The 66,226-nt window shown below is 39.2% G+C and overlaps 1 protein-coding gene across 2 annotated transcripts; it reads left to right on the forward strand.

Annotated features, from left to right (window-relative positions):
* Nucleotides 1–4,621: 4,621 nt before the first annotated feature.
* Nucleotides 4,622–51,930, forward strand: prickle3 (prickle homolog 3). Of its 2 annotated transcripts, XM_062998609.1 has the most exons (11): nt 4,622–4,757; nt 16,343–16,419; nt 37,517–37,700; nt 40,313–40,426; nt 42,429–42,566; nt 44,244–44,447; nt 45,148–45,334; nt 47,368–47,676; nt 48,982–49,254; nt 49,392–49,769; nt 50,914–51,930. In XM_062998609.1, exons 1-11 carry the CDS (start codon nt 4,716–4,718, stop codon nt 51,369–51,371), a joined length of 2,364 nt encoding a protein of 787 aa, XP_062854679.1. In that variant the 5' UTR covers nt 4,622–4,715; the 3' UTR covers nt 51,372–51,930. The 2 variants fall into 2 exon arrangements, with proteins under 2 accessions (XP_062854679.1, XP_062854680.1); XM_062998610.1 differs by lacking the exons at nt 4,622–4,757; nt 16,343–16,419 and adding an exon at nt 32,674–32,684.
* Nucleotides 51,931–66,226: the final 14,296 nt, after the last annotated feature.

A 66,226-nucleotide genomic window follows, 5' to 3' on the forward strand; every position in this document is an offset into this window, starting at 1 on the left:
TCTAGGTACTCCACCTCTTTGGATACACGTAATACCCACTGTTAATTGTGGTGAACGATTTTTGATGTTTGTGCCTTGCTCAGGGGCCCCAACAGTGGCATCTAGGCAGTGATCAGGCTTGAATCATCAATTTTCAGATCAATAGCCAAGTACCTTAACTTCTAAAGTACCACTGCCCCCAAACACCTATTTTAGCTGCTTGCTTTAAGTTGAGATATGCTGTATGTTAGAAAGGCTGTTTTCTTAAAACCCTCTACCAATATTTTTGAGTTTAACACATATAAACTAAGAAGTAGATACAGCACAAACAGGATTATTTACCCAGGCATTTAGACTCTAAGCTCAAATAAATAGCAGCAGACCAATAAGGGGTTAAAACAGATTTTATGCCATCTAGTGGTGATTACAAAGAACTGCACCCAAAAATCATGGCTTGTTAAACTGGGCAAGAAAAGCAGGATTAGACAATATTAACAACAAGACAAAAATTGATGGTCCAGATTATTCTATTGTTTACAGAGCCTGGACAAAATGGACAAAATATAGAGACTGTGAACATATTTACTGACAGCTGTTGAAATATCAAAGGAATTTACCTGGTGTATTCCAAACCACATCCTACTATACTAATTAGTATGTATGATGAGCACACTACAAGTATATTTGCACTATTTACAAAGGACTTCTTCAGGAAATCGTTGGCAAGTGCTTTCATCCTGTCATAACATGGTTACAAAATCAGTCATCTGATAAGATATCAGTAAAGCCAGATCTTGTAAGTGGGAGGAACACATTGGATGCTGTAAAAAATGTTCATTATCTTCTGCATTGCATAAACTTCAGTTGCTTTATAGCAGATTTTATTGCTTTTTTCAGAGGGTGAACAAGAGTAAAGTGTTCTTTGCTGTTTATTAATTAGACAATACATTCATTCATTCATTCATTCATTCATTCATTCATTGTCTGTTTTAGAACAGCTTTATCCTATTTAGGGTCGCTGTGCTCTCCTAACTTTTCCTGAATCCTAACTTTTCCGAGATCAGGTAGACGGCCGGGCATTTTTTACCCAATTTTAGAGATAATACCTTCACATTTCAATCTACCTTGAGCAGCTGAAGGACCTGCTAGTAATGTACTGGTACCAGATACCACAGAATTTTTTCAGATGTCTTGTAAAGTCCTTTTCTCAGCCTGTCAAATCTGTTTTAACAGCATATTAGACAAGATGTTTTGGCTGATCAGTGCATCACAGTGTTGCATCCTGTGTTGATCTATGCTATATCAGGCATCTGTTTCACATCCTTAAATATGTGGGTTACAACATAAACCCTAAAACTTAAGCAAGTGGAGAGTACAAAATTAGAATGGTTTCAGTGGCGGCTCCTGCCAAATCTCTCAGGGGGGGCAGTTGTTGCGATGATGGCCAAGGTGACCCGTTCAATGGGTAAATTAAAGCTTAAATTATTAATCTGAAGTCATCTGTCAGTTTGCCCTCACAAGTAACTTAGGAGAGAGACCAGCTTTAGGAGAGAGAGCAGCTTTACCATTAATCATAAAATGAAGTAAAGCCTTCACACTAACAATTTAATTCAGTCTTCATCAGATAGCATTTATTTTAGGTGCAGCAGATCCAGAATAAAGATCGGCATCGGGGCTGATGTGCAATGAATAAAGAAGTACCGTTAAACAATTGGGGAGATACAATAAGTGCAATCACAATTCACTATTTAAAAATTACATTACTTACTTGTAATTTACTTGTAACTTATTTGATTTCCCCCCTTTGTAGATACTTGCCCTAATTCTTTAGTTGCTAATTTATCCTGATTACTACGATGACTGAATGGCATTTCCCTTAATGACACGATGGAGTTGCTCCGACCTGAGGTCATGGTGACAAGATCGCGACACCAGGTTACGTGTGACGCAAGCACGTAAGTGCGAGCCCTCCCGGAGCCCATACAGATTGTATTGCAGCGCCTACAGTTCGAAAAAAAGAGCCTTAACTTGAAAGTCTATGAGAGCAATCCGGGCGGTTTTCAGTCAGACTGAAATCGCCCCAAAAGGGGCGGTACTGTACGGAACACAACTAGACGCTGATTGGACTACGATATTCAGAGGCAAGACAGACTGTCCAGAACAGTCACAGCTGTGATATAAAAATTTCTTCCCTTTCATCCTTTGGTGGTGCATCGCCCGATCGCCCTAAGGAACGAGACACCCCTGAATGCTATACTATTCTCATTTAAATGTATGTAGTATAATAGATTTAGACTCATGATAAAGCTACTGTTACGTGTGCACTGTGTAGTAGTTGGGTGGCACGGTGGCGCAGTGGGTAGTGCTGTCACCTCACAGCAAGAAGGTCTCGGGTTTGATTCCTCAGCTGGGCAGCCAGGGTCTGTTCTGTATGGAGTTTGCATGTTCTCCCTGTGTCCTGTGGGTTTCCTCAGGGTGCTCCGGATTCCTTCCATAAGTACAAACACATGCAAACAGGTCAACTAGAGCTAATAAATATTGCCCTAGGTGTGCATATATGTGTGTTTGCCTTGTGATGGACTGGTGATTCCTGCTTCTGGCCCAGTGAATCAGACATACCGCAACCCTGACCAGGATAAACTGGTAAAACAGACAATGAATGAATGTGTAGTAATATGAGCCCTCTAGCGGACACTAAAGCAGTAACATCTCTTCTCAGTGTACAGACTAATAGAGTTTTGGATTTTATACCCAGCTATTTCATGTTGAGGTATTTATGACTGTAAAACAGTCCTTATAGTTTAATAAATTGATTTTGATTATTTTGCTGACAATTTGTTTACTTGCAAATAAACAATTCAGCCCTCTATTCCCTCTCCTAATTATCTAATGATCTCTTAATAATACAATTTGTATTAGTAAGTCTGGCTTTTTAAATCATTGGCAGATATTTCATTATTAGTATGTATTGATTAAATACTTGTTGAGAAAGCGTCTTGTTTAAACAGTAGCTTGGCCAATCAAAGACGTTCATGCTTATAATGACCTGGAGGTTGCCACATTTTTAACAGTAGTGCCAAGGCCATAATATACTTTAAGGAGCACCTCCCCACTACAGTATTCAGGTGTATACAAAATGCCCCCTCTCTCAATACACTGATTATAAAATTATAAATAAACACATCCAACTCACTAGCTTTGTGTAATGTTATTCTTCCCTGTCATTGTTCCCACCAGTTGTTGACATGCAGGGCAGGCTTAAACTCCACCAATCCAAGCCCCCAGAAGAAGATTTGGTCCCCCCTCCCCCCAATGTTTAATTCATAGATGCGGCCTTGAGTGTTGCTTCCACAACCTAGACTTTGTGAAACAAGTCCATACAATGATGCCACAAAATGCAGGCAGGAGATTACTGACAACCCTGCTGATGTTCAATGGGGATTAGATTCATCAGCACCTTTAACAGCTGGTAGATGGAGATAACCGTGGCGCAGTAAATCATTGTGCCATTTGTTGCAGTGCCTGTGTGTTAAATTTGGCATTTGGCACTGCCTCACACATCTAAAACTGATACTGGTACCATATTTAACTGCTTTGAAACTAATGGTCATTATCTAATCGGTGCATGCCTAAAAATGATCTGTTTTCAGGTATGCTAAATAAATGCGGTGCAGTAGGCTCAGTTTAGCTGTTAAGGTACTGAACTAGTAATCGGAAGGTTGCCAGTTTAAGCTCCACCACAACCAAGCTGCCACTGTTGGGCCCCTGAGCACGGCCCTTAACCCTTAATTGCTTGAATTGTATTTAGTCATAGTTGTAAGTGTCTTTGTTTAAATGTTTCTGCTAAATGCCACAAATGTACATATAGATAGATAGATAGATAGATAGATAGATAGATAGATAGATAGATAGATAGATAGATAGATAGATAGATAGATAGATAGATAGTCTTAAGCTGAGCAACAGGTATGGGGTCGTTGTTGTCGCATTTTTCGTTTCAAAATTCTCCACACATTCTCTGTTGGGAGCAGGTCAGGACTGCAGACAGGCCAGTCTAGTACCCACACCCTCTTCTTCCACAGCCATGCCTTTGTAATGTGTGCAGCATGTGGTTTTCCTTTCCTGGATGCTGCTTTTCAACCAAACCATGATTACAATCACCTGTTTGGAATCACATAATTATTTAGTTTTTTTCACCTCATTGCCCCTGTCCCAACTTTTTTGGGAATGTGTTGCAGGCCTGAAATGCAGGAATGGAGGTATACTAACAAATGAAATGAAGTTGGGCAGACAAAACATGAAATATCTTGGGTTCAAACTGTCTGCAATTAAATAAAAGTCAAAGCAAATGTAAGGAACACTGTGTTTGCATTTTCCATACTGTCCCAACTTTTGTTTTTCGTTAGTGTGTGTGTGTGTGTGTGTGTGTGTGTTCTCTTTCAGGCCGATACCCAGTAGTGCTGCACTGAGGTAACAGAACAGTCCAGTAGGTGTAGCCCGTTTACTTATTTAAGCAGCGTGTACCTCATTTACCTCACAAGTACTTTCTGTGGACCATCCTGCCTGCAGCTCCACATGATGTGAGGTGCTGGAATCCATGCAGTAGTTCGAGTTTTGCATTCACTGTCCTAAAAAGTCGGAGTTTCTGTTAAAGTGGATCTACACGAGTTGTACCGACTCACATGAATCGGTTCGGGTAACTCACTTGTGCGCTCGTGCTTCATTCGACCCCCGACATGTTCACGCGCGGATCCAAAAAGCGACGCTCGAATCGCTCGGTAAGTTACTGAACGTTATTTTAGTACCTCACAGTACTTAATAAAGCTTTAGTCGTGTATAAAATACACTTTAAATGTTTTTATTTTTTAAGTTTAGAGGTTTGAACAGTGTGGTCGCTCGCTTTTGTTCGGTTGATAAACGGTTACCTGAGGAACTTTTCCTCCAGACTGCTGCTCGTCGAAAGTTTAATTTCTATTCGATTTTAACAAGTTTTACTTTAATCGTTTGAACCATGTTGATATTGTTAATAAAATATTACATAAAAAGTGTGTTAACATTACACATTTCAACATCTTTAGTAGCATGTTAGCATTTTTTACTTTACGTGACTATTGTATGGTCATTAGGGGGCGGGGCTAAGATCCCAGTGTTTACCTGTGTAGGACCATGGTGATGCACCGAACTGTTGTGTGTTATTATGTGTTATGTTTACATTTCTATCCAAAGCGACTTACAGCACTCTGTATTGTCTAAGCAATTGAGGGTTAAGGGCCTTGCTCAAGAGCCCAACAGTGGTAACCTTGTAGTGGTGGGGCTTGAACCAGTGACCTTCCGATTACTAGTCCAGTACCTTAACCACTATGCTGCAACTGCCCACTGTTATGTTTAATGGTTCACTAGTAACCTGGAACTACTTTACCTGCACCATCAGAACAGGAAAATCACTGATCTGTACCAGACTGTTACTATTATGGGTAGAAATTTACGTTTAAAAGTTCCTATGGCTGATAAACATACTAGCAGGAGTTGTCCATGTTTTCATTTGTGAGCTAGAGATTTTAGTTGATTTATATGATAAGCTACATTTTCTTGCAACAATTTGGTTTGTGTTTCAGATATTTAGCTTAATTTGTACCTTCTTGTTACTATTATTGGTAGAAATTCACTTTTTAAAGTTCCTATGGCTGCTAAACATGCTAGCAGTTAAGCACAGGAGTTGTCCATGTTTTCATTTGTGAGCCTAAGATTTTAGTTGATTTATATGATAAGCTAAATTTTCTTTCAACAGTTTGGTTTGTGTTTCAGATATTTAGCTTAATTTGTACCTTTCTTTTACTATTATTGGTAGACATCCCCTTTTTAAAAGTGCTTATGGCTGGTAAACATGCTAGCAGTTAAGCACAGGAGTTGTCCATGTTTTCATTTGTGAGCTTAAGATTTTAGTAAATTTATATGATAAGCTACATTTTCTTGCAACAATTTGGTTTGTGTTTCAGATATTTAACTTCATTTGTACCTTCTTGTTACTATTATGTGCAGAAATTCACTTTTAAAAGTGTTTTTATTTGTGAGCTAAAGATTTTGGTTGCCCACCCATATCATGACTAGCAGAAGAAATTTAAGCAGCCAGTCTGTCTCTCTGTATTTCAGATGTTGTTATTTGTCTTACGATAAGCTACATTTCTTGCAACAATTTGGTTATCAGAAAAGGATAGTTTGTCATGGTATTTATTGCTTTAAGTGACCTAAATGTCATTATACTTACCTTTAGTAGCATGCTAGCATTTTTTCTTTTTGTGAACGTTGTATCAAGGGCTTTGGTTCAATAAACCCCCCAATGTCTTGGTACCCAAACTAGATCATGGTGACATTCTGGACTACTACTGTAATAAGTAGTATAATTACATAGTAATAGCTTGTAAGTACTGTTTTATGCAAAAGTCTGTGTTTCATATGTTGTTGTTGTTGTTTTTTTCAAAAGTTAATTTTAACACTTTATCTAAGGTAAAAACATGAATGTTACTATTTTTGTACTTATGTTTTATTTATTTGCTGAATTAAACATAGTGTCAGGAAGAAAACAGCAATAAATCACACTTCATGCTTCATGCCTTTCAGTCAAACAGCTTTTAGTCTGTGGATTTGTGATTGTACTGTTGCAAAACCGTAAAGCAAATTTGTAAGCGTGACTGTTTTGCCTGTTATTTGCTTATTTTTCTTTCCTGGAGGAAGTGCTTTCTATTCAGTAAGTGTTCCTTAACTGCCTGGAAATCAAACACAGGAAAAGGACTAAATGTAAACTAAGAATCTTGGTCCCATCAAAACACATCTTACACTACACAAAGCCTACTTGTGATTATATTATATTTTCTTGATAATGTTTGAAGTCACCTATATGTAGTAGACACACATATATAAGATATCATATAAATCCATATTTTGAAACAATTCAAATCCTATTTTGAAACAATTTTTGGAAATTTGAGATCTACCTCACACAGAAGTGCCACAGAAGTTCTAGATTCAATGATAATTGAAACCTGTGGTTTAGTGGTTGAGGCCATGGCAGGCCCTTAACCTTACCCATGGCCAATTTTTAATAATTTTTGTAGTGCTTGAATGGCCTCATTGTCTCATGTCGGTTGTATGCTATGTGGAACATTATGTAGACACCAATCTCAGTGAGTGAATTCTGGGCTTTCAGCCACACCTATTGCCAATAGCTAGGCTCCCATTGCCAACAGGTGTGTGAAATTAATTATGTAAAATGAATGTTTCCGTGCCAGTTTGGGGAAGGCCTATTCTTGTTCGAGCATGACTGTGCTGCTGTGCATAAAGCAAAAACAAGCAAGCTTGTCCTGACTGAAAACCTTTGAGAGAAATAGGGACGTTGATTGCTAGTTAGGCTTTCTGATCCAAAATCAGTGCCTGACCTCTGCTCGAATGAACACAAATCACCACAGACACACTCCGGAATTTTGTACAAACTCCTATCAGAAGAGCTCAGACTGTTATAGCAGCAAAGGGTGTTTTGGAATGGGATGTCCAACAAGCACATTGGCTGTATCATATACGTATGTCAATGCAAAGCAACAGACCTAAAGGCTGCCCTTACCAATGTAGATCCTTTACTGTAGTTAACACTGGCATCAGTCATTGTGGGTTTAAGACAATATTTGGCTTTATCCACCCAGGTGTAAAAGTTATTCATGTTTGTACATTAGGGTTGTAAGGATGCATCAAGAATCGGCTAATAACCTAAAAAATGTGTGGAGATTAAAACCTGCTTTTTTAAATGGCATAGGGTATAATCTAATTTTGATTTTACTTGTTTGATGCCGTGCATCACATTCAGTTGTTTGTTCAGATGGTTCAGGCGGAACGATAGACTCGTGGCTTCCCTGTGTTTACAAATGAAAACGGTGAGAAACTCACAGACAAGACAAAAACAGTGTGCAAACAGAGGCTGATGACCTACACAAACAGCACAACCTACATGTTACAGCATGTCACCCAGCACCACAGTGCCTGAGTACTGCCTGAGTGAAAATTGCCAAGAGGACAAACCACACTGACTGCAAGTCCACTCGCTTCTACCAGTGCAAGGGCCAAGGAGATTATGAGGCGTGTTGGTGTTTTCATGGCAAAATATATGAGACAAAAAATAAACTTTATCCCATCATGCCCAAATCAAAGCAAAGGTGGTTCAGGTTCTTAGAAAGGCAAAAAGCATTCATATATATGCAGTGGCAATAGATATAATTTAATTTCATATTAAATATAATTACATGCCAAGTTCCAAATAGTTTATTTATTTATCTATTTATCTATTTAAATCTATCAAATCTATTTAATCTTTTGATGAGAGGACACATAGTTTTGTACAGTTTATATATTTATTAAGAAATTTGGGCGGCACGGTTGCTCAGTGGGTAGCTCTGTTGCCTCACAGCAAGATTGTCCTGGGTTCAGTTCCCAGGTGGAGTGGTCCAGGACCTTTCTGTATGGAGTTTGCATGTTTTCCCCGTGTCTGCGTGTCTCCGGAGCTCCGGTTTCCTGCCACAGTTCAAAGACATGCAGGTGAGGTGAACTGGAGATACAAAATTGTCCATGACTGTGTTTGACATTAAAGACTTGAACTGAAGCCTTAGACCGAAGCGAATTCTACAGTATTAAAAAATCATGAGAATTAATAGATTCTAAATGGCAGCCCGTCATGATTTTCTGATTTATGTACTATATGTACAGTTTCTCTTAAGACTTAGTCACAAGAAGTGCTCGTAAAAATTCTGTGGTTGTAGCTGTACCTTTAGGGTCATTCAGCAGCCATCATACAGAGACCCTTTTATTAGTGCCAGAGAGCTCGAACTTACTGCTGTTTTAATTTGTTGCTGAAGTATGTCTGTGTCTGACATAAAAGGCTGTAATTTTGAATTCGGGTGATTACTGTTTAGGAATTTGGAACAAGATTCCTCAGGCTGCTTTGAAATCTTGCATATGTAACCACTTTTTGTCAGAACACTTTAATAGCTGATACATGCTGCTACTTAAGAGTCAACTTAAATGAACTCACAAGCAGACGTGATCATAATTCTGTTTCTGTTATTCTGTCTACTTTCTGTGGTCATGTTAAATTTGTAGTTAAATTAAAATGTAACATATGTAGATGTTTAGTATGAGCATGTCATTTTGATGTTAAACAGGCAGGTTGGCTTCAGTTCTCACAGCGTATTGTGCTGCCACAGGCCCATGACCTTTTGATCTCTAGTCAGTAATTGTGTAAAATGCTTTTCCAGTGTTGTGGGAACACTTACTAAGGTTAAGTCATGTAGCAGATCTTGTATCCCTCTGGCATTGGACAGATATAGTCATATACTGTCAGTCACTAATTAATTGGCACTCTTGGTGAAGATGAAAATATGCCTTAGTGATTAATGAGCTCAATCATACACTGAATACACTTTCTTTGGACATTCTTTTTTAAGAGAATATAAAAACTTTCAAGAAACAAAACCCTTGTCAGATATTGGTACCCATGTATTTAGAATTTTACTTTGATTTAATTTCTTTGCTAATATAACAGCAATAAAAGTCTTTTCCAATAATTCATATTGAGGCTGAAGAACACCAGTGCATGGAATTTGAGTGATCTCCACCATATATAATTTATCCAGTCTCTTTTTTTACATACTCTACTCTTTACTGTTTACCTCCTCCTACAGCTATTCAGGTCAGGGCACTGGGCTGAGTTTTATTCTATAGTCTTTGACTCATTTTTGTGTGGATTAGGATGTAATATTTGGATCATAAATGCCTTTCAGCCTTACAGTCAAAGTTGTTCATTATTATGTTAGTGTGAAATTAGGATTTAACACAAAGGTATCTCAATTATGACCAGTTTAGCCATTTTTACTAAGTGTACCAGTAATACTGAAGCTGACAGTAGCACTAAATTTGTTTTGATCAGAGCTTAGTGCCAAACTATTGTTACAAGGCCTGTATCATGTTTAGAAATTCAGTCAGGTGACCGCAAGGAAGGACATTTTTCACATGGGTGCGGATAGTGAAGGAACCCCAGAGCATCCTGTCTCACAGTAAAATCTGAGAGACAGCATTCTAATAACCTACAAAACTTAATCATGGCTCAGTTATTTTATTTTTTACTTTTCTGCAGTTCTCAGCTATCTACCTTCCTTACCTTTTGCTCAGGCTTATCTCATGCAAACATGAACCTCTGTAAAGTAGCCTCTGATATCTGCGGACTGATAGCCACAGTGGGAAACAGGAAATTTTACACCAAGGTCGGCTAAACTCCAATAGAGGAAAAAGTGCACAAAAGCTGAAGTATAATTCCAGTTTCTATTTAAAGAAAATTACAAGCACATGCTTGTAAACACAGAAATAAAACCAAAGATTTACTTACCCCTTTAAGAAACATGAATGTTTTGGCACAAACTTCTTAAGGGGATTTTAGTCAGGTTGTTGACTAGAGCCTTTATAAGGTGGACTTGCTCTGTTGTTGCTTAACCCAATTTTGTATAAGTATATTAAGCCTAAGTTTTAGGTCACAGGCTGATGACAGTGACATTATCATTCAAGATTTTCTGGTAGAGAGCAGTATTCTTTTTTTTTTGGCAATTATGGCAATTTGCCCAGGCCCTGAAGCAGTAAATCAGTCCCACACCATGACACAACCACAACAACCACGTTTTACTGTTAATGTGCTGCTCATTTTTTAAAATGCAGTGTTTTCTTCCAGTTTAGAGTAGTCAATTCATCATCCGCTGCTTGATACTCCAGTTGTGTCTGAGGAGGCTACACAGCATTAAAGACTGCTCCCACTTTTGGATAATTTTGTCTGCTGCAGGCTTTGCCAATTATGCCTGCTAGGGGACACCCACCCGACCGGTAGCAGTGCTGAGTTACGAACTCAGGCAGTTCAAATCCCAGCACAGGTCTTAAAGTACACAAGTGTTATGTACAATAATACTTGTGTACTTTAATACTTTTGTACTTTAATACATTTTGCTTTAATGTATCTGGTGTTGCTCTAATAATTGACTTTCCCTATGGGATTTATACATCTCTATCTGTCTGTCCGTCCGTCCGTCCGGCAATCCATTCATCTATCTAGTGGATTATCCCGCTGCACCACCTGGATGCAGTGTTATCTTCAAGTCAGATTTGTTTAATGTAAGATAAGCTTTTTATTGCTCTTGGTTGGCATTGGTTTTCAATTTCTAACTGTGTCATTAATACCATTTTTCCCCAAGTCTCTTTCTAATGTTGCTTTCATAAATTCACAAACTTGATTTGAAAACAATTTTGGAGAGTTGTTGATGTGCTTTCAGGGGAATTTTGAAAGTCCGGCCTTTTCTGAAAAGATTTATTACTATTTAAAGTTTTCTTCATCTGGAGATAAAGACTTCCACTGTGGTTCACTGGAATCCCAAAGCCTTTAAAATGACTTGTTAACTCTTTGCAGACTTCTTTTTAGGCTGCCTTTTAACACTGCTGAACGGATTCGTCTTTTGTTTACATTTAACAATCTTAGATAAAAAGGCAAAAAGAGAATATGGGCAAATACTTTACGTAACAGTATTATCCTAAAATAGGACGTACAAAATTAGTAAATCGCCTGTACGCTGCTGCTCATTAAACTTGGGGCTGAACATCTCCCCTCTGCTAAAAATACTTTTCCCCATTAATTTATTAAACAAATTAAAAAAGATACAGTGGTGACTGGTTTAAAGTACTAGACTATTGATCAGAAAGGTGAGGGATTCCCAATCCCACGGTTTATTCTGTCACGGTTATCCATAATCCTTACTTGCTTGGATTGTATCCCGTTCAGTTGTAAGTCCATTTGGATGAAAGCATCTTCCACAAGCCTAAACGTAAATGTAAAATGATCATTTCCCAGCAGGTATGAGTTATGTTGGTGTTTAGCTTTATTGCTAGTTTATGGTTTCGTTCATGCATATTTATCATATTAGTTGTAGCATATCAGTTAACAATTTGGCCAGGTCTGTGAATTATTCTTTCAGAGCTTCATTCTTCCTGGCTTTGAACTTATTCCAGCACTCATTTAAATAAAGAAAATGAAAATATCTGCCTTCTTTTGGCATCTAAACCACCACGAGCAAGAACTTGCACTTGAAAAATGAAACCATATGTAACCTTAGTAAACTCTTGTGGTGGTAAAGAATTTTTAAATTAAATTAATCACTCTAGGAATAAATAAATCACACAAATCTGTCTGTTTATCAAACGTGAAATAGGCCTGACAATTATTGTATTGTATTGTATTGTATTTTCTTCACAATTATTTGTTCTAAATTTAAATTATTTGAGGATGGCATAGTGGCAAAGCTGGCATTTTGGGTCCTGCTGATCTGGGTACCTCACCCTGACCTGATTAAAGCAGCGAAAATGAATACATTTAATGATTAAATAGATGATATTACAGATGAAGTATGCTTTTTGGACTGACACAAATTAGGCAATTGTGTATTGCTAATCAATAATGGTTATGTTATGGATATGACCACCAATGCTGCTAGTTGTTCTAGTCTAGTCTTCTAGTCTTTAGTACACCATGTACTGTAGTTGTAAAAATAAGCTAAGCTAACAGTTAACACGTACGGTTCAGATCAAAGTTGGCAAGTTTCCTATGCGTGACTATAAATTAAGTGTCATCATTGAAACTGTCACATTATGGCAGTTAGGTTCGTCAGTGTAATTAATAGCTGCTGACTGTGTGTGCAGGTATAAAAAAAAGAAATGTGGCTCTCCCTGTCTCTCTCACATTGCTTTCTTTCACTGAGCTAAACTAATTAAATCTTTAGCAATAACAAAGAAGCTGAAAGCAGTCCTCCTCTTTCGCTCCTCCTCCTCTTTTTTAAATGGCTGTGCCCTTGTCTTGGTGAAGTGGCAGAGTTCACCGATTCTACCGGCAGTGTTTGTTTTAGCACACGTTTCCATAGATCTCTCTCTGCTGGCTTCGAGTGGCTGTCGTCCAGAAGCTTTTGTTTGGCCTGTCTTTCCCTCTCTCACTATCCCAGCAGTCTAATACACTAGCCTACTTTTGAACCTGTGTCTTAGAGGCGCAACCAGCCAAATCAAGTGTTTTAAAGATACAGTTCAGTAAAGTAGGAGTGACTACTATCTGGTAGAAATGCTGGCTCAAGTAGTGGAGCAATACGTATACGCATGTGTGGTACAGCCCTATGCAGCAGACTGCCTGATGGCTTCGCACGTGTCAGAGGAGGCATGTGCTAGGCTGTGGTCCAACTCAGCCAACACGGATGTCCTGCATGTGTTTTTTAAATATACGAGGGTTCTTCAAAAAGTTTTTTAAACTCTATTTATTAAGAATTTTAAAAACAAATAACATCTTTTTTTTACATAGTCACCTTCTGATACATTTTTCCCAGCATTGTACCAACTTTTTAATGCCATCAGCAAAAATGTTTTTGGTTGAGCGCGTAGCCACAGATGCAGTGCTGCTTTCACATCATCACATGAGAATCTTCTTCCCTTTGAAGCTTCTTTAAGCGGTCCAAAAAGGTGGAAATCAGCTGGCGCTAAATCCAGACTATAAGCTCTCTCTCAGTCTCTCAGACATGATCAATTAATACTTCTCCCTCCCTCACCGTTTCAGACGAAAATATAAAACTTATGTATATACAGACGTGATTGGCTGTACTGGTGGTCTGGGCTATGTGCCTATTATAACAAATTGCACATAAGCATTTAGGACCTTGCAATATTTATGTAACTAAACTCAAGTGTTTGAAGTAACACATCCTGAGAGCTGTATTATGACTTATACTTGTTTAGAGACTGTCCTGGCTTGAAGGAGGTGACATTCCACTGAGCTACTGTAATGGCATGTTGAAAGGATTCACCGTATGAGACAACCGGGTGAACAATAGGCAGCTCCACACAGAGCAGAAATGTCTTTGCCTTTAGTTACCCCTCGTATAGCTGTGATTTAAATGCAGGGCAGCATGAAGACACAGTTTGGAAGTCTGCAATGCTGTCCTTGAGATTAAACCTCACACTTTCACACAGTCTCGCCCCTTCAGCGCGGTGTGTGGTGGAGTTGGAGCTTCACAAGGCGAAGCTTGTGTTTTAGGTTTACGAGCTTTAGCTGCATGCTTTGACACAAACACCTGTGTCTTGGCATGTAAAGGATCTGGAACTGCTTGCGTGTGGGAGAACTAGTTCTTCGTTTTTATGGCTCTATTTTGGTCTGTATTTCAGATTTGTAGATAGTTTAAGATAATGCACAACTGCTAAATATTAAAAACACATTTTCTTTGTTAGGAGGTGCAGCAGTCCAGTATGCTGGATAAAATATATGGTGTCAGCAGACTACAACAAGCACTACTGGCCTTGTCTAAGGAGGAAAAGGCTGGATAGGTAATATGTGCTTGAGAAGCTGACAAGATCACTAAGGGACTAGAGAGAGTATCATGGTCCTCTTTTAACTCTCTCTTTAAGTCCTCTACTGACCAGTGTAAAGACACAGCTGGTGGCTTCACACATACTGGAAAAGGTAGGGCAGTTGTAGCTTACCAGTTAAGGTACTGGACTAGTTATTGAAAGGTCGCTGGTTCAAACCCCAATCCTGGCAGGTTGCCACTGTTGGGCCCTTGAGCAAGGCCCTTAACCCTCAATTGCTTAGGCAGAGTACTGTAAGTCGCTTTGGATAAAAGCGTCTGCTAAATGCCGAAAATGTAAATGTAAGAGGTGTGTGCTAGCCTGCAGCTCTTTTTGGTCAGTAAGAGTGTTGTGCAGACCAGAAAGGTTACCAAAGTATCCAGAAGAATTGACCAGTCAAAGCTGGGACAATGCAAAAAAATAAAAATAATAATAATTAATAAAGTCCCCCTATGTATAAGTGTGTGAATGTGTGTTTCTGGCAACCTGTCCAGGGTGTTTCCAAGCTTTCGGCCAGTAAATCAGACCCACTGCAACCCTTAATATGATAAAGCCGTGGTAAAACAGACATTGAATGAGTAAATGAAGTTAACAATGAAATGTTTTAAGCCTCCATAGTATGTCAGAGCTCTAGAAGATTTTAGCTGTCAATCAAACTAGAGGGTAATGAACGTCTTGAACAGTATGCATATTCAAAAACACGCTAATTTAAGTGATGCCCTGTGCTAGATTTGCATTCTTAGCAGGATATATTCCTGCCATGTGCTATGCTTCCTGGTGGAGCCAGGCCCTTAATAACCCTGACCATCAGGAAGCGAATATAAAGCGTGAGTATATAAAGAAAATAAGAGAATATGGAATGAATCCCTGACGTCTTTCACATTTCTGCGTCTTGTTTTCCAGTTCTGCTAATACTCCAATACTTCTTACAGATGTTTTTTAATTTCTTTTTAATTTTGATTTATTATTTTGTATTTTCTATCACCCGTGTTTTAGGTTTAAACACAAATAATCTGAAGTGAAAATTGAATAAATATCTGAATTGTTTCTCCAGTGTTATGCCCCAATAGTAAGCAGCTACTGATATAAGTATAGGTTATAATGTAAAAAAAAAAAGTTATATATTTTTTCTGGTTATTGTACTGATACTGTATTTTTAAACACCTTACACCCCAGGTTAAAATTTCCTCCCCAAATTGTATGGCTGCAGTCACTGATAAAGCCAGTGGCTTTACTGAAACCGAAACAGAGGGGTGTAAAACTGTGCCAGAGGTAATAGGATGACAGAGTGGAAAATAAGAGAGAGTTGGAGGAAGGGTGTGCAGCATCTACTGCAGCCATGTCCTTCCTTTTGGATCTATAAAAGGTTTACCGTTTGCTGGCCTGGTCGGGTGCTTAGCAGACACAATTGGCCGTGTGTAGGGGAGGGAAGACAAGATGAGGAAGCATATGATGGAATATTGGTGGAACATGGTGTCATTATTCACAGTCAAGCGAGCTTTTAAGCGAGAGAAAAATGGAATAATACAGAAATATAATAAAAACATTATATTAGATTGTTGCTATTAAATGCACAGATCACTTTACATAATTTACATTCTGTTAATAAAATCAATACAATTTGTACTTAATATTTTTTCTCTACTGTGATACCAGTTACGCTGTTCTGTTTTGCACTATTCCAACTACGCGTATGTATCCATATCACCATGTAAATATTCTATATTTCATATAAATGTAGCTTATTTTGTGTTGTACCAAATCACGTTTTTAAAAATATTTTTTATAAATTTCTTAATTTTTTTAAATCTTATTTATATTTTATGATAGCTGCTTGTCTCACTGAGAGCTACCAAACAAAGTTTCAAGTATAACATCAATGAGCTATTTTAAAGAGTTTCTGTTTCTATCTCAGGAGGAAGATCCAGACAGAGGACAGCCCTGTATGAGATGTGGAGAACAGTGTCCTGGTTTACGCATGCATGGCTGGAGGTAAAATAAATAAAAAAATAGACCTTTTATTCAGTCATGGTTATGTTTACGTCGGCATTTAGCAGACGCTTTTATCCACAGTGACTTACAGTACTGTAACAGCATACTGACTAAGCAATTGAGGGTAAAGGGCTTGCTCAAGGGCCCAGCAGTGACAACCTTGCAGTGTTGGGACTTGAACCAGTGACCTTTTGATTGCTAGTCCAGTACCTTAACTTACAGCTGTTAAAATTTTTACATACACTTGTAAGGGACAGAAATGTTTGGACTGATTTATTTCTGCATTTAAATAATTAGAACACAGTTTTGCTTTAAAAAATGAGTAACACTACAACAACTTAGATTATTGATTTGGTGATGTAGAAAGTTCAGAAATGCTATTTAACTTTGTGGGATGGCATCCTAATGCCTCATTAGTGATAATGATTGACTACGAGGGACTTTTTCTATGTAAATAGAGCCAGTCTGGGCCATAAGCATTGCGATAGGAGGGGCTCAGAAGTTCTTTACAGCACTTTATAGATTGCAGGATCACTTATAGATGTCGTACATACATGCCATTCTTCAACTTCAGGTTCCTAGAATATTTATACAAAGATCACGATCATTTGAATATGCAGAAACTAAAAATAAGTTATTTGGCAACATTACCAGTGGGGGCCTGTATGTTATGTATGGAAGTTAAATATACCTTAATCCGGCAGGCAGATGACCCAAAACACAAGACAAACTTGGTTTTGCTATGGCTACATTAGGTCTGTGCCAGAAAACCAACAAATGTGGTTAAACTCTGATGATCCCAATATATCAGATCCACCGTGACCCTAACCAGGATAAAGCGGTGGTAAAACAAACAACGAATGAATGAACATCAACACGAAAGAACTATTACCTTACTAGATTTAATGAATAATAATCGAAGGTATCGTGGGCTAGACATTTATGTGTCTGCAGGTGTGAAGAATTTCTCTGTGAAGTCAGTGGCCATTTAATGGAAAAACGCTGGAAAAATGTGTGTGTGTGTGTGTGTGTGTGTGATTACTGAATCAGTGAATTAGTCACTCTGAACCCCAGGCGCTCTTCCCCCACTCCCTCCTGACCCGTATACCAGCGTCTGTTGTAATTAGATCTACAGTGTGTAGGTCAGTGTGTAGTCTGTCTATAGGTTGACACTACAGTGCAACTTTGCAAATGTTTTATCACATCAGGCAGCATCTGCACACAATAATTAATCTAGATGTTCAGGCATTATATTCAAACCCATTTGTACAAGTGGTGCATAAGGTACAGTTGTTTTGTAATGATTGTGTGTTAAGCATTCGCATCAATTCTACTTTAAAGTAGGGCTGGGCGGTATTTCGTAAATATAGATATATTTGATATTATTTTTACATGAAATTGAAAATGACCATATTCGTTATGTTGAGTATGTCTCGGAGGCGCAGGTTACTATTCGAGTATGTTTATATATGTACAAAAACTTATTTTATGATTATTTTATTAATATTAGTTTATTATTATTATTTTATTATTATTATTTATTATTATTATTATTATTATTATTTATTATTATTATTTATTATTATTATTTTAGTATTTTTATTACTATCATTATTTAGTATTATTATTATTATTTTATTATTATTATTGTTATTATTATTATTGTTTAGGTTTTCATCGTAACGTATCGTATACCGCCACTTTTTGAAGAATATCGAGATATGAGTTTTTAAGTCATATCGCCCAGTCCTAGTTTATAGTGTGCTAAATTAGTTGTCCACCTGAGGTGAGGTTGCTTGTTTATTCATCCCTATTGATCCCTGCTTTCTGTGTCTCTTGAGGATATTTTTCATCTGTGTTTTGGTTGTTATACATTTGACTTGTGGTTATCGTATTAAAAATGTGAGTGACATTTGTGACTAGACGGACGGTTTGTTTGACAGTGACAAGTGATGTCACATACTGTGTACTGTGCAGGGATTTTAGGTTTTATAAAGATATGTGCACTGGGTCTAGAAAATGCTTCTGCCCTTTTACAGTCTGCAATGAATATGTATATATATATAAATTATTTTTAATGTTCTGGGTTCCCCTACTCCCTCTGGTCTTTTTCTCAGTGTTGTTCCCCCGTGTCCATCTGTCTGGCCCCTCAGTCCCAGTGCGGGCCGTCACACTAATAAGATTAGTGCCCTTTAAGGTCTGCCGCTGCTGCTAAGCCTTTAGCAATTGAGCCATCAGCCTCTACACACTTTGCCTTTTTAACTCAGTCTTTCTGTTGGTCTTAATCTTGTTTGTTTAATTCAAATACAGATACAATCTTTTTCTTTGACTTTATTTTTTTAATGTCAATCTGCTACATATAGTTTACATTATAGGATTAAAAACACCTTTAGTTTAAGTCAAAATGTTACAGAGACTTGTAAAAGTTGTAGTCCATCTGTTGCAATTTAAATTGATTTGATGTAAAACTATAGAATCAGAATCAGAATCTTTACTCGCCAAGTACCAGGTGTACAAGGAATGTCTCTTGGTGCTGGTGTCAGCATATAGACCAGTAACATATAGGAAAGGTATACTATATATAAATATAGAATAGAGATAGTGCACTATATATATTTATCAGTTACACACTGATCTCCATTTTTCTTGTCTGCATGCAGAGGTCATGAGTACTTTAGTTATGGGAATTCTTCTGGCATGCAATCCTACTTATGAGCCGACCATTGTCCATGTAGCGGAGTTGAGATTTGAAAGCAAACAGCTGCCTCAATAACTTTGAAATTGAAGAAACTTTTGGCATCTAAACAAGAAGGGTCTTGATCAGGGAGGCAAGAAATAACCCAACAGTCACTCCAAAAGTCCTATGCAGAGATGGTACAACCTGTTGGTTGGCAACTCATTGGGCAGAACAGCAGGCACTAGGCATTTTCTGGCTAATACCCACCCAGATGGTGAAACATGACGGTGGCAGCATCATGCTATGGGGATACTGCTTAGTAACAAGGACAGAGAGACCAGTAAGAATTGAGAGACTTAGACTTAAATCTCATTGAACTTTTGAGAAGAGGCCTCAAGATGGCAGTTTAACAAAGTTAGCATCGAGTCATATGGAAGTTGAGAAGCGCTGCTATGAAGAATGGGATAAACTGCCTAAAGTCATTGCAGAGACATATCTATATGTTGCTGTTTAATTCAAAAAGAACTCTTAATCATGTATCCATGTCATTATGAGTGATTAAGTGTATATTTATGAAGGAAAAAGGAAAAAGTATCAACTTTAAATCAAATCCACAACACAGTAAATCCACTGTATGTAAACTCTTGACTTAAGCAGTAGACTACACAAACAAAAAGAAAGAATAAAATTTAAATTGGAGCTTTAAAATGGACACGTCATACTGCAGTGGGGGTAAAGTACCAGATGTGTATTAACCAGAAAGGACACTGAGGGTTTAAATTGTTTATTTTAAGGTAATTTAGCCTTTTGCTGTCTCAGCCGTAATGCATCCTGAATATATGCCTGGCTTACTTAAACCCCCTCTGGAGCGCACATGGATTAAGAATAGTCGCCGTATTAAACCCAAATGTCCTGATACAAACCAGCTGTTTTAAAGTGGCGTGGCTTATTTCCCAGGAACTGTATGTCCTCAGTAACATCCCTGAAAAGCTCTAGGCTCACCCGGCTCGACCAGGATTAAACTTTTTTTTTTTTTACAGAAAAAAGACTGGCAGATGGGGCTTTCCAGGCGGTTGAGACAATTAAGTTTCCAATATCAAGTCTTATCTCATGCCTAACTCACTAAATCAGCCACTAGCCAAGGTGCCAAAGGACCAATTCGTCTTGTCGTGACCACACATAGAGCCGGTTTACAACATATGTCACAAAGATGGCTGCCTGGCGTGCGAGAGGTTTTTATTAGGTTACGAAAACCCACAATCCAAGTGAGACACAGATACATCACACACCTCTACGTTACGTCACCATTAATCACTGGCTAATGGATGTCACTGCATTCCTTAGTGGAACGTCCATCTGTCCTATTTACTTTCAGTGTTCGCATAGCTGCTAATGATATTGACTGGTCATTTAATGTAACCGCCTCCCTCAGCCATAGAGCTTTTACAGCTGATCATAGAAAGACTGGGAGCATGTCTGAAAACACTCTGGACAGGCAACCAGGCCAAGCTGAGAACAATCATTCAGGTCAGTCTAGTGGATATTAATAAGAATATTATTTCAGTTTGTAATCTGCGGTGTTGAGCAGTGCAACTGAGCAGTGTTGCACTGTAGCATTAGAGTCAGTACTAAACCAGATATATGGATTGATATAGATTAAAGTATTCTTATGGCTGGGAACTTGCCAAAGATAATGAGCCTCAGGATTTCACCTCAAGGTTCAGCGTTGCTTTGGAATGAACTCGATCGTCTTACCCTGTGGTGAGTCCAAATTGTCCCTGACCAGCCCAGGTATCATCTGAATATTAGTTAAAGTTTGGATAATAGGTTATAGAGTCACGTCAAGGCTGACCCCCAAGGCTTTATTCAATAGCATTAAGAAGTAGGGTCTGTTTGAAAATCAAGTGAGCTGCCTTGCTGTCTAAATAGAGAGGATTCTAATAAGACATCGACTTATAAGGCAGGTTATTCAGACACACTACTTGGACAGCGATTACCATGATTACGTCACCACAGTTTTTGCTTACTAAGCTAACACACTTAGACTCAGGCTATTCAAACCAATGGGCTGAGGCAGCACAACCCGCTAGCATGCCGGCTAACATCTCCATCTGTTTACTGAAAACGTTTAAACTGTCACAGACAAGCCCCGAATTTGCAAATAAATGACACCTGTGCACCTTTATATATATACAGTGTATCACGAAAGTGAGTACACCCCTCACATTTCTGCAAATATTTCATTATATCTTTTCATGGGACAACACTATAGACATGAAACTTGGATATAACTAAGAGTAGTCAGTGTACAACTTGTATAGCAGTGTAGATTTACTGTCTTCTGAAAATAACTCAACACACAGCCATTAATGTCTAAATAGCTGGCAACATAAGTGAGTACACCCCACAGTGAACATGTCCAAATTGTGCCTAAAGTGTCAATATTTTGTGTGACCACCATTATTATCACTGCCTTAACTCTCCTGGGCATGGAATTCACCAGAGCTGCACAGGTTGCTACTGGAATCCTCTTCCACTCCTCCGTGATGACATCACGGAGCTGGTGGATGTTAGACACCTTAAACTCCTCCACCTTCCACTTGAGGATGCGCCACAGGTGCTCAATTGGGTTTAGTCCATCACCTTTACCTTCAGCTTCCTCAGCAAGGCAGTTGTCATCTTGGAGGTTGTGTTTGGGGTCGTTATCCTGTTGGAAAACTGCCATGAGGCCCAGTTTTCGAAGGGAGGGGATCATGCTCTGTTTCAGAATGTCACAGTACATGTTGGAATTCATGTTTCCCTCAATGAACTGCAGCTCCCCAGTGCCAGCAACACTCATGCAGCCCAAGACCATGATGCTACCACCACCATGCTTGACTGTAGGCAAGATACAGTTGTCTTGGTACTTCTCACCAGGGCGCCGCCACACATGCTGGACACCATCTGAGCCAAACAAGTTTATCTTGGTCTCGTCAGACCACAGGGCATTCCAGTAATCCATGTTCTTGGACTGCTTGTCTTCAGCAAACTGTTTGCTGGCTTTCTTGTGCGTCAGCTTCCTTCTGGGATGACGACCATGCAGACCGAGTTGATGCAGTGTGCGGCGTATGGTCTGAGCACTGACAGGCTGACCTCCCACGTCTTCAACCTCTGCAGCAATGCTGGCAGCACTCATGTGTCTATTTTTTAAAGCCAACCTCTGGATATGACGCCGAACACGTGGACTCAACTTCTTTGGTCGACCCTGGCGAAGCCTGTTCCGAGTGGAACCTGTCCTGGAAAACCGCTGTATGACCTTGGCCACCATGCTGTAGCTCAGTTTCAGGGTGTTAGCAATCTTTTTATAGCCCAGGCCATCTTTGTGGAGAGCAACAATTCTATTTCTCACATCCTCAGAGAGTTCTTTGCCATGAGGTGCCATGTTGAATATCCAGTGGCCAGTATGAGAGAATTGTACCCAAAACACCAAATTTAACAGCCCTGCTCCCCATTTACACCTGGGACCTTGACACATGGCACCAGGGAGGGACAACGACACATTTGGGCACAATTTGGACATGTTCACTGTGGGGTGTACTCACTTATGTTGCCAGCTATTTAGACATTAATGGCTGTGTGTTGAGTTATTTTCAGAAGACAGTAAATCTACACTGCTATACAAGCTGTCCACTGACTACTCTAAGTTATATCCAAGTTTCATGTCTATAGTGTTGTCCCATGAAAAGATATAATGAAATATTTGCAGAAATGTGAGGGGTGTACTCACTTTCGTGATACACTGTATATATATATATATATACTGTATATACACATTTATATACCTTATATGCTACACATTCATCTGCCATATTTTTTGTGCCGCATTGAATTTGAACAGCCTTCTTCTCAGGAGTGTGCGTAGGATGACCTAAAATGCTGTCTATATAGAGAGCTCACTAGGTTTTCGAACAGACCCACAGTGTCAGTCTGTAGCACCCAACCATGATCGATGCGTAAACATGAATCACATGACCCCAACATATTATTAAAAGAATATCACCTAACAATTAGAGTACCTGGGTAGTACTCATTGTAGGTAAAAAAAATTAGGTCCTTGATAGGGATGTAACGATACACTCTACCCACGATGCGATACGATTCACGATACCATTTTTCCTGATTTTTTTTTACACAAAATGAAATTGAAGACAAATTATGACAGTTTACTTTTATTATTTCTCTTAAAAAATGATGAATGCCCTTTTATTTCTGCGGTAGGTACAAACTATGCCAAATAATGCTTATTGTGTAAAAAACGGAAATGAAATTTTAAAACAAATCCAACATTATATAAATAAATGAAGAATACACATAAATAAATTTGGCTGGAAAATCCCCTACTTGGCAACTTTGTGAAGTGCCGTCAACCAGGCGAGGTGAATAGTGCCAATGCCCTCTGCTGTTTAAAGTGAATATCGATTCATCTTAAATGAATAACCAATTCGAATCGTGGCACATGTGCACTGATTTTTAACTGTCTTGTGGTGCATCATTACATCCCTAGTCCTTGATTACCCTGTGCTTTATTAGTGAACCTGTCCAGTGTTATCGCTGAAATGTACAGGCTATGCAATATGTAGTTAGTGTTTAAAGCAATGACAGTATTTAACAAAAGGAGTAAAACAGGTACAAAAAATTAAATTAAAATTTTTATATTCTTAGTCGCCATTTACTCATAATAAATACCATTTTTTTATTTGTTTTTTTTTGATAAACAATCATTTTCTCCCAAAAAGGTTTGAGAGTAAACATTCTGTTTGGTGGTTTTACAGTGTATCATCACTATTTAGTCTTTAAAATAAGCAGATAGCTAAACTGTTGTAGCTCAGGCTTATCTGTCTCTCGATGAACAATGGGAACGAAAACTTGTTCATCCAGTTAAAGCAAACAGTGTCTGAAAGGCCTTACAACCACAGTAACACCGTGTCAAGTGATCAGATAGCATAGAACAGATTTATTAAATAAACAAGGATACATCTAAAGCTTAAGACATTAGAACTGTTGACAGTCACCTCACGCCAATCATTTATGGATATATAGTTAAAATGCGGTAGCAATAAAGTTCTGTAAAAAGTTATTCCCCACTTCTTATTGCTTCTGTCATTGCATATCTGTCATGGTAAACGTTTAAGAACATTAAACAAAAGTAAAAAGGCGAACAATTGGTGAAACATAATTTCATTCAGGGCGCTGGTGGGCACAGTGGTAAATTACACTCACCCATTACAGCTGGGATACAGGGTTGGAATCCCAAGGGCGTCTTCATACAGACATAATAGGCCATGTCTGGGAATTTATTCATGTGTTTCAGCCACAGCAGTTGCCAACAGGTGTAATGAATCAATTACTATATAAAGGAAATAATATGCCTCCAACTATGTAGCAACAGTTGAGGGAAGGCTCTTTCCTGTGCCGGAATGACTTGAAGATTTGAAGAAAGCATGGTTTAAAGAAACAATTCAATTCAAGCTTTCTTGACCAACATCAGTGCCCTGTCATACAATTGCTCTTTTGATTTAATGGACACAAATTCCCACAGACATACTTCATACTTGTGAGAAGTCTTTTTAAAAGACTAGATGTTGTTCTAGCTAAAAGATCACATAGAGGTCACTTTATTTTAATACTACATTTACATTTTTGGCATTTGGCAGATGCTTTTATCCAAAGCGACTTACAGTACACAGTCCAAGCAGTTGAGAGTTAAGGGCCTTGCTCAAGGCCCCAACAGTGGTAACCTGGAAGTGGTAAGGCTTAAACCATCTACCTTCTGCTTACTAGTCTAGTGCCTTAACCAAATGGGATGTCCAACAAGCTCATAGTCAGGAGTTCAAATACCTTCGGCCATATAGTGTATAAATATGTGTGGTTTGAATAATTCCTTTATTGCTTATTATATTTTCTCACACTATATATACAGGGGTTGGACAATGAAACTGAAACACCTGGTTTTAGACCACAATAATTTATTAGTATGGTGTAGGGCCTCCTTTTGCGGCCAATACAGCGTCAATTCGTCTTGGAAATGACATATACAAGTCCTGCACAGTGGTCAGAGGGATTTTAAGCCATTCTTCTTGCAGGATAGTGGCCAGGTCACTACGTGATGCTGGTGGAGGAAAACGTTTCCTGACTCGCTTCTCCAAAACACCCCAAAGTGGCTCAATAATATTTAGATCTGGTGACTGTGCAGGCCATGGGAGATGTTCAACTTCACTTTCATGTTCATCAAACCAATCTTTCACCAGTCTTGCTGTGTGTATTGGTGCATTGTCATCCTGATACACGGCACCGCCATTGGATGCACATGGTCCTCCAGAATGGTTCGGTAGTCCTTGGCAGTGACGCGCCCATCTAGCACAAGTATTGGGCCAAGGGAATGCCATGATATGGCAGCCCAAACCATCACTGATCCACCCCCATGCTTCACTCTGGGCATGCAACAGTCTGGGTGGTACGCTTCTTTGGGGCTTCTCCACACCGTAACTCTCCCGGATGTGGGGAAAACAGTAAAGGTGGACTCATCAGAGAACAATACATGTTTCACATTGTCCACAGCCCAAGATTTGCGCTCCTTGCACCATTGAAACCGACGTTTGGCATTGGCACGAGTGATTAAAGGTTTGGCTATAGCAGCCCGGCCGTGTATATCGACCCTGTGGAGCTCCCGACGGACAGTTCTGGTGGAAACAGGAGAGTTGAGGTGCACATTTAATTCTGGCGTGATTTGGGCAGCCGTGGTTTTATGTTTTTTGGATACAATCCGGGTTAGCACCCGAACATCCCTTTCAGACAGCTTCCTCTTGCGTCCACAGTTAATCCTGTTGGATGTGGTTTGTCCTTCTTGGTGGTATGCTGACATTACCCTGGATACCGTGGCTCTTGATACATCACAAAGACTTGCTGTCTTGGTCACAGATGCGCCAGCAAGACGTGCACCAACAATTTGTCCTCTTTTGAACTCTGGTATGTCACCCATAATGTTGTGTGCATTGCAATATTTTGAGCAAAACTGTGCTCTTACCCTGCTAATTGAACCTTCACACTCTGCTCTTACTGGTGCAATGTGCAATTAATGAAGATTGGCCACCAGACTGGTCCAATTTAGCCATGAAACCTCCCACACTAAAATGACAGGTGTTTCAGTTTCATTGTCCAACCCCTGTATATTTTCTATTTATTTATGCATTTTCTTCCCCTTTTCTGCCGATTTAGAGTAGTCAGTTTGGTCTTCCGCTGCTGTGGATCCCTGATTGCATTCAAGGAGGGTATATTGCTTCTCGCCTCCTCTGACCTGTGCGCAGTCTTATGCGCCCCTTATTTTTGCCCATGCTTTCTGCACAGGCTCCTCTATCTGCTAATCAGGGTCCTTACACCTACAAAAAGACCCCACCTATATAGTTCGGTCATCCCACACAGCAGACACGGTGGCCAATTATTGTCTGTTGCAGGCAATGCCAATTGTGCCCGCTAGATGCCCAGCCGACCGGTGGCAACGCCGAGTTTCTAACCGAGGAGTTCAGAATCTCAATGCTGGTGTGCTAGTGGAATATCTCACTGTGCCACCTGGGTGCCCTTGCACCATATTTAAAATCAAACTGCTATTGATTTTATCCAAAGGTTGTTGTGAAAAACATAAACAAGACAACAGAAAGTTTAATAGCGCAGTAGGGAAAACTGAAATTCGCCCTGTTGTTACTACTGCTGTTGTTTACAGTTTGCGTGACGTATTTGCTATATGTGACATTGTCAACCTCAGTGACTCCTCCTAATTTCACGGTTTCCCCTGTGGATTTGGAATATTAGGTACAACACGAACAGTTCCGAAATCGGATGCGTACCGTAGGGTACTGTGTAACGGAAAGGGTGCTTGAGTGGGAACACATGATAATAATAGAAGTAAGAGGGTAGTTAATGAAAAGAGGGTCAGAAATTCCTCTGACAGTTGTGAAGAGACCGACAACAGGGTTACAATGCTCTTTTTATCCAGAGCTGTCTGAACAGACAAATGGAGATAGACTGATTGACAGGATTTTTGTTTTCTTAAGCCTGGTGGTTGACTTTTTCTAGATGCTTTTAAGCCACTCGCTTGAGGTGTTTAATTATTCAGTTTCCTCTTAAAGTCCAGATGAATTAATTGCATCATAATGAAATCAACATGATAAAAGCTTTATGTAGTAGTTTCACTAGAACATTCCTGGTATTCTGGTGTACAGGTACTATGAAAGAATATTGTAAGATATAAGTAAGTCAAGTATGTCAAGTTCTCTTGTTCATATTACCTCAAGACATGCCATTTGACACCACAGAGACCTGATATACCCTGTCTTATACAGTATTAGATAAGCCAGCCCTCATTTAGGCTCTTATAAATAAACACGTCTATATAACCTCCAACGTAACCTTACATCCATATTGCCGGGCGCTGAGAGAAATGTGTTGAAATATGAAGCGTAGTATGAGTAAGGGAGAAGAGAAAGCAAGATAAGAGGGACAGGCGAGAGGAGGCGAGGGAGGTAAGACGAGGCGAGGGGAGGCGATGGGAGGGGTCGGGTGATGTTTGCACAAGTTGACGAAGTCACCTATTGTCTGAGCCTAGTGTTAGCAGCACAGGCCCGGGGGCAAGAAAGGAAGAAAAGGAACCAGAGACAGAGAGGGAAAGCGTCTGGTTTGACTCAGCACGGCAGCCTCTGACGCTTTCTTACTTCTCTGCTTTATGGGGCTAGCGTAGAAGCGCTAGCTCACAACGGTCGTCTCCGTCGTGAGGATTTCAAACAAAAGTTTGGGGAACTAAAGGATGTACGAGTGCAGTCATGGATTACACAGGGATCTGAGGTAATGCACTGGGAATTACTGGCTGTTTTTGGAACTAAAAAAAAGTTTGTTTTTTGAGGTGAAAGTCGTCAGACATTGAGTTTGTATGAATTTAAAACTGTGGTTGTCATGACGAGAAGTTATTTATAACGTTTACTTTTTATAGCTGGTTATGCAAATTACAACAACACGTTGTCAAAACTATTTGACATGTATCAGTTTCACTGCAGTTGTTTTAAACATCTTAAAAATTCCATATAATACTCCTACACATTTATTCACATTTTTGGCATTTATCAGACACTATTATACAAAGCACTTATACATTGCAAGCAATTGAGGGTTAAGGACCTTGCTCAAGGGCCTTACGGTGGCAACCTGGCAGATGTGGGACTTGAACCAGCAACCTTCCGATTACTAGCTTTTTACCTAAACTCCTTAACTTCTACTGCCCTGATGGTCATTTTCTTTAACTGTTTTATCCTGGTCAGGGTCGCAGTGGATCATGTGCCTTTTAGGCGAACTTACAAATTTAGGTGAACTTACAAATTTTGGCACTCACTTGCAGTTTAGTGCAGGAAGGTTCACCTTATGTATAATATTAGCAGATGGGAGGATACCAGAAAGAAAAAAATGGTGGTATAGCAGGTATGGAGATGGTAGAGTACCAGGAAGGAAAAATGGTAGTAAAGCAAAATGGGCACTCAGGACCTGGGTCCATATGGGTTCCTTACCCTTTTATTTTCTTGCCGCTGCAGCAGCAACACTTAGGGTCCAAGCAAATATCAAAAGATTAAAGAGAACAGAACAATACGAGGTTCTTAGATGTACATAAAACAAGGGCAGCTAGTTAACACGCAGTAGTAATTTGTAAAAGCGTGTGTAAATGCTCAAAATATGGTTTTAGGTCACAGTTTTGCCATATTAAGTCACATTGGCCTGCACTGACCATATAAAATACCTCTAATCAGAAATACACATAATGAACAGATAAATTACAATAAAATGATTAAGTGAATACACCCCATCACTGAACCACCCAGTGACCACTCTACAATGGCAACATAAGTCCTTGTAGAGATGGAATACAACCTGTTAGAACAGACAAACATTTTCACATTGTTAAAAAATACCAGGCCTTTGTAAAGCAGAGTGGCAAGACAGAAGCCAATGTTGGCCAAGGACTCTTTGCATGAATATGGGAGAAGTATGTCTGGAGAAAAACAAATACTGCACATTACCTGTGAAACATGGTGGTGGCAGCATCATTCTATTGTTGTGCTTCTTAGTGCATCATCCCACTATATAAGACGAACCTAAGCTTTGGGTGATGAACCCAGGGTGTATTTCAGACGTCTTCCTGTAAATGTCTTGGTACAATGTTTTTCCTCACTGCACTGCAGTCTGTTTGCCTACCTAGAACATGAATTCTTTTACCCACATTCACTCTGGCTGTGTTTCAAATTGTGTATTATTATACAAAAACGTGTAAGTGGTACGCCAGCGGTGGTGCTGTGTGTCTGTAGAAAAAACAGGCACTGCACATTACCTGTGAAACATGCTGGTGGCAGCATCATGCTATTGTTGCACTTCTCAGTTCATCATCACACTATATAAGATGAACCTAAGCTTTGGGTGATGAACCCAGGGTGTATTTCAGACATTTTCCCATAACTGTCTTGGTACAATTTTTATTTCCTCAGTGCAGTCTGTTTGCCAGCCTAGAACGTGAATTCTTTAACCCACATTGACTGGCTGTGTTTCAAATAGCATATTACTGTATGGAAACGGTATGTAAGTGGTACACGACCAGTGGTGCTGTGTGTCTACAGAAAAAACAGGCACTTCACATCGCATGTCTAATAGCATCCCAACTGTGAAACATGATGGTGGCAGCATCATGCTATTGATGTGCTTTTAAGTGCATCAACCCACTATATAAGATGAACCTAAGTTTTGGGTGATGAACTGCGTTTTAGACATTTTCCTGTAAATGTCTTGGTACAGTTTTTATTTCCTCACTGCAAGCTGTCAGCCTAGAATGTGAATTCGTGTATCTGGTAATGAGTATCTGGTTTTTTTCAACAAAACCACAGGAACACATGTTTTACCCACATTCAAACTGGCTGTGTTTCAAATTGCGTATTACTATACAAAAACGTCTAAGTGGTACGCCAAGGGTGGTGCTGTGTCTCTGGAGAAGAACAGGCACTGCACATTGCCTGTCTAAGAGCATCCCAACTGTAAAACATGGTGGTGGCAGCATCTTGCTATTGATGTGCTTTTCAATGCATCATCCCACTGTATAAGATGAACCTAAGCTTTGGGTGATTGATAATGAATTATCAATAATATTTAATAAATGTACCGGTTTGTGGCCCTGTAGTTGGAGATCACTGCTGTAGACCTTTTATTCCGATGTACTAATGCATGCATGAGGCCTGTGTAAGCATGTTTTGATTAAGGTTGAGGTCCAGCCAATGAAAAGGTTAAGATCCACTGGTTTAGGCAGAATGTGTTTGACCTGGATGAAAGTCAATTTTTGATTGGATGATGAGGTTAACAAAGCTTCTTTCTTCAGTTGTATAAAATATCCAAGTGTGTGTTTTTGTCTGTCCTTGTATCAACTCAAACGTTTGATCAGAATTAACATCTGGTTTACGTACCAGCATGACAGGTACAGGTTTACACTCAGACTTCATTTACGTTGACTCGATGCTCAGCGCTCATTATTCCGGTTACTGATATGGTGCTATTGAATTCTCTGGCACACGCTTCTCTGGTTCTGTTTGCTGCAAAGGTTGTACAATTATTTCTCCTTAAAAGGGCATTTTAAACGTCGACTCAAGTGAATGGATGAAGAATGAGCAAGATTATCGAGGGGGGAAGATTAACAAGCTGCAGTAATGTAATAACGTTTGAATGATCTCTGGCTCTGAGTGGTTACACAGCATTTTCACTTTTTAACAACACAACATCTTTCTAGGCGTCTGTGTTATCATACTATCAAATTAGCTTAGATTCAGCTGTGTGTCAGCTTTTTTACTTTGCAATTCATCACAGTGTGTTTAAATTGCACAAAATACTGATGAGCCAAATAACTGAGTTCTGTACTGAGCTGTACTGAGTTCAAAAGTTCACAGCTTATTTAGCTCATATTTTATCAGCCAGTTTGGCTAACCGACTAAGCGGATAACACAACACACTTTAAGGTAACAACACATTTAACCATTTATATAAAATACTAACAGTCAAAATAACCTATTAATCCAAACATTTAACCAGTTATATGAAAACTAGTGGTAAGAACTGTAGCTTATATGAACAGTGAATTCTTCAGTGTGGAAATGCAACTCTAATATTTACATTTTAAATTATTTTTACATTATTAAGCTTTTTTGCAGCATATATTTTCCTCATAACCATAGTTGTTCAGCATTTGGATCACCATTTTTCAGTTGTGTTTACAAGACTTCTAGGGTGGCACAGTGGCTCAGTGGGTAGCACTGTCGCCTCATAGCAAGAAGGTCCTGGGTTCAATCCCCAGGTGGGGCGGTCCGGGTCCTCTCTGTGTGGAGTTTGCAGTCCAAAGACATGCAAGTGAGGTAAATTGGAGATACAAAATTGTCCATGAACTGATGAATCTTGTGTAACGTGATTGACAGGAGGGTTGAAAACTGGTCCATGGTGTACGTGATAAGAAGTGCGTCAATTGCATTGCATGATGTCCAAAACCCAGTTCTAGCTGATTTAGACCAGTTCCTATGTTAACGTGGAATCATCCACTGTCCTACAAGGTCACCAACATTATTATTATTATTGGTCAGTATTTTATTAAGAGTTTTTACACCACAAATGTTAAACCATGAGGCTTTTAAGTCATAAAGTAAAATGCGCATCAGTACAAAGTCTTAAGGGACATACATATACATGTATCATTAAACCATGCATGTGTGTAATGTTATTTTAACAAGAAAATGATATTTTGCTTGGACTTCACCATTCACCGTTTGTTAACTAAAGTCTGGAATACTGTAGCTTGGAGAAAGAATGAGTAAAGTGTCTGTTGCAGGGATTCGTATTAATGCCTTGACCGATTTCACCAGAAAACAGTATTCTGCTGCAGTATCTAGTTTTCACAGGGACACAGGAACACATCCTTTACCCCCATTCACTCTGGCTGTGTTTCAAACTGCATATTACTGTACAAAAACATCTAAGTGGTATGCCACCAGTGGTGCTGTTTCTTTTCAGAAATACACAAGTATTGAAGTGTATTTGGGACATGGCCTGGTCTTTGTTTTTGTAGAGCTTTTTCCACACTGAATATAAACGTACAAGCTCAAAATCATCTTTTTGACAAATTTTAGATTCCATACTTCACTTCCTGTGGAAATTGGGTGGAGACGAGACCTTTCTATGAAGGTGTCAGGACACACCATTAACTAGAACAGTCACACACACACACACACACACACACTCTCTCTCTCTCTCTCTCTCTCTCTCTCTCTCTCTCTCTCTCTCTCTCTCTCTCTCTCTCTCTCTCTCTCTCTCTCTCTCTCTCTCTCTCTCTCTCTGTGTGTGTTGATCCCTCTGACGCAGTGTCAGTATGTTTGAGCACACAGACAGTGACTGATCACACTGGGTCACTCTCTGGGCAGAGGGGAATTAAATCTGATTAGAACATTTCTTCTGGAAATCTGGCAACCTGATTCTGGGAATTCATCTCCATTCAGTGCGTATTTCATTTATTGTAACTTTTATGCTATTCTGTCTTTTAAAATGGGACAATATTTCTGGCTGTATGAATAGAGATATTCCGGAACTAGTGGCAGCTCGGTCGTGGCAGAAGGGTGACTGATTAATAGGGTTGTTTTTTGTCACTGAAGCGGGTAATTTCTCCTGTTAGTTATTGTACGATGCGGACTCTGTAGTGTTAATGGTAAAACCTGCTGAACATGTTTGTGCTGCATAAAGACAATGTCATGCTTGTTTATCCAGGATTATTTTTGATTTTGTATTGGATAATTTTCTTATGATAAATATAATACATTTTATTTATTTAGTTTCATTTTTAGATAATTAGTTGTCTGAGATTTTGTGGCCTGATGTACTAAGTAGTGCTTAGAATTGGTAGTTGAGAACAATATGATTTTGCATAACAGATGTGTGAATAAATGGCTTATGGCTGTTATTAAGATGGTGTGAGATGATCATTTTTCTACCACTAGAGATTTTGCTTTACTATTTTTAACTGTCTATACAGTTAAAGTTGACTTATGATGGACTTGTATATAGTAATGGTGGGACAATTATCCACCCACGTTGGCTTTATGTGTGGGGTTGGTGTCTTATTAAAAATGTCCAGATGAAGTTTATGATTAGGTATTAGTCATGGTACATTGCTCCATTCATCTTCCCATGAATATTGTGTAAAGCCCATTACAGTTTGTATGAGAACACTGTTGTACAGTGGTACCTTGAAACTCAACGTCATTTGGTTGTGGGAGTGGCGTTGAGTTTAAAAGACGTTTTAAGGTATTTAAGGTATTTTTTCCCATAAGGATGTTTGGGAAACCTGTTAATGTGTTCAGTGGTCCTGTGGAACTGCATATATTTTAGGCTTATGTAAAATAATGGGATTGTTTTTGACACTTATAACACAAATATAATATAAAAAACACTGAAATACAATCCTGAATCCTGTTAAAATACAATAAAACCTGCAGTGTACCTTTACTGTACCTTTACCTGTACTTACTATTGTTTTCTTATGCTTCTTAATTAGTGGAGAGAACTTATGAGCAGTAATAATTAAGAGGCTTAGTGTTTCTATGTCGTTCTTTTAATACATTAACTTACATTATTATTATTTAAGTTATATTATTATTATATTATAAGCATTTTAGACTCTCTTTAGACTGTTGGAAAAGCTGATTCTCACCTTTTCTCAGCACCCTGGGATATAACTCAAGTTTAAAAGTGAAACAGGAGTAAAATCAAGCTGAACACAGACACATGTGGAGCTTTCAGAGTGAATTTGATGATTATTCCACACAAATGCAGATTCGTCTCATGTTTGCATGATGTTTTACAGAGCGCTTAGCAAAGCAGCAGTCGTACACACGTTGAGTTTAAGGAAAACATTGAGTTTAAGGGTACAAATGTCTTGACGTAGGGCGTTGAGTTACAAGGTACCACTGTATTTGCATCATTACTATTCCCAACCTTTTATGGATTTTGTTTAACATCACTACCAGAACTGCTCTTGTGTTCTTGTGATTATATTGGCACAGAGCTGAAAACTAAGAGACTAAAAATGTATAAACAATAATTTATGGTTTTTGGGAAGAGTATTGGCTGTATTAATAGACATTTGTTTAGCTTTTCTTTAATTATTTATGCCTGTGAATAATCATTGTAGCCAGGAATGATTACCAGTGTCTTAGAATTATGCACTTGAATCTGTATTTTCATAAGCTGGAGTGTTTTTCTGACTAAAATTTTGATTAAGGTTTGTATGGGATTATTGTTGTATTTTCATCATTAATATTCAGAACCTTTCACGGAACTGCTCTTGTGACTAAATTGAGACAGATTTCCATTAGTAAAGTGGATGCTATAATAGCTGCAATATGTGTGCAAGGAACTCCACATTAATCTTCATGGTTTTGTAATGGAATGTCCAGCAAGCTCATGGTCAGGTGTCTAGATACGTTTGGTCATTTAGTGTAAGTTAGGGAAATATTACATTTCAGAATGTTTTGCTGATGACCCCAATGATTGCACTGTACTCCTAAACCCCCAGTGTGAGTGTGTAACACAGCTTATGAATCACTTTGTTTGATGGTAATAACAGGGTTCAGAAGTCATGACTGAGTCAGGATTCCTTCAGTACATTTTATGGAAATGTTACACATGATGTCATCACCACAAAGTTAAGACTGTGACCGAATGAAAACAAACATATAGCTGGGTATGTCCTGACGTATGTGTTTGTTATTTGTCCTGCTGTTATGTCTGATGGGTGTGTTTTGTAAAGCGGAGAGCTGAAACCAGAGTAGAAATGTATAAACATTAATTGTGGATTTTGGGGGATAGTATCGGCTGTATCAATAGGAATTTCTTTAGCTTTTCTTTAATCATTTTTGCCTGTGAAGGATCATGGTAGCCAGAAGTGATTGTCTTAAAATGATATTGACATTTAGCAGACACTTTTATCCAAAGCGACTTACAGTACTGTGAAAGTATTCAGTCTAAGCAATTAAAGGTTAAGGGCCTTGCTCAAGGGCCTAACAGTGGCAACCTGGCAGTGGTGGGGTTTGAACCAGCGACCTTTCAATTACGAGTGTAGTACCTCAATCAGTAGGCTACAGCTGCACTTGAATCTGTATTTTCATACGCTGGAGTGCTTATTTCAATACACTTGTCCTGTGTTCGATTCCCAGGTGGGCTGGTCCGGTTCCTTTCTGTGCAGAGTTTGCATGTTCTCCCCGTGTCTGCGTGGGTTTCCTCCGGTAGCTCCGGTTTCCTCCCACAGTCCAAAAACATGCAGTCAGGTTAATTGGAGACACTGAATTGCCCTATAGGTAAATGGGTGAGTGTATGAGTGTCTGCCCGCGACGGACTGGTGCCCCGTCCAGGGTGTTACTGTGTGCCTTGCACCCATCGAAAAGCTGGGATAGGCTCCAGCATCGCCCCCCCACCCTCCCGCCAGTGACCCTGATTGGATAAGCAGTTAAGAAAGTGAGTGAGTGAAGTCCAATTAGGTCCAAATACAAAACGTATGGACAGTAGACAATCATATACGTATTACACCCCGCCTTTTCTCTGAAGCTGTATTATTAAACACTGATGAGTATTTCATCCAGGGTAACTGGTTTTATCCTGATTACACAACTGTTTCTAATGTTTGTTTCAGATCTTTGTGCTTTATTGATAATATTTAGAAAATGTTCAAAAAGTACTCAAAGTTTCTCTTTGATCTTTAAAACTTGTAAGTGTATGTGATTATGGTTGCCAGATATGATTAACAAAGTAAAATGATAGTCTTACTCAGTATGTTGGTGAGCATTCCTGACTAATCATTGAAATACACTTGATCCAAAAAAACATTTCGGCACATCGGTTAACAAATAAATGCATTCTAAATGAAGACAGTGGTGCCAAGACTGGAGTCTTCAGTTCACTGCATGATTCAACAACTGACAAGACATAAAGGAGAACCTCAAAATAGAGTTGTCAACAGGCGTCCAGGTGGCGCAGCGGGATATTCCGTTTGCACACCAACACAGAGTTTCTGAACTCCTCGGTTCAAAACAGATCCAGCAGATACCAATTGGCTACCGTATCTGCAGGGTGGGGGCCGGACTATATGTGGGTGGGTGGGTCTTCATATGCTGTGTAAGGACCCTGATTGGCAGAAGAGACGCCTGTGCAGAATGCAGGGGCGAGAAGAGGAGGGCTGTGCACGTGTCGAAAGAGGCGTGTGCAGCAACGTGCTCTCATCGGATGCAATCTGGCATCTATCAGCAGCGGAAGACAAAAATTGAGTGCGCTAAATTGGGAGGAAAAAGGGGAGAAAATGCATAAAAAAATAAAAAAATAGAGTTGTCAACAGATCCTATCCCACTTAAACACCTATGACATACTTTGGATTAATGGGTTACAAACCCTCTTCAACCATTATTAAGCGAGGCTGTGCTGGGCCAACAGCTTGTGTACTTAGTACACTTTTGTACCAAAAATTTCATAAATGTATTTTTACCAGTGTAAAAATGCATTCTGAATGTACCTGATACATATTGATACATATGATACCTGATGATATTCACGTGAGGGTACCACCCATCAAGAGCAATGGTACGTTTTAGTACCTTTATTTTGAGAGTGTAGAGCAGGGAACTTTTTTCAAGCGACCCACATTTTGTTTATGATTTTTACCGCGACCCAGGCAACTCAAACAATGCATCAGAACAAAACACGAAACGACATATACTTAATTAATAAAAAATGCTGGCCGTCTGGTCCCACTGTGGTTTACAAAGTGTAATGTAAAGGTGTACAAGGTGTAAACGTTTTGATCCCTTGTACATAACCTGCTAAAATGCTATTGCAGAATGATGTATGGAGTCGTGCCAGTCGTCATTACTGTTACATCTATTGCCAGAAAGGAGAATTTCTTCATCCACTAGCACAACAGTCTGGCATGACATGTTGTAACAGATCCTGTCTGGTAAAGGAAAATTGCACTTGAATTCTGTACACATGTAATATCTATTGTAGAATTTGATTTAGGGTTTATACAATGTGTACACACTCTTCTAGTCCTCATTGTCGTTTTCTGTATAAATGTCAAAGTCAGCTTTCAGTTAACGTATATTATAAAGTTTCACACGAGGTACTTTCGACTCTACCCAACACCCATGTAATTACAGCATAATTAGGTTCCTGTGCTCCTGCAGGTCCCTCTTTTCATGTCGCTCCACAGGAAATTCCATATAGTGCCAAGGGCAAACTGCAATCCGTGTTCCTACAAATCCTCTCGTCTGATTTCTCCCTCCGCAGGAAGATCTGCGTGCACTGCAAGTGTGTCCGTGAGGAGCATGCGGTGCGCTCGGTGCCCGGTCAGCTGGAGAAGATGATGACGAAGCTGGTGTCCGACTTCCAGAGACACTCCATCTCAGATGACGACTCTGGCTGCGCTTCGGAGGAGTACGCCTGGGTGCCACCCGGCCTCAAGCCCGAACAGGTCAGAAAACTGAAGAGCTAATCTTATGCCAAGACAGTCGACATGCAGTCTGAAGATTCAGGGTCATAAATTTGTGATTAGTTAAACATTTGGACATGCAAAAGCAGAATAAACTAAACTTTAAACACTATTACAAGGCAAATTGGGACATTTTTAATATGAAGAAGCAATAAAATGAAGAATCTGTGATGTGTTAATTCTCTTGAGCCTTTATTCAACAAAAAATGACTTTTACAACTTAGTTGTAGTATGTAAAAATTAACAAATCCTTAATTTGATGTCTAACAAACAGAAATATTTAAAATGTTTAAGTTACACAATTTTGAAACATTCTGCAATAAGTAGATGAAAAGATAATATGGTATTATGATTGGGTATAAAGAAAAATCCACCGAAGATTACTATTTTATTTATACATTTTCTCCCTTTATTCCCAATTTATTGTAGCCAGTTAGTCTCCCACTGCTGGGGACCCTGATAGCGTTTAAGGAGGGTATATTTGCCTGACACATGCCCCTTTTGACGTGTGCGTAGTCCACGACCCCTTCTTATTTGCCCAGATTATTCTTGGATTCGTATGTGAGGCCAGTCTCACGCATGGAGAGTGCACTGATCTTCGTGATCCTCCACTTCTGTACAGGCGCCTCCGGCCCCTACAAAACATCAAGACACCCCCCCCCCCCCCCCCCCCCCCTTTTAAACAGTTTTTTCTCCACCCAGTAGACTAGTGGCCAATTTTGTCTGCTGCAGGCATTGCAGACCGGTAGCATAGTTGAGTATATATGAACTCAGAAAGTTCAGAACCCCAGCGCTGGTATGCTAGTGGAATATCTTGCTGTGCCATCTGGGTGCCCAATAATGGGATTTTATTGAATGAGAAATTTGATTATATACTTACTCACTTTCCTAACCGCTTATCCAATCGGGGGTGGGTGGGTGCTGGAGCCTACCCCAGCTTTTCAATGGGTACAAGGCACACAGTAACACCAGACCATCGCAGAGCAGACACACATACACTCACACACACACATACACACCCATTCACCTAAAGGGCAATTCAGTGTCTTCAGTTAACCTGACTGCATGTTTTTGGACTGTGGGAGGAAACCCACGCAGACACGGGGAGAACATGCAAACTCCGTACAGAAAGGACCCGGACCGTCCCACCTGGGATCGAACCCAGGACCTTCCTGCTGTGAGGCGACAGTGCTACCCACCAAGCCACCGTGCCGCCCTTTGATTATATAATAAAATTAAAAATTAGAATGACCTTAAACAAACTAAAAATGTTTGCAGTTGGCTATTTAAGATACAGCCCCACTGAATAGCTTTGGAATGAACTTGAACAATAACTGAGTCTTTCTTGACTAACATCAGTGCCCAGCCATTCAAATGCTCTTTTGACTGAATGGGCACAAATTCCCACAGACATGCTTTAAGGTCTTGTGAGAAGCCTTTTCAAAGAGTGGCTGCTGTTTTAACTGAAAGGATCACATATGTAGAGGTCGCCCTATTTTAATACTATTGGTTTGGTTTTCCAGACATGGGATGTCCAACAAGCTCACAGTCAGGTGTCCAAATACATTTGGTTATATTGTTAGATTGTTTTAGACAGCTTTGGTTACTATTAAACCTTTCAGATGTGCTCTCATGTGGGGCAATGCAAACTTGATAGGCGCTGCTTTCTAAATGGGACAGACGCAATTCCATTCCCCAGAAATCTCGGGTGTTGGAGGTGGGTTGAAGGTGCCCTGGTTAAACATGTCCTAAACCTGCTACAGTTCATAAAGATGTGCTTGGGTGGCTTCACGTGTTTTGAAGGACACAGAAGTACGAGCTAGCCCATATCCTTCTGAAATGCTAGAAGTCTTGTGGTGTCCAAAATTAGCTCTATTTAAAATTAATAAGTAAACAGGTAATCGACCATAAACTGCTACAGATGACATGGAAAGTGATTAAAGTTTGAGACAAACCACAATATTTATAGCACTGTGGCCTCAAAGCAAGAAAGTCCTGGGTTTGAACCCCCGGTGGAGCGGGTCCGGGTCCTTTCTGTGTGGAGTTTGCATGTTCTCCCTGTGTCTGAGTGGGTTTCCTCCGGGAGCTCCGGTTTCTTCCCACAGTCCAAATACATGCAATTGTATGAATACATGAATTGGAGATACAAAATTATCCATGACTGTGTTTGATATTAAAAACTTGAACTAATGAATCTTGTCTAACCAGTAACTACCTGTCCTGTCATGAATGTAATCAAAGTGTGTAAAATATGACATTAAAATCATAATAAATTACGTAAATTAAGTAAATAACGTCTGTGAACGTCTCAGGTCTGGATGGTTTATATTAAACTCTAGTGGTCGTTTCTCAGCCAGTGGATGTAGATTATCTATTGTGTGTTGTGCTCAGAGCTCACGTTTCTTCACGTGAAGTAGATCTGTTTGCACAGAGACAAAAGACTCGTGTTACCATGCACAGAACGTTCTCATTACTCTTCAGCTCAAACACATACCTACAATACATTATTAAACAGAGTCATAAATTACGTGTGTACATGAGTAATACGGTTGCAATGTGGCTAGTATAACTCCTTTTTGTCTTTGTGTTTGCAGGTCTATCAGTACTTTGGCTGTATACCTGAGGATAAGGTGCCGTACGTGAACAGCCCGGGTGAGAGATATCGCATTAAACAGCTTCTTCACCAGCTCCCAGCCCATGACAGTGAGGTCAGAGTCCTTTATATTTAGTACTACTGTTTATTTTGTTGTCAAATAAAAATTCTAATCATTGCATAAAGGGAATGTAATCTGAGGAAGAACGATATATAAAGATATTTGAGCAGCGCCCAAATCAATGACCCACTTTGTAACACAATTAATCAGTTTAAGTTTTAAGCCATTTTTTTAAAGTAAAAAAAATCAAAATATATTACTCTGAAAAGGGTGACGAAGCCATTTGTAAAGCTCTGTGATTTATCAGACCACAGTAGGAGCCAAAATCTTTTCTTTACTCACTCACTCACTTCCTTAACCGCTTATTCAATCAGGGTCGCGGGGTGGGTGCTGGAGCCTATCCCAGCTTTTCAATGGGCGCAAGGCACACAGTAATACCCTGGACGTGGCGCCAGTCCATCGCAGGGCAGACACACACACCCATTCACCTACAGGGCAATTCAGTGTCTCCAATTAACTTGACTGCATGTTTTTGGACTGTGGGAGGAAACCCGGAGCTCCCAGAGGAAACCCACGCAGACACGGGGAGAACATGCAAACTCCGTACAGAAAGGACCCGGACCGTCCCGCCCGGGGATCGAACCCAGGACCTTCTTGCTGTGAGGCGACAGTGCTACCCACCGAGCTACTGTGCGGCCCCCAAAATCTTTACATTAATTACAGTTGCAGCAGAGAATCTACCCTGGAGTGGCTGGACTACTAAACTTTTTTTAGCATGAATATCTTGGTCATGTGTCCATAAATAGATGCTGAGGTATAATTGGTTTGTGTAATTTACATCTGATTGGTGGAAGAGAAACACAATAATGTTAGGGAGTGGTTGCAAGTCCCAAAATCCTTAATTTCCAGGCACTCAGAGGAAACATGGATTTGGCTCAAACAAAGTTGTCAGCAAGCTGGTTGTTTCTACCGCAAAGATTTTCATGTGAAATCTGGAAATAAAATCCTATGGTATATCAATAGAAACGTGCCACTCTTTAAGTCAGTGCGCATTCTGTTTTCAAAGGTAATAAAAGAAAATATTTGCTCCACACCCAAACGCATCTCGCTAATGTATTCACTCTGAACTAACCTACAATTACACCACTTTCCGTGACGTCATCTCTTGCACAGACGATCATGGAAATACAGTGGTACCTTGTAACTCGACGTCCCCTAAACTTGAAATCTTTGAGAAATTTGTACCTTCAACTCAACATGTGTGCGACTGCCACTTTGTTCAGTGCTTGGCTGGAGAGATGCAGTAAAACGTCATCAAAGTGCGAATATGAGACGAATCTGCATTTGTGTAGAATAACCGTCAAATCCACTCTGAAAGCGTCCACATGTATCTGTGTTTATTTTCCCCACTGTTTCACTTTTAAACTTATTTTTAAACTGTTATAGATCAGGGTTCTGAGAAACTGTAAGAATCAGCTTTTCTGAAAATGAGTTCTCTATACTGAAATGTCTCACCCGTTTTAGTACAGTGTCACGTTGAGCTTTGTGCATTGCCACACTCCATAGGAAATAAGGACACAGCCAGCGCAAAAGCTTTTGTGCCGCTTTTCACATGAATGAGCCTTTACTGATCTCACTATGGAATAAGATCAAGCATCTCCATGATTAAGAAGCGCAAGGAAACAATAAAGAAATAAAGATAAAGAGTAGGTTTTATTGTATTTAACTGTTTTCAATTGTATTTCTGTGTTTTTATATTATATTTGTGTTATTTTCGGTGTATAAGTGTCAAAAACAACCCCATTGTTTTACATTAGCCTAAAATACATGCAGTTCCACAGGACTTCCCATACATCTTTATGGGAAAAACACTTTAAAACTAAACGCCATTTAAACTCAATGCCACTCCCAGAACCAGCTGACGTTTCAAGGTACCACTGTATCTAGAATGCTAAGTTTTTAATTTTGCATCTGTATAATGATCATGAAAACAGGGTTCTATGACAGTAAATTGTCATAACATGTACTTTTTTTAACTGTGTGTGTGTGTGTGTAGTCTCAGTATTGCAACTCTCTGGACGATGAGGAGAAAAAGGAGCTCCGCTTGTTCAGTCAGCAGAGGAAGAGGGAGAATTTGGGACGTGGCATCGTGCGCCTCTTTCCGGTCACCATGACTGGAGCCATCTGCCAGCAGGTACAACGTAATACAGAGTAATACAGAGTAATAGAGTGTCGGCTTTGGTTCTGGCGTGGGTGCACAGTTTGGATCTTTTTTACATTTTCCCACTACAGAATAGACTTGGCTTGGGGTGGCATCTGTCTGTAGCCCCTGCAAAACACCAAAGACCATAAAACATGTTCTGACAGAATGCCTTAAACACAACAGAGAGAGACAATGACTAACTATAACAAACTCAACGAGACATATCCTCAGCCTTAACAGAGCAGAGACGATACTCAATTGTGTTATAAAGTGTAAAATTTGGTATCAAGATGTGAAACTAGAAATCATTCACCTAATGCACCTGTAACTTTCCTGTCTTGTCCTGAAAGTAACTCTTTAGAGTAAACAAGGTATAAAAACTAAACAAACAAAAAAGCCACACTTATTGCTATAAAAACAATAATATATTGTTTAAAGAAAAGCAATAATATTGCTGCAAAGGGGGAGGTAAAATTCCATATTAAGGACAATGTATCTAAAATGAAATGTCCCCAATAAGCTATTAGCGTGAATAATGGTTTGGGTGGCACATTGGCTTAGTCGGTAGCCCTGTCGCCTCTAAGCAAGAAGGTCCTGGGTTGGATTTCAAGGTGGAGCGGTCTGGGTCCTTTCTGTGTGGAGTTTGCATGTTCTCCCAGGTCTGTGTAGGTTTCCTCCGGGAGCTCTGGTTTCCTCCTACAGTCCAAAGACGTGCAAGTGAGGTGAATTGGCGATGAACCAGTAACCAGTAATTATCATAAATGTAACCAAAGTAATGGTTTAATTCTTCCAAGTGTACATTATGCCATTCAAAAGTCATTTACAACTAAACAAATGCCGTGGGGTGGTGGTGGGGGGGTCCTCCAAAGGTTAAGAGATTTTAAAACATTAGAAAAAGGTAAAAGCATGTATAGGCATCATTAAAACAATGATGAAACACTGTCTTAGTGTGACATCACAGTCCTACATCTCTACTGACCCAGACTGATCTCATAAGAGAAAATCCACATACAATCCAGTGATAGTTGCAGCATTTGAAATGTAGTGCTACGTTCCAGCACCCTGGCTGACAAATTCCTGCCGAACGGGTGTGTCAGAATCGGGGAGTGACTCTTTGTTTCCTCTAGTCTTGATTTATGGATTCAACAACCAGATGTGTCTTTGCTTGCTCTGCTCTGGGTCAGGAGTAAATATATCACAGAACAGTCTGAAGATCAGAATCATTTAAATGTTCTTATTTTAAAAAAATACAGATTAACCCCTTAAGTCCAGAGGGCAGTTTTGAGGGCAATTTGAAACGGTGACTGGTGATAAGGTGGTGTGAGTGTTTGATTTAAAGAAGGTAATCAGAGGTAGATAAACATGTACGAGAACACCTAAGACGATGGGAGTGGCATGTGTTTCGTAAGTGAACTAATTTCGGGTTCATTGCTATCTTACTGAATGTGTTTCAGTGGTTTTATGACATCTAGAGGTGCAGGTTACATTGATACAGTAGCTAAGCTCAAAGAAACATTTATCTTCTTGTTTAAGGCTGCGTTTCTCACAACTTCTGTCATATAACTATTAACATTTATATTAGATATATTAGACCAGGGTTTTTCAGGTTTTGTTTCTTAACTAGTATGTACTTCTGTTGTTAATGTAGATTTTTTCTCTCTCTTGTAGTGTGGAAAGCAGATATATGGGGGTGATATAGCTGTGTTTGCATCACGTGCGGGTCATGGCTCCTGCTGGCACCCTCAGTGCTTCCAGTGTACCACCTGCAGCGAGCTGCTTGTCGACCTCATCTACTTCTATCAGGATGGGCACATCTACTGTGGGCGGCACCATGCTGAGCGCATCAAACCGCGCTGCCAGGCCTGTGATGAGGTCAGCCATCCTTTCGTAATCGCACTACAAACGAGATCATTTTCACTTAGCATTTTAATCCAAAATTTAAATCACTTTACTTGTAACATATTAAAAAAGTGTTAATGCTAACAGTGCTGTGAAAAATTATTTCCCCCTTTTTTAATTCCTTCTGCTATCTCTAACTCGTTGGTCGAATCTCAGCTCTGCTACCGGCAGGCTGGGCGCCTACACGAACAGCGATTGACTCGATTGACTCATTCACACGGAGATTCCTCATAACTGACTCAATTACGTACGACCTCTGCTGATTAATCGTGCCGGCACAGAGACGAGGGATAATGTGGATCAGAGTGTGACTCTCCATGTGCAAAGCTGATCCACATATGAACCCGGCCTTGTGCAGGTGAAAAGATGCAGCCTGCACACGTATCGGACGGGGCGTGTGTTAGTCATGGCTCTCCTCAGTCAGGAGTGGAGGTCAACATCAGTAGAGAGGAAGCGTAATGCAATAGGGTGATTGGATATGACTTAATTGGGGGGGTTATATAAGGGTATTTAGACCCATACATAAAACAACCTACAATTCAAACTACATTTACATGAAGAATTTTATAATAATAAAATAATAATATAATAAATAATAGAAACATAAATTAATGTATAGAATGTAAAAACAACAAGGAATAACCCTACCTCTCTTTCATTCTCTCTGTTTTAGATCATACTAGCAGATGAGTGTACAGAGGCAGAGGGGCGCCACTGGCACATGAAGCATTTCTGTTGTTTCGAGTGTGAGACGGCCCTCGGTGGGCAGCGCTACATCATGAGAGAGAGCCGGCCGTATTGCTGCGCCTGCTACGAATCGCTCTACGCTGAGTACTGCGACACCTGTGGAGAGCACATTGGTAATAACATAATGTGTTATTAATCATTTATGTTATAAATAGAACTATTTACAATTAAAATGATTTAATAACAATAATTGTATAATTATGGTCTTTATAATCAATGTCTTATATTGCACTATTAGTTAAAACAGGTTTATAAGCACAGTGCATCTACCACCGTGCTGACTCTGATTTGTGGCAAATATAACAAGGCTTAAAAACCAACCATCAAACAATTGACATGAAGTATCAGCTTTTTAGTACGATTTCAGATGTTCCTAGTCATTTTTCCTCCACTTTTTGTCCTGCTCCGGCCTGCACTGGCTGTTTGACTGTCCGCTTATGTTATTGCATCAGAACCCCTAAGTTCCATAGACTTTTAGGTCCATAAATGGTCGTTTTTATACCTCTAGAACATTGATAAAACGACTGCAAGATTCATGAAACAAGTTTGAAATTTTGATCTTTGATGATCCTTTCTTATTTGTAAAAGTGTTTTAAAATAAAGGTACCAATCAAAGCATTAAAAGGCCAGGAAGGTTTAGTCATTTAAACAGTTTGCATGCATGCTGTAAAGCAGAGACACCTCATTCCTGAAGATCTACCACCCTCGAGTGTTTATTTCCACACACATGGCTTCGATATTTAGATTCCACTGATGGTCGTAATGATCTAAATCAGATGTGCCGCCTTACAACAGGAATTAAACTCTGCAAGGCAGTGGATCTGCAGGAATGGAGGTAATTACCTCTGTTATATGTACCAGGAAAGATCAGAATGTTGGTTTACCGACATACCAACATATTCAATATTGTTTATTTATTGCATTTATTTACTTTCATTACTGTTTGAAACAAACTGAACATAAGTGGTGCTTGCTTTACTTATCCGTGCCTTAGTGTTACTTTAAGTCCAAACTCATTTTGTTTCTGACAAACTTAATTGTATCTTGTAAATATAAACAAATTTAGAATTTAGAGCCTGTCACATATTAAAAAAGTTGGGACAGAGGAAGTTTTTATCACGGTGTTACATCACCTTGCCATTAAAAACACTTTTTAATTGTTTGGGATCTGAGGACACTAATTGCTTCAGTTCTGCTAGTGGAATTTTATCCCATTTTGCTTGATACAAAACTTCATCTGCTCAACATTCTGTAGTTGCCATTACCTGTTCACTCCATGATGTGTCATACATTTTTAATAGGAGACAGATCTGGACTTCAGGCAGGCAAGTCGAGCATTGTTGGCCAGTCAAGCATATTGTGTCTACGAAACTGCAGTATTGTAGGGCATGTAGAATAAGTCATGGTATCATTTTGCAGAAATAACTGTGAATGTGTCTAATGCAAGTCACCTTTTCTGTGGGCACAGATGCACCCCCATACCATGACACGACACTTTTTGTCTGCTTTTTATTTTTGGCATGACAATTCAATGTCCATTTTCTTAACCAACCTGAAACTTGAACATATCAGACTACAGCACACATTTTAGCTACCCATGCCTTCAATCCATGGCTTCCAATACTTTTAGCTCGAAGAACAATTACCTGCTCCTCTACTCTCACTATGTGGAAATTTACTCAAGCATTAAGTTAATTGTCTTTTAGTCAATCTGAGATGAGCTTGGGCCTAGATAACTTGTCAGTGTTTCTGTATAGAATTCATATGTGGTCGTATATAATAATATAGTTTAGGTTGCCTTTCTTGATGCGGTGGTGGACTGTGTTAAGTGGCAATGGTTTTTCCAAGCCCATGTGACTATATGTATCTTAGTAGCATGATAGTTTCTCATGGTTTACCATCTTAGGGCTTGAAGGTCAATTCCACCTCAAATATTGCAGTTTCTGCCTGGATACACCGATATTACATATTCAAGTAGGAGGTGCTTGGCAAAAACCTATTTTAATAATTATTTGTCCTGTTTCGTGCCAGTTGATTTTGTTGTCTTTGGTATTGTGTATTTCTAATGCAGATTCTGAACTGTTTTGCAAACCTTACATTGTTATATATATAACTTTTAACAAGCTGTTTTATTGCCTGTGTGCAGGTATAGACCAGGGTCAGATGACGTACGAGGGGCAGCACTGGCATGCCTCCGAGGCATGTTTCTGCTGCGCCCGATGTCGACTACCTCTTCTAGGCAGACCCTTCCTCCCTCGTGGTGGTCTCATTTTCTGCTCTCGACCCTGCTCACTGGGAGAAGATCCTGATAATTCAGACTCCTGTGATTCTGCCTTGCAGTGCAAAACGACTTCACGCAAACTCATACAACGTACTTCCACTGTTCAGTCACCAGAGGGCACCAGCATTACCAGTCCACCTCTTAAAACGTCTACTCCGACATCAGAAAGCAAAGGTATACAAGTCAAGTCAAGTCAAATGTATTTATATAGCGCTTTTTACAATGAACATTGTCTCAAAGCAACTTTACAGAATCCAGGACCAACAAACCAAAAACAAAACCCTATTGAGCAAGCCGAGGGCGACAGTGGCAAGAAAAAAACTCCCGTAAAAACACAGGAAGAAACCTTAAGAGGAACCCGACTCAGCAGGGACCCCCATCCTCTTTGGGTGGCCTGGAGGGTACTTTAAATAAATAGGATTTACACAAATCATACAAACACATTGAACTGAAAGTACAGCATTACTGAAGCTTCTCTAGAGTCTCTATCTTTAGTTTTACACACACATGCACACATTTACACATGAAACACACACTCAAACTCAAACATAGCTTTATTGGCATGACAAAGTATGGACATTCGTATTGCCAAAGCTTGGTAACATATTTAGGAAATATAATTAAACAATAAAGTATAATAATTATAAAAACAACAATAATAACGGTGGTAATGGAAAATATACAATTGTACAATGTACAATATACAAAAAACCATTAACAGTGGTATGAGCTCAATTTAAGCAGTAAAAGAACAAAAGTGTATGTGTGTATGTGACCCTTACCTGGTGGCAGGTGTGTGTGTGTAGAGTGCTGCTAGTGTGCAGCTCTCTCTGTGCTCCCCCAGTACATGGGGCAGTTTGTCGGGATCTGGGAGGGAGTAAAAGTCAGGGATAATGTTATTAAATTTGGCTAAGAATTGGGAGCAAATGTGGTGGTATTTGGTACATTGGGTAAGGAAGTGTAGCTCCGTCTCCACTGTACTGAGAGTGCAGTGCTGGCACAGCCTCTCCTCCTATCAGGGCAGCAAGGACCGGGTGAAACACACTGACATGATTAGTCTGAAGTGATGGAACTTCAGGTCAGACCTCAACCCCATTGAACACTTTTTGGATGAATTGGAACATCTATTGCAAGCCAGGCCTTCTTATCCTACACCAGTGCCTGACATCACAAATAAATTTATTTTACTGAATGAGTACACATTTTCACAGACACACTTAAAGGTCTTGTGGAAAAAGCTTTTCTATTGAGTGGAGGCTGTTATAGCCACAAAGAAGGGAGCTTTTGATTCGGCGCTCCATATTACAATTCACGGTTTTGAACTGGCTTGTCCAACAAGCTCATAGTCAGGTGTCTATATACTTTTGGCTATATAATTTAACACATTATTTGCACATCATGCATAACCACACACACTTGATTGACTCACCACTGGTGAATGACAATTATATTTTGTAATTTACTCTCCTGTGTTTTTAGGTGTGCACACCTCACTGCATCATTTACAGAACGGTGGTCCATCCCCTCCACCTCCGTACAGAGAGAAACACAGTCAGAGCTCACAGCCTCCATCATTAGTTAATGGCTGGGCACCGTTACCAAATGAACACCAAGCAAAAACAAATAAAGACTCAGAGCTGGAGTACACAGTGGAGCTCAATGGATACGCCGAATTTGGGCCATTTCCACCAAGCTGCACCTCTAGAGGAACCTCGACAACAAATGATACTGGGGAACAAGAGAACAGTGTGGGTAAGTTCTTGTGAATATGCCAGACACCACACAAGGTTTCACAACATACTCTTAGAGTAAAAATTAGGAAGGTAAGAAAGATGATAAAAAAAAACAGCTTTACCCATGATTCCATGTTTTTTTTTTCTCTTTATTAGTAAATCTCCCTCAGCCCCACCTTTCTTCCGACGTGGGCTCCCTGGACGACTCAGACTCTTTCCCACCGCCTCCACCTCCTGTCTTTATCGGCCAGGATGATCTGCCAGTTCTGTCACCTGATTCCACTCCACCTGAGCCCCAGCCTTCACCGACTGCGCCCAGATTCGGGCGGAGTAGCACGGCGAGGGTCAGCTTCAGAGAGCCGATCAGCTCCAGCTATTCAATGGATGAGGAGGATGGAGAGGAAGAAGTGGAGGTTGCGCCGGATGGAGGGACAGAGGGTGAGGGAGAGCACGATGAGGAAGACGAAGCTGATGGAGGTTTAGGACGCAGACTACAACATCGAGCTGGAATGCCACCTCAGATGGATCTCCTGGGTAAGAAATATTCATTTATGCCCCTTTCATTAACTCATGTCAGATAAAGCTTTATATAGTTTTTGGCAGATGGCTGAGTAGAGGGACTCCCTGACTGACTGACTGTTCCCCAGTGTTTAAAATGCAGGAGAATCACTTTAGGAGTCCCCTAAAATATTAACTGTAGAACAGTAGGAGCAGAAGCTCTCCACTAATAAAGTTTTCTTCGCATGTATTGTGTCAGGTCTTCCCCATGCGGATCCCAGCCAATTAAGGTAATCTGATAATAGTTATTTACAGCTCCTGTACTAGGATTGGCTGATAGATCTGACTCACAATTGCTGTCATGTCCAGACTTGTTAAGGTGTTACTGTATCTTGTTTTAAAAATACAGATTAAAATGCTTTTCAGCTTCCAATCATGCTTTTGTTTTACTGTAAGCGGTTATGATTCATATATACACCGATCAGCCATAACATTAAAACCACCTCCTTGTTTCTACACTCACTGTCCATTTTATCAGCTCCGCTTACCATATAGAAGCACTTTATAGTTCTACAATTACTGACTGTAGTCCATCTGTTTCTCTGCATTCTATGTTATCCCCCTTTCTTCCTGTTCTTCAATGGTCAGGACCCCCACAGAGCAGGTATTATTTAGGTGGTGGATCATTCTCAGCACTGCAGTGACACTGACATGGTGGTGTGTGTTGTGCTGGTATGAGTGGATCAGATACAGCAGCGCTGCTGGAGTTTTTAAATACCGTGTCCACTCACTGTCCACTCTATTAGACACTCCTACCTAGTTGGTCCACTTTGTAGATGTAAAGTCAGAGACGATCGCTCATCTATTGCTGCTGCTGCATCTTCTAAACCTTTATCACTAGTCACAGGACGCTGCCCACGGGGCACTGTTGGCTGGTGGACTATTTTCAGTCCAGCAGTGACAGTGAGGTGTTTAAAAACTCCATCAGCAGTATTGTGTCTTAGCCACTCATACCAGCACAACACACACTAACACACCACCACCATGTCAGTGTCACTGCATTGCTGAGAATGATCCACCACCCAAATAATACCTACCTGATCTGTTTGAGAACCTGCCCCTGCACCCAAAAATCCAGAAAGAATATTTTTTAAATAAAAAATGCACTTTTTCTTCTCAGATGGAGCGTACCACCGCAGCGGCCGACGAAGGTTCTCAGGCCCTCCCGGCCGAGCCCGCATGGCTTCAGAATCTCCCCTCCACCTAGGCACCGACAAACACCTCCGTCGCTCCAGACGTGACAGACCTCGGTTGGATACTCTCGAGTGGAAAGGAGATAGAGACAGAGAGCGTGGTACCGATCACTCCTCCATCAACCCCGCCGGGGACGGCAACCTGACTCTACATTCTACTCACTACAGGCACGAAGACTCCTGCTCCACCTGCACGTCCTCGTCCGACTCGGATGAGGAGGGTTTCTTTCTGGGTCAGCGGATTCCTTTGCCTCCTCAGCTTACAGGAGAGAGACAAGGGAACGGAGCGAGGGGACAGGAGGAGGAGAAAGGCAAGAGGGGCAGTATGAGGAGGAGGAGGACAGAGAGTTTTAACAACAAGGATAAGAACTGCATATTGTCCTGAGAGACAGAACTGAACTTTTGGTTTTGGACACTAAATACACTTCAGCTATGTTTCCTCAGAGGAACCAGGTTGTATTTCTAGGAACCTGTTTAGGTGCAGATCCAGAGAGCTAGAAGCTGATTAACCAGGAGAAGAGAAACCAAAGTGAGAACTTTACTATAGCTAGCTATATTGTACAGATCTTGTAAAGTATTCTCTTTTTTTTTTCTTTTCTTTTTTTTTACATAAATGATTGTCTTTATGTGCTTTGTGCACAGTGACACAGCCATGCCGGAACAGGAAAGAGCTTCCCCAAACTGTTGCCAAAAAAAGAAGCTCATGAATGATTTTATACACGTCATGTTTTGTGCTTCTGAATTTTTAAATTTCTTTTATAAAGCTCAGAATTACTGATTTTGTTGAGACCGTGTTCAATTCTGTGGTCATTTTTATGGCTGTACTTGTGGGGCATTTTATTTGCCAGTCAGTGAGCTGTTTGTCCAGGTTTGGCATTTGATGTCATGCCAATAAGTTTTTTTTTAAATAAATAAAATTATTTTTTCCAGATTTTTTAACCTGATGCAATTGTACTCACTTTTTGACCTCATATAGCATTAAAATGTCACATATCAAAGTTCCCTTATCTCCTATGCATGCTGCTATTTGGCAGTCAAACTAAAAGAACTCACCTGTGCAGTCGCTGGTAAAAGTGACTTAGCTACTCAGCCAGTCGAGCTCCTTCTTTTCACGTGGTGTTTTTAGTATTTTTCCCACTTCTGTATAAATGTATAACATATTTACAGCTGCCTTACTGAGACAAATGTGTTATTACAGTCTGATAATAGCTGTATTTATAGCGTCTGGGAACAAATGCATTCTGTTCACAACATAATATTACAAACAAGACGAGCTCAGACCTCAAAAAAACAGATGAACTCATTTCTAAAGGAAGTCATCATTGTGTTCTTTCTTTAGAGGACTGAGGCTCCTAAAGAGCAGTTGTACTACATTTCATTTAAATACAACATGCCATAGTTCCTTATATAGAGCAAAACCCAGGGACAACACAATGCACACAACCATAAAGTTGCCCGGCCTGAAGAGCATGTTCACGATCCATTGTGTGTTTATGTTGATGAAATGGAAAGCTACTGCTCTTCTTTCCTGTTATTTTAAGATAAAAGACTTCATAGTTTTTGAAACTCAAACAGGCCTATGAGAAATAGAATTCTTAAAATGGTTAATAAAATTTAAACGTTTTATGTTTTAGTATTGCTATACTGATAATCTGTTAATAATAAATTTGTATACATTTTAAAGCTTTGAACATAATTATTTATAAGAAATCTAAGTATTACATGCATCAACACATAATACAGTAAAATACGCTAGCGTATACACACGCTATACGAATACATCGTATCGAATCTCAGCTCTGCCCTCCGGCTGGGCTGGGCAGCCACATGAGTGATTGGCTGTTGTTCAGAGATGGGAAAGCTGGACCAGGGTTCCTCATAACTGGTGCAATTACGACCTCTGCTGGCTGACTGATGGCGCCTGCGCAGGGTTGGGAAATAATGCTGATTAGGGTGTGGCTCTCTGTGCACAAGGCTGATCCGCATATGAACTCACCTCGTGCAGGTAAAAAGAGGCAGTTGGTACTGCGCACGTGTCGGAGGGGGCGTGTGTCAGTTGCGAAGCTCCAGTGGAGGGTTGTATCAGTAGAGGTGAAGCAAAACGCAATCGGGGTAATTGGATACGACTAGATTGGGGAGAAAATTGGGGGAAAAATTGGAGAAAAGGAAAAGATATAAATATATATATTTTTTTTCAGCATTTAGCGGATGCTTGTATCTAAAGCGACTTACAGATGTGACAGTATACAATCTAAGCAACTGAGGGTTAAGGGTCTTGCTCAAGGGCCCAACACTGGCAATCTGGCAGTGGTGGGGCTTGAACCAGCAACCTTCTGATTACTAGTTAATTACCTTAGCCACTAAGCTACAACTTATAAAAAGTAAATTATTGGTGCTAGGGCAGTGGATCACATGGTTTGAGTCTTAGCTGTACCACTAGACTGGTGCAGCATTCTAGAAACACTTGTCTGGTCTAGGTGCTGGCATGAACAGCTGAGGATTAAGGAGAACAGTGTTTCCCTGTGTATGTGTGCATGCTCCATGAACATGTGCTAGTCTGTGGCCCTCTTTGGCAGCATGGGTGTCCTGCACGTAGTGGAGGTTCCTAGTGCACCTTTCATCTTATAAATATATGTCTCCATTACATATAATGAGCATTTAATCTATTTTATATGCTTTTAACCTTGTGGTAAAATTTGGGAAGGCCCTTTCTTGTTCCAGCATGACCATGTGGTTTAAAAAGCTGTGAGGTGGAACGCCAGTAAGTTCTGACCTTAATTCCATAGAACACAAACAAGCACATGTTTAGTGTTTATGGTCAGTCAGTCGTGATGCAAAATTGCCTAATTTGCACACCATATCTGTGCGGACAACCAATCGAATTTCTTAAATACTTTACAGTGTTCTTAAGTTGCTCTTTGGAAGTTGTACATCAGTGACTGTGTTTTATACTTAATGTTAAGATGCCAAACTTGGACTGTCATACAGAACTGATGCATTTCTGCTGCAAAGACTATGACAATGCAACATTTAAAGTCAATGGGAGACACTTTGTTTTTTACACCTGGGTGTTGGAACCTTTATGTTTTTGTAAAGACTTAAACTATACCATGTTTTGTTTGACTTAAGACCAGCAGCAAGAGACAGTTGTGTGTATCTATTCATAAACTAAGACTGAGTAAATGAATAAAAGCCTTATTAATTACACACTTAAAGAAATTGCCTTCTTAGCTTTATTACTTCACTTACCATATAGGAGCACTTTGTAGTTCTACAATTACTGACTGTAGTCCATCTGTTTCTCTGCATGCTTTGTTAGCCCCCTTTCATGCTGTTCTTCAATGGTCAGGACCACTACAGAGCAGGTATTATTTGGTTATTGGATTATTCTCAGCACTGCAGTGACACTGACATGGTGGTGGTGTGTTAGTGTGTGTTGTGCTGGTATGAGTGGATAAGACACAGCAGTGCTGCTGGAGTTTTTAATCACCTCACTGTCACTGTTTCCTGTGTGCAGCATCCTGTGACCACTGATGAAGGTCTAGAAGATGACCAACTCAAACAGCAGCAATAGATGAGCGATCGTCTCTGACTTTACATCTACAAGGTGGACCAACTAGGTAGGAGTGTCTAATAGAGTGGACAGTGAGTCGACACTGTACTTAAAAACTCCAGCAGCGCTGCTGTGTCTGATCCATTCATACCAGCACGACACACACTAACACACCACCACCATGTCAGTGTCACTGCAGTGCTGAGAATGATCCACCACCTAAATAATACCTGCTCTGTGGTGGTCCTGGGAGAGTTCTGACCATTGAAGAACAGCATGAAAGGGGGCTAACAAAGCTTGTAGAGAAACAAATGGACTACAGTCAGTAACTGTAGAACTACAAAGTGTTTCTATATGGTAAGTGGAGCTGATAAAATGGACATTGACTGTAGAAATAAGGAGGTGGTTATAATGTTATGGCTGATCAGTGTATATACTCAAAGGAAGTTATCTCCAATATCATCCTTTGAAAGTAATTGCCTGCTTAACTTAATAACTGATTACACCACCTTTGGCAGGAATGACTGCAAGTTGATACACTATGGTAAAAAAGAGTCTAAATAACTTAGACATTCCATTTCAAAATTATAAGCATTAACATATAGACACTCTTGGCAGATATAATACAAATGACAGCAAAACTTTAAAGTGTGTCTGTGGAAATTTATGCTCATTTAATTAAAAGCATTTGTCAGGCACTGATGAGTCCTGGCTCGCAATGAACATTCCAGTTTATTTATTTAAGGTGTTTACTTATGTTAGCGTAAGATCACTGTGCAGGCCAGTGGAGACCTGTGTAGTCCAGAATGTTCCATGATTTTCATTGGTCTACATGCAAAACATCTCTCTATCTCCAAAACACTGGGGATGTCAGACAAGTATTGATGTTTTTCCTGTTTGGCAGTAAAATTTCTGTAATAGCCCCTAACTATTTTACAGCCCATTAGCATCTAATAAAACAGGATAAGATTGTTAATGTAACCTGTAACCTGAATCCTCCATTAGTGTGCACACAATTTCAGTCTAAAAGCATTCTGATGAGCTCAGCAGGATCTGCAGCTCAGGCATAAAGCAAATATTGTGTCCTATTAACTTTACATACAGGTTGGATCAATGACATATAGTGCATGTTAAATCATGCCGTGTGTATACATCATGTTCACCAGACCAAAAGAAATAGATTGAAGTGTTGTGTTGCACATGCATAGGCAGTTTCAGGTGATTTCTAGAAACAAAAACATTATTAAACTCATAAAAGTATGTGTGTTTTTACTATGCCAAAAATTACATTTATTTTATGTAGGGCTGTCGTTTAACGCCTTAATTAACGCGTTCAAATTTTTAATCTAACTATTTTTATTTGGCTGTTTGTGCCACATAAATCTGTGTCTCTGTGGTAATGAACTGTATTTCAGATGAATTAGGATGTAAAGCGCATGAACTGTACACGGAACTTTACAAACACTGCTGTTACATGGATCACACTGGACTGTATAATAGTGATGGGTCGGTCGGGAACGATCCGGCTCTAAGAGCCGGCTCTTTAAAGTGAACGACGGGGTTTTTTTTCGGGGTTTTTTTTCTGTCAAAACCGCAAGTGATTGGTCAAGATACGTGGTGGCGTTTGTGTTTTTACACTGAGCAGGGGGGAGAATCAGAGAGAATCTTTTCCAAAACAGGGCAGATCATAACAGAAAGGAGAAACAGGATCAACCCCTCAAAGATGAGCTCCTTGGTTTTTCTGAATGCTAATCTTCACTAAACACTTACAAATACTGTCACCTGGATGCTGATTTTTCTTTTTGTTTTTCATTTATATTTTGTTGAGTGATGCTTCGTTAATGTTGTTTCACTCTAGATGCTTGTTTATTTTGTTTTGTTTATTAGGATTTTAACGTCACGTTTTACACTTTGGTTACATTTTGGACATACATTCACTTGCATGTCTTTGGACTGTGGGAGGAAACCGGAGCGCCCGGAGGAAACCCACGCGGACATGGGAAAGACATGCAAACTCCACACAGAAAGGACCCGGGCTCTTCACCTGGGGATTGAACCCAGGACCTTCTTGTTGTGAGGCGACAGTGCTACCCACTTAGCCACCGTGCCTCCCCACTCTAGATGCAAATTTGCAAATAATATAAACAATCAGATCTTTTTGTCCAATTGAGATGGGTCTTTGTTTTTGTATTTTAAAATTTATTGATTCAAGATTCAAGATTCAAGAGTTTTATTGTCATGTGCACAGAAGAACCGGCAGTTACACTGTACAATGAAATTCTTACTTTGTTCGTCCTCCAAACATCAATAAGTATTATACATAAAAAAACAATATTAAACTAACAGAATAAAAACACTTAGTATAGCACTCTGTTCCATGTTGAGTATATAAATAAAGCAATTTAAATAATAAACATTTGATACAATGTTTTTTTACATTAGTAATTCATTTTACATGTAATTTGGTAATTAATTAATTTAAGCAACAAAAAAATCTAAGGAGCCACTTGGGAGCCGAAAGAGCCGGCTCTTTTTAGTGAGCCGAGCAAAAAGAACCGGCTCTCTAAAAGTAGCCGAAATTCCCATCACTACTGTATAAAGCAGTATGTCCAAACTGCGGGGTGTTCTGTCCACATCGGATCTGGTTTTATATGGCCCGCATCTTCTGTTTTAAACTGCATTACTTGTGACCCGCCAGCGCAGTCAAATTATCGTCGGTGTCCGATGAAAAACTATTTTTAGCGGTTTTCACTATTTTTACGTGTTAATGAAAAGATGAATGAAATCGCGCAATCTCTGTAACGAGTATCTCCATTGGCTGCAAGACCTGTCCATCAAAACCACGTAGCTCCGCCTCTTTTTCCTCAGGTACTGTGTGAGACAGAAGTGAAACTGCGTATATAAACTATATATATATATAAACTGCGTAATGTTTCATCTCTACAATTTATTCAGGTTATTCTATCACATGGTTATAAACATGATTTATATTTGTGATGTTTGTAGTTTTTTAAAAACACATTTGTATCTGATATTTATATGGACTAAGCGTTTACATGGACTGTTTTAATTAACAATTTTTATAGCTACAGTGAATAACTTATAATGTCTGGTAACTTGATTGTTTTAGGTATTTATAGGTGTTTAAATGGTAATTTAGAACAATATTTCTCAGTCATGTTTCTGCACAACACAGTATTAAAAGCTTTTCTTAATAGATCTATGAAATTTGGGTGGGGGGGATTCTGGGGTCCTCCACGACATGAACTCAACCACTCACCTCACTGCCCCCCCCCCCCCCCCCCCCCCACCCAAAACCCCCACCTCCCCCCTGGCTGCTCTCGCCAAGTCATTTTTATTATATTACAATTTTTTCGTTAAGTAAAACTAAAAAAACTAAAACTGTGCATCTGTTCAGCCATCAGCAGATGCAATTTGTTGAGGGGGCCCAACTTTTTTTTTTTTTTAACTGGGGCCCATGAGCTCCTAGTTACACCACTGGTGTTGCATCTAGAAATGGTTCTTGCCATAAAAATGGGCATAAGTGTTCAAATTTAGCTTAATTATTAGTTTGCAATTAATTGCGATTAATCTCGATTAACTTGGCTCTTTAATCGCGATTAATTTCGATTAAAATTTTATTTAATTGCATGACAGCCCTAATGTTATGTTTTCCTAATGATTATGAATACCACTTCTCTGTGCCCATATAAGTGGTCCAAGTTTGACTGTGTGTGTTATCTGTATCTGTACAAACAATTTTGTAAACAAAAAATATTTCTAGATAGATATACATATATATATATATATATATATATATATATAGATAGATAGATAGATAGATAGATAGATAGATAGATAGATAGATAGATAGATAGATAGATAGATAGACAATTTCTAGATAGATAGATAGATAGATAGATAGATAGATAGATAGATAGATAGATAGATAGATAGATAGATAGATAGACAATTTCTAGATAGATAGATAGATAGATAGATAGATAGATAGATAGATAGATAGATAGATAGACAATTTCTAGATAGATTGATAGATAGATAGATAGATAGATAGATAGATAGATAGATAGATAGATAGATAGATAGATAGATAGATAGATAGACAATTTCTAGATAGATAGATAGATAGATAGATAGATAGATAGATAGATAGATGGATAGATAGATAGATAGATAGATAGATAGATAGATAGATAGATAGATAGATAGATAGATAGATAGATAGATAGACAATTTCTAGATAGATTGATAGATAGATAGATAGATAGATAGATAGATAGATAGATAGATAGATAGATAGATAGACAATTTCTAGATAGATAGATAGATAGATAGATAGATAGATAGATAGATAGATAGATAGATAGATAGATAGATAGATAGATAGATAGATAGATAGATAGACAATTTCTAGATAGATAGATAGATAGATAGATAGATAGATAGATAGATAGATAGATAGATAGACAATTTCTAGATAGATAGATAGATAGATAGATAGATAGATAGATAGATAGATAGATAGATAGATAGATAGATAGATAGATAGACAATTTCTAGATAGATAGATAGATAGATAGATAGATAGATAGATAGATAGATAGATAGATAGATAGATAGATAGATAGATAGATAGATAGACAATTTCTAGATAGATAGATAGATAGATAGATAGATAGATAGACAATTTCTAGATAGATAGATAGATAGATAGATAGATAGATAGATAGATAGATAGATAGATAGATAGATAGATAGATAGATAGATAGATAGACAATTTCTAGATAGATAGATAGATAGATAGATAGATAGATAGATAGATAGATAGATAGATAGATAGATAGATAGATAGACAATTTCTAGATAGATAGATAGATAGATAGATAGATAGATGATAGATAGATAGATAGATAGATAGATAGATAGATAGATAGATAGATAGATAGATAGATAGATAGACATTCAGACAGATAGATAGATGATTTATGGTTATTGTATATATCTTAAGAACTCACATTAAAAAATAATTTCATAATAATTTAATAATACAAAACCTAAATGATTAGAAATGTTAAACCTGTTTCCAGGTCGACATGAGGAAACTCTCAAGGAGAAAAAACCCTCGATGGCTGGTCACATGACCTGTAAGAGGAGCCGCATTCGGATGTAAAAGAAAGAATTTGATTGGACAGCTGCAGACAGATGGGCGGGGTTAACTCAGGAGTACAAGGTAAACAGGTTGGACTAGTTTTACTTTCGGCCGGAGCTAATAGACACTCAGTGTGTTGGTTGAGTTTATATTTCTAACTAACACACACACACAGATATACATTCCACTGAGCACACTGTTCACATATGTTTCAGCTCTGGGTTTAGGGGGAAAGTCCTGGATCTTTACCTGTGATAGAAACCAGTGAGCCATAAACAGGTGAGTCGCTACAGGTGTGTGTTTGTGTATGTATGTCTGTGTATGTGTATTAGTGCATATGGTTTTATGTCCAGCCTTATCTATACGCATATAACATGGTTCTTGGTTAATTATTAATGATTATTTTTAACAATCAATCATTTACTATAGAGATTACATGTAAAGTTAAGGTCATACGTTTAGGAGAACTAAAAAGAAACTCGAATGCTGTGGATGTTTTCAGGATTTTAAAGATTTCTGCCACTGATTTTCTGACTTTATTATTGTAACATATACAGTACACATTTCTCCAAAAATACTTCAACACATGTATGTTAAAATACTGTATATACACTCAGCAAGTTAGATTATTATTATTATGATGGCATAAAAGGTTCCTTTGAGTATGACTACTACTTCTCTGTGCCCAGATAAATATGGCTAGTTTGACTGCAGACATTAGACTGAGCACAATCATTACAGTTAAAAATCTCCAATGCTTTGTATGTGTTTTAAAAGAGACCAAGGAACTGAAAAGTCTCTACATGATCAGATCTAAGAACCACCAAACGGACTGCCATGAATAAGTCAGTTGAAACACAGATGTTACAGTCAACATTTACATACTGTTTACATTGCTATAAGCCTATAGGAATGCCCTGCTTCAAGACTGGTCCATCAAGCTTGAGTTTGTAGCTAAGTGAGGTAAACATTAAGTCTGGACCAGAAAACCAACACATTTGGTTAATTGAATTCCACCAGTTCTGCCAAATAGAGTGGTACACCACCAACCAGAGATGTGACAAAAGCTTGGTGATTGTTATAAAAAGTATTTTTGCATTATCCCCTTTTCCTCCCAATTAAGTATCTAATTCCTCAGTTGTGTCTTTCTTCACTGGTGTAGACCCCCACTCTGACCGTAGAGTGCGGCAGAAAATCATTGTTTGACCACTCCTTTTCACCTGTCAGAGACAGGGTTTCTTAGCTATTAACCACGTGGAGTGATGATCAAACAGGTTACTTACATTACTTATTGGGCTGCACGGTGGCAAAGTGGGTAGCACTGTCGCCTCACAGCAAGAAGGTCCCCAGGTGGGGCGGTCTGGGTCCTTTCTGTGCGGAGTTTGCATGTTCTCCCCGTGTCTGCGTGGGTTTACTCCGGGTGCTCCGGTTTCCTCCCACAGTCCAAAGACATGCAAGTGAGGTGAATTGGAGATACTAAATTGTCCATGACTGTGTTCGATATGACCGTGTGAACTGATGAACCTTGTGTAATGAGTAACTACCGTTCCTGTCATGAATGTAACCAAAGTGTAAAACATGACGGTAAAATCCTAATAAACAAACAAACAAACATTACTTATTGAGAAGTCCCTGCAATATTCAGATATGCTCAAAATGCCCCCCCAATATACTAATTCAAAAATGCAAGTTGGTCTATCTGCACGAAACATGGAACTCAAAACTCAAAAGAAGCTTTATTGGCATGACAAATAAGGACATTCGTATTGCCAAAGCATTTTATTAATAATAAAAATAACAATAAGAAAGAACAAATATATATAAAACAGTTACATGTGCAAAAAATATAAAATAGAATAAAATATTATTAAAAACAGTGCAAAATAATAACAATAAAAATTATATTTACAGTAATGGTACATTTACAAATAATAGAGCTTGACTATGTGTGATTACTCTCTGAATCAATGATTGGTGGGGGCAATCAACGGTGGAGGTTTGCTGGCATTGTAAAACATTTCTGCTAATGTATGGATCCCAACATTTATGTTTATTTATATTTTGCATTAGTATATTGAGGGCTGCGTTTTGAACATATCTGAATATTGCAGGGACTTCTCAGTAAGTAATGTGATTACTGTCTTGTTTAAAACAAGTAACCTGTTTGATCAGCCCTCCTCATGGTTACTAGCGCAGCTGAGATTCATACTCAAGATCTCAATGGTGATGAACTAGAGCATTAGACTACTGTGCCACTTGAGTGTCCTAGATATATGTATATTTTTAACTAGACAGATTACATTTTTCAGACAACCCACAGTACCAATTAGAGATGCAAATTTTGCCAACTGCTTTGAACCGATAACTGACCTTCCCTAGCCTATGGTTAACCAATAACCAATGAGCTCATAAAAACCTTTTTAAATATAAAATATGTCACTGAGTTACATTTTAACAAGACTTTATTTTTAGTGATTAAAAACAGTGCAAGATGGTGATCGTGGCATGTCGAATAGTAAGGTAAACAAAGTGCAACACAATGAGCAAAACCAGTGCATCAGAATGTAGATTTTAAAGTCGATAGCAAACAGTTTATTACAAGGGCAGCTAAACATGCTAATCACAAACTGAGATCCAGTCATTATATTAAAGATTTTCCTAACATTATTGTAATCCTCACAAAAACACGCAATACCCAAACTATCCACATCATTTAAAAAATTTAATGTTTGGTTCAATGACCTTTAATCATTGTATAATGGCTATGGACTAACATGGGCAAATGGAAGAGAAATTTTTTTTCATACCTGTGTGTGTATGTGTTTGTGCTATGTCTTTAACCTTTATTTTGGTATTTCTACCTGAACCTGTACAGACTTGTTTTACCATGTCAGTGGCATCTATTTGGAATTTATATCAGACCACGTGTTTTTTATTTAGAATTTCTGTGGTGTTCTCAGTTTCTGACCCTGATTCTGTGGTACAGTATCGTGTTTTCAGCAGGAATGTGTATGGGCGGCTAAGAGCAGGAATGCCATGGAGATGAGGGGGATGGGAGCTTTACAGATGAGGGAAGATTAGAGTAGAGAAATGACAATAGTTATAAGGAAGATGAGACTCTTTAATACTACAGACATTGTGAAAGTGAAAAAAAACTAGTTTTGTCTTTTGTCTTCAGGTGGAACTTTGGTTTGAACCCTGAAGGCAAACTTTATTATTGTATCTCAGATCATTTTTAATAACACTTCCTTACTCTGCAAGGGAACTGTGCACCAGTAACAAATTCGTTCCCACGAAGATCTCACTTCAGTTGATATAGTTGATAGTGACGATACGTTTTTGTGAAAGGGTGTAAGTAGTTATGTACATGGAAGTGTTGGGGTTTAAATCATTTCTGAAATGTGTCTGTATGGCCAGATGTATTCCAGAACCACTAAAACAGACCTGTCAAGAGGTGTCACTGTCCACAGTCGGGCAAGCTTTGCATCACATCGACTTAAAGCTACTGTGCAGCTCCAAAATTGGCACAGTTTTAAGGGACACAAATTTATCTTCTGACCTCACCAAGAAAAAAATAGTACAAAATATAGTGACACAGACTTCACTATAGTCAATTACAGTCAGCATCAAGGACTTAGAAGGCCATCTGAGAGATTTTAGATGCAGAGTTTTAACCCAGCAGATTTTGTAATATTTTAAAAAAAATAATTAACTTAAAGAAAACAGGTGCCCAGGTGGCGCTGGCAGCAGGACATTCCGATAGCACACCCGCACCGAGATTCTGAACTCCTCGGTTCGAAACTTGGCATTGCCACCAGTCAGCTGGGCGCCATCAGTGCCTGCAGCAGATACTAATTGGCCACCGTATCTGCAGGGTGGGGGCCGGCCTATTTGTGGGTGGGCGGGTCTTCATACGCTGTGTAAGAACCCTGATTGGCAGAAGAGACGCCTGTGCAGAATGCAGGGGCGAGAAGAGGAGGGCTGTGCATGTATCGGAAGAGTACAGCGACGTGCTCTCCTTGGATGCAATCGGGTATCTCTCAGCAGCGGAAGACAAATTGAGTGCGCTAAATTGGGAGAAAAATGGGGAGAAAATACATTTAAAAAAAGAAAAACAGCATATATATTTCCAGAAATTGTTAGCTTTATTACATTTAAAGTTAAGACATTAAAATAACATTGGTATCGATTCCATCATTATTATAACACTGTTGCCCTATAATTATATTTATATTTATATAATTATATTACTATTTTAAAAGTTATTAGATCTTAGACCCAAATGCACTTTATTGTTCAACTGTAGCATCAGATTTGTGTTCTTTCTTTCTGAAAGCCACAGTGAATCATATTCCCCAGCTATAATGTAATGAGTGCACTCTTAAGTACCTGATTCTGGGGGTGGTATAACCTGCTGTTATCTGATTTCAGCTGTTATCTAATTTTACTCTTTTGTTTGTGAAGCATTTCTGATCTCCCAAGAAGCATTTGGGACTCCAACAGACATTGCTACCCTTGCTCTATTTTAGTGTTCCACTTGAATGCACAGTCTGTTTGACCCCAAATAAAGTCATTTGTAGTCATTTTAGTGTAGCTCAAATTTCCTTTTTTTTTTTTTTACAACCACTTTATCTTGGTCAAAGTAAAACTGGTCCTGTTTCCCTGGAAACACTGGACGCAAGGCAAGAATACGTCCTGGACAGGGTGCCAATTTCTAATGTAATTTTATCTCATTTAAGTATCTTACACAATTACCAAAACTACATCCTGTTCACGGGACACAAAGTTTAAAAACTATGGAGTCTTTTAGCCGTTGTATTATTCTAAGATGTGGGAACAGAGGTGATTGTGGTTGCAGTTCCTTGCTTATTGTTCACTGTGTAACTGTTGTTCCTGCTTTTTTAACCCTCCTTGTCATTAGTCTGAAAGCATGTTGTGAATTTTTGTGTGCTGCATGCAGAAACTTTACACTTGGGGATCATTTAACCCATCGTAATGACAGGGATATTTATGATCTTAGCTTATTCTATTTAAAAATGGAATGTCCCTGAGGTATGAGAAAACTTCCCAATGGCAACATCTATTACCAGATTCTGATTGCATAAGAACATTGTTATTTTTATTGCAGTATAAACATACAGTATAAACATTTTTGCCTATTGACTTATTTAATATTTTAATGTCTTGTTTAGACTTATACATACATTTTTGCCCATATTTTTATTTATATTTATTTAAAATTTACAAAATTACCGAGTGTGTGAATTTAGATAGATGAACTCATGCATATCAAACAGAAACATGCAGTGAATTGAATAATTACTTTCAATGTATCCAACTGCAAATTACTGTAATTACTATTAAATACATTAGGTTTGTAAAACCACAACAGCTAAAATATACATTTAATAATCAAATAATACATTTTGAGTAGTGAACAATTCTAGCATTTGTCTTTTAACCTGTTAATTTTGGGGCACATTTGGACAGTGGTTATGTCAAAAGACAAGCTGTGTATTTTGTAAGCATTGCGTGTTCTGCCATGGCTTGTTTTCCCTTTACTAATAATGGTCAGTGAGGGTAATAAGTACGGCAGGACTTAGCCTCTTTTCCACCGACATGGTGTCAGTGCAGGTGCCAAGATCCCAAACGGTTTCGCGGTTTAACCTTACTGGTCTTGAACCTGTGAAAGTGTTACACAAGTGACCGATGGATACTAGAGTTTTAGAATCACCATTGTAACATTGGTAACCCACCATTCTGCCATTTACAACTAGCAAGAGAACCACAGCGAAAACAGCGGTAATGAATCATCAGTGGTCCACAAAAAAACCGAACACATTACTTGCCATACAGTCCTCACAAGTAATACAAGACAAGCTTAGAAATAAATAGAAATCACAGTGTACATTGAGGTCACATAATTTGATGGTTTCAAATGTTGCTGCAACACGCTGCGTAATAACTCAGTCATACACAGTCATAACATAAAGCAAAAGTTCTTGCCTTTCATCCTTGCTAATTCTAAACCCTTGGCAGCAAAATTAGCTCATGAAGCGCGTTCCCCTATGGTGTTCCAACTTTTGTTTCCCGATAATGCAACACCTACATCCACATACACTGATCAGCCATAACATTAAAACCACCTCCTTGTTTCTACACTCACTGTCCATTTTATCAGCTCCGCTTACTATATAGAAGCACTTTGTAGTTCTACAATTACTGACTGCAGTCCATCTGTTTCTCTACAAGCTTTGTTAGCCCTCTTTCATGTAGCTCTTCAATGGTCAGGACCCCCACAGGACCACCACAGAATAGGTATTATTTAGGTGGTGGATCATTCTCAGCACTGCAGTGACACTGACATGGTGGTGGTGTGTTAGTGTGTGTTGTGCTGGTATGAGTGGATCAGACACAGCAGCGCTGCTGGAGTTTTTAAATACTGTGTCCACTGTCCACTCTATTAGACACTCCTACCTAGTTGGTCCACCTTGTAGATGTAAAGTCAGAGACGAT

This window comes from Trichomycterus rosablanca, chromosome 7 (assembly GCF_030014385.1).
Source record: "Trichomycterus rosablanca isolate fTriRos1 chromosome 7, fTriRos1.hap1, whole genome shotgun sequence".
Taxonomy (NCBI): domain Eukaryota; kingdom Metazoa; phylum Chordata; class Actinopteri; order Siluriformes; family Trichomycteridae; genus Trichomycterus; species Trichomycterus rosablanca.

Excerpts from the sequence above, each read along its gene's own strand:
- prickle3 (XM_062998609.1), top strand. The coding sequence starts at position 4,716 with ATGTTCACGCGCGGATCCAAAAAGCGACGCTCGAATCGCTCG. Across the intron at positions 4,758-16,342 it reads AGCGACGCTCGAATCGCTCG|GAGGAAGATCCAGACAGAGG; the intron begins GTAAGTTACTGA and ends TTTCTATCTCAG. Across the intron at positions 44,448-45,147 it reads GCTGCCAGGCCTGTGATGAG|ATCATACTAGCAGATGAGTG; the intron begins GTCAGCCATCCT and ends TCTCTGTTTTAG.